General features: G+C 35.2%; 2 protein-coding genes across 2 annotated transcripts; one reads left to right on the forward strand and one right to left on the reverse strand.

Annotated features, from left to right (window-relative positions):
- The first annotated feature begins 262 nt into the window (after nucleotides 1-262).
- On the forward strand, nucleotides 263-8,433 carry LOC131067928 (uncharacterized). Its single transcript, XM_058003087.2, has 4 exons — nucleotides 263-340; nucleotides 5,925-8,161; nucleotides 8,321-8,324; nucleotides 8,371-8,433. The coding sequence occupies exons 1-4, from the start codon at nucleotides 263-265 to the stop codon at nucleotides 8,431-8,433; spliced, it is 2,382 nt and encodes a 793-aa protein (XP_057859070.2).
- A 9,650-nt stretch (nucleotides 8,434-18,083) lies between these two features.
- Nucleotides 18,084-34,039, reverse strand: LOC131067929 (alpha pinene synthase, chloroplastic-like). Its single transcript, XM_059222133.1, has 7 exons — nucleotides 33,752-34,039; nucleotides 32,963-33,106; nucleotides 28,139-28,369; nucleotides 27,959-28,050; nucleotides 18,506-18,713; nucleotides 18,240-18,383; nucleotides 18,084-18,137 (listed from the first exon to the last, which is right to left on the reverse strand). The coding sequence occupies exons 1-7, from the start codon at nucleotides 34,037-34,039 to the stop codon at nucleotides 18,084-18,086; spliced, it is 1,161 nt and encodes a 386-aa protein (XP_059078116.1).
- Between the last annotated feature and the right edge of the window lie 38,050 nt (nucleotides 34,040-72,089).

Consider the following 72,089-nt stretch of genomic DNA (forward strand, 5'->3'; position numbering starts at 1 on the left):
TCCTTCAAGACCACCCTCACCACATCAACAAAAGAATCACGACCCCTCACCTCACTCATCAACTATCTATAAACATTAGCTATAACCTCAGGTGAAAATAAGGTGTGACTAACTAAGTGGTCCCTCGATGTCCGCAAACTATTAAAAATGGATTCACATGTACTCGTCGTGTACATGCCATCAGTCTGTGGGTCATCTAATATGACCTTCAACCTCTATAGGTCACGGTCACTGTAGTGGAAAATGGTAGCAATATCGGGCAATGGGGGATCCTAATGTGGAGAATCTATATAATCATGTGGCTCCAGATCAAGAGCCTGTGCAGGTGGATCATGATCATGTACATGATCATGGACTGGATCCTGGGACGCCATCTATCTAGGTAGGTCATAAAGTTAAAATAAATACATAAGCACACACACATGAAGTGCATTCAATTTAAAACATTAAAAATTCTAGAGAGAGAGAGAGAGAATGTTAATCTTGAGCTCATTAAAAATTCTACACATGTGAAGTTCTCGCATAATTAATAGATATATATATATACATGAAGTTCTCACATAATTCAAATTTTTAAATAAATAATTTTAAAGCTCGAGTGAGTGGGAGATCATTATTTAAAAAAATATAAATTTATCTATATATAGAGATCGCATATATGTACATTTTAAATTATTAAAACAATAATGAGAGAGAGAGGGAGATCATTTTCATGACACACACACACACACACAGATAACATTAATTTCAGAGAGAGAGGGAGATCATTAAAGATATATATACATCATGTACTAAATTAAAATATATATAAATTTATCTATATAGATCGCATACATACATTTTAAATTATTAAAACATTAATGAGAGAGAGAGGGAGATCATTTAAATCATGACATCTAGAGAGAGATCTAACATTAATTTCAAAGAGAGAGAGAGATTATTAAAGATATATACATATAGTTACTAAATTAAAACATATATAAACTTATCTATATAGATCGCATACATACATTTTAAATTATTAAAACATTAATTCAAGAGAGAGAGGGAGATCATTTTCATGACAGACAGAGAGAGATAACATTAATTTCAGAGAGAGAGAGAGAGATCATTAAAGATATATACATCATGTACTAAATTAAAATATAATTTTTAAAAATTAAAACACATGCCAGCTGAGAAAATTAAGGGAAGAGAGATTTTATAAGGGGTCATATGCAGTTCTAAGGGGTCACACATGTGTAAGAACACATGCATGACCCCTTAGGACCACATATTTCTTGACCCCTTAGGACACTAATGCATGTGATCTTAAGGGAGCGATATGTCATACACACTAGGATTTTATAAGGGGTCATATATGGTTCTAAGGGGTCATGTATGTCTTAGAACACACGCATGACCTCTTAGGACCACATATGACCCCTTAGGACACTATGTGATCCTAAGGGGAATGTCATTTGTACACTATGATGTTATAAGGGGTCATGTGTGGTCCTAAGGGGTCACGCATGTGTTAGAACACATGCGTGACCCCTTAGGACCACATATTCAACCCCTTAGGACACTGTACATGTGATCTTAAGGGATCGTATGTCGTAGACACTAGGATGTTATAAGGGGTCATATGTGATCCTAAGGGGTCACACATGTACAGTGTTAGAACACACATACATAACCCCTTATGACCACATATGTCCCCTTCTAGGACACTATGTGATCCTAAGGGGTACATGTTGTATACAATAGGATGTTATAAGGGGTCATATGTGGTCCTAACAGGTCACACATGTGTTAACACATTTGTGACCCCTTAGGACCACATATGACCCCTTAGGACACTATGTGATGGACTAAGGGGTATGTCATTCACACTAGGATTTTATAAGGGGTCATATGCGGTTCTAAGGGGTCACACATGTGTTAGAACACATGCATGACCCCTTAGGACACTATGTGATCCTAAGGGGTATGTCGTACACACTAGGATGTTATAAAGGGTCATATGTGGTCCTAAGGGGTCACACATTTGTTAACACCTGCATGACCTCTTAGGACCACATATGACCCAGGTTAGGACACTATGTAATGGACTAAGGGGTATGTCATACACACTAGGATTTTATAAGGGGTCATATGCGGTCCTAAGGGGTCACGCATGTGTTAGAACACATATGTGACCCCTTAGGACCACATATGACCCCTTAGGGTCCACTATGTGATTCTCTATGGTCCTAAGGGGACATATAGTGTCATCAGGGGCATATGTGGTCTTAAGGGGTCCTAAGGGGTCATGTTGTGTGTGTAATAGGATGTGAAAATGGGTTATGTAGAGGATTTATTTTGTCTAATTTGTTTAAATTTATTATATTTAGATTTGTAACATTTTTCTAATTTTTTTCTTAACACTTTTCTATGTTTTAATTCACTACCTTAGTTTTCTAAGTTTTTCATAACATTTTTTTAAAACGTTGAAAAAAAAATACATGTACAATTATTTAATTTTAAAAACAAATTGACGTTAAATCAAAACATTAAATTTTCAAACTTTTTTTTTTTAATGTTGAAAAGCAATAAATATACAATTATTTAACAAATAAAAAAAATAAACAAATAAATTATTTATTAATTTTTAAATAAATTTATGAAAAAAAAAACATTATTAAACAAAAAAAGGGTTATTTTGTGCACCTGAAATAATGTAGGTCGAAATCTGAAAGGTGAGAAGCGATGGTTGTTGCTGACAGGACACGGTGACGTGACGTTGATGTTGGGTTCGCTCTAACCCCCTCTGGACACATAAAACTTCAAACTTGAAAATGATAGTTAAACTGTCATTTTTGGTAAAAAAATTCCCCGCCTCTACCAATTTTCTTTGTTGGCAAAAGTAGGAACCATTATTTTGGGATAGCCCTTTCCCTATTGAACTTCGGACCTTCTTTCTTCATCATGATCTCCTAGATCTTTACCTCAAGTTGTTAGGCTTAAACACAAGAGGACTTGAAATGCTCTGATACCAATTGATAATATGATGAATCAATAAGGATATGGTCAACTACTGAGAGGGGGGTGAATCATTAGATAGAAAATAAACTAAACTTTCACAAAACTTAAACCCAACTCATAAACCAATCACTGAACTAACCGGTTTAGACACTGTATCAAAAATTGTTACTGCACTGTCAAACTTTATCGGTTGAACAAAACATCAATGATACAATGTAACAGATTTGAAACTCACATACCATTTAACCAAAATATCAAACCACTTTGCTAACATTAGTAATAGCTCATTTCATATCACTTTCGGTCATCTAAACATGTTTAAGTGTCTTTACTAGTTATTCATATCAACCATATCAAAACACATAACCACAAAATCATTCACCACTTGACACAATGATTTTTGATGTGGAAACCCAAATGGGAAAAACCATGGTGGGGATGAATATCCACAAGTATTATGAACTCTTCTAAAGTTCGCCCTGTTAGGAGCCAAGCCTTGTTAGAAGCTTTACAAAAATGTCCTGTTAGGAACAGATCCGGTTAAGGACCACCCGATTAAGGGATTGACTACAATACCCTGTTAAAGGCAATACCTTGTTAGGAGTAACCTCGATAGACGATTTCAAATCCAAGCTAATGGATCACCGGGTTAGAGGATTTAGACAACACCAAGCCTGTTAAAGCTTACCCGGTTAGGGGATTTAACTGTTGTAATGGTTAGAGAACAACAGGGTCTTTTTTGATCTGGTAATAGCACTACCTTGCTTAGTCGGATCCTTTTATGCTCCTATCTGCCTTCAAAACATTCTTCAGACACTCCTTATGGTTCGACAATCAATCACACTACCACACTTAACCAAATTGCCAACACAATTACAAACAACTCATCGACCTTAAAAAGAAATACAATAGGTCGGTAACACAACACAAAACCTAAGATCTCATAGAGATTACAAACATATCGGTTCAAACATGACCGTTGGATTACATAGCAATCAGTTGCACATTGTTCAACACAACTTCGACTGCTCCTAGATCACCGCACATTGGATCCTGTAACTCATCACGCATTATTCACTTCATGCTATGCATTTGTTCATTCCCAAGATAAAAACAATTATCTCTACGTGCCAAAAGCTCTTTGAAACTCATCACGTGCATCATGCATACGTGGCATCTTCATCTTTGATCGCCATTCGATCATAGATCAACACAACCGATTCACCAAGCTCCATCGATTAGGGTTCGACATATCAACAGGTTAGGGTTACCGGTTGATCACTCTTTACCGCTTGATCACTCTGCTTCAAATACCAATACCGGTTTCCTTCACTGCTCAACTACTAGTTGCATTACTGCATCACTACTAGTTGCAATACAACTCCATTATCGGTTACTATTGACATCAATGACAACATTATACTTCATCAATGCAATCTTCATGCAATGCCAACATAGAATACACTCTTAAACATTTAATACTTTGAGTTAGTGGGCAACAACTAGTTGAAGGGGAATACTTTGAGTTAGTGGGCAACAACTAGTTGAAGGGGGATGACACATGCCTAACTTGAATTTTGATTTTTAATAAATTTAAGGTCAATTTGGCACTATAGAATTGGCCTAGATATGTGAATCGGTAAACTAAAATTTGAGACTGGTTCCTTAGATTATGTAGAGTTAAATCAAATCAAATTAAAAAAGACTGGAACTTTTAATAGAAAAACATGTCACTTATATACTAATTATTACATCAAGGATAGTTCAATCAAAGTGAATTGAAAACGAAGAAAACTACACAAAAATGTAATACAATTTTCACCTTTACACAAATAAATTCAAAGTTTTAAAACTCAATATTAGATTAAATCTTATGAAAAATCATATTAGTATAAGAAAAATATTAATATTAATAAATGGAAACATGTTATATTAAAAATTTAAATTTCAATGAAAATATTTTAGTTCAACTAGTTGAACATAATTGGTGAAAGTGATGGTACTTTCCTTGATTATACCATCTACCAAAACTCAAATCCGAAGAGCTATGATATAAGAGATGAGACTGGAATTATACGACAAACAATTTTGATGAAATAGACACTAACATAGAATCATAGCCCTCTATCATGTAGAATAACAAACTTATACATCATTGATATAAAATCCTACATAAAAAATAAAATGCAAATACAAAAATCAAATAACACTCAATATTTACACATCGTATCCAAACAGATTTTGTTTAACTAAAATACTGACGTACTTAATTGATCTCATCTATACGTACCAAGAATTTTATTATAAAAGGACTGTGAAGTGCTGTGTGAAATGAATGTTTACTCGAGACTCGTGCGAAATAGCAAGTGAATTGTAATGAAACATTAATATTCCCCGGCTTCACTGATTTCAAGGTACAGTCAGTGTTTGAGAATATAATCGAAGGGACAAAGCAGTCATATAGATCTCACTTGACATCAATTGTTTTTGCAACTGGCCAGCATAAATTATTAGCCTGAGTGGACATTTCTTCTTATAAACTGCTCTGTAATTTTTGCAATTTTCTATTAAGTTAGGTGTTGTATCAAGGCAATAGCATAACTACTCCATTATTCTTCAACTCAGAGACTTCTAAATGGTATGTGAATCAGAATATATGAAACCTCATTCATTTCTTTTGAATTATATTAATGTTTGCCATTTGCTGTGAATCAGAATATAGAGACCTCATTCATTTCTTTAGAATTATATTAGTGTTTGTCATTTGCAGCATGCTAAGTCCATGTTAATGAGTAATGTTAGTTGTCACTTGTCATGTGAATATCAGCAAATGTAAACCATGTTTTGCATAGGATTTGTATTTATGTTTGTAAATGTAGAGATGATGAATTGGACCAACAAATTTATTATCTGTGCAGGAGAAATGTTTCAGAGAAACCCATATCATACCTCCTGCCAGAGAACTCTTGCCAAACGATGGTGCAGGTGGGGAATCCTGTGTCCCTATAAATAGAGTTGCAGAGCCATATGATAATGTGTACAATTATTTAGACACCCAGTTCAGGGTTATAAGAGAAGACTTACTTGAAGCTTATAGGGAGTGTGTGAAGAAAATTAGAGGTAGCCATAAGAATACATGGGAGTTTGTTGAGCAGAAAGGGTCCTCTGATTTCCAAGTTTATAACTCTGTTGAATATGTGGGGATGAGAGGAGGTAGAGATGGTGTGGAGTATGGTCTTTCATTCAATGTAGGTCATCGTGGGGGTAAACATGTAGAGTGGGAAAAATCCAAGCTTTTAATGAGCAATTCATTGCTTTGCATATCTCAAGATGGGTTTCAAACTTTCTCTTGGGCTACAGTTTGCAATAGGGATAGGCTTAAGGAAAATCTGATAGGCGTCAAACCAGTAGATGTCCACGAGTTAAATCTTCAGAGTGGAGTTTTTTACACTATGTTTGAGTCCTCCAAAGCCTATTATGAGGCCTATGTTCATGTGCTCAAGAATATCCAAAGGCCAGAAATGGACAATATTAAGTTTACAGAACAGTTAGTTTATCTGGAATCCAACACAGCACAGCTTGAGTATAATTTTAATTGGAAGCAAGTATGCAAATGTGATTCTATTGATGATAGTCAGGAGGCGGCCATTAATCATGGGCTCACTGAAAAATTGGCTATTATTCAGGGCCCTCCTGGCACTGGAAAAACATTTACAGGGTTGCAAATTGTGAAGGCTTTGCTTTATAAGAAAATTACAAATTCCTCTGGTCCCATTCTCATAGTCTGCTTTACTAACAGAGCTCTGGATCAATTTTTGGAGGGAATATATGAATATGAGAAAAGTTTAGCAAGGTTAGGATCTAGAACCCAGAGCTCTATTCTTATCAAATGTACTCTAGACCACCTCATGGACAAGAGGAAGAAGAAAAAGAAGAGTAATGGAGTACCCAAAAAGTTTTATCAAGAGTTACAGAAAGCAAACAAAAATAAAGCAACCTTGGCTAGGGTCTTAGAAGAGAAATGCTTGCATGGAATTATCCCCACAGAAGAAATATCAAGATTATCAAGTGAATATATGAATGCATGTTGCAGGCTACAAGATGCTAAGAGAAACATTCACTGTTTATTGCTTGGTAACTTGAAGGTGGTGGGTATGACTAGCACCTTTGCAGCTAGAAATTATGAACTTTTATCATCTTTGAAATCAGAGATCATGGTGGTTGAAGAAGCCGCACAACTTTTAGAGGGTCAGATCCTTGGATGCTTAAATCCTTGCATTAAGCATCTGATACTCATAGGCGATCATAAGCAGCTCAGGCCATCTGTGGCATCTCCAGTGTTTGCAAATACGCATAAGTTAGATTTCTCAATGTTTGAAAGGCTTGTAACAAGTGGATTAGAATATAAAACATTGGAGGTACAGAGGAGAATGAGACCTGAAATATCAGCACCTTTAGTATCAACATTTTATCCCATGTTAAAAGATCATCCATCTGTTTGTGAATTCCTTGATGTTAAAGGTGTTAAGGGAAATGTGTTGTTCATTGATCATCACAACCCTGAAGATCCTTCTCAGTTTGGAAGCAGATCTAATGCCATGGAAGCTGACATGGTGGTTCAGTTTTGCATGTACTTAACCAATTCTTGTGGCTACAAGCCACTAGATATTACTATTCTGACCATGTATAGAGCTCAAACAGATGTAATCACAAAAAAAATAGGCATATCATACCCTTTTCCAGGAAGAAAATATCACAGGAATGCATCTAACAAGTGGGTACCTGATAAGAACACAATTGATCCTGATGAATATGTGCCAAAAGTAAGAAGTGTGGATGAATTCCAGGGAGAAGAGAGCAATATCATTTTGCTTTCTTTGGTAAGAAACATCAATCCTAATTTGAATGTAAAAACATCAGAAAATATAGGATTTCTCAACATTCCAAACAGAATTTGTGTTGCCCTTTCCAGGGCTAGAATTGGTCTTTATATCTTTGGAAATTCAAAGCTGCTCACAGATAATTCTCTCGTATGGAAGGATATCATAAAGCATTTTACAGATAATGTGTACGTTGGTAATGGAATACCACTATACTGTCCTAGACATCCAGATGATGCTGGACCTGTTGTTACCAAATCTCATGATTTAAGGAGGTATGGTGAAGGAAGTTTAAGCTTTTGTACCAGAAAATGCAAGGAAAAATTAATCTGTGGCCATCTTTGTCCCAGGAAGTGTCATCATGGAGGACATGAGAATTGGATCTGCAAGGCCAGTTGTATGAAGAAGTTTGAATTTTGTGGGCATGTCTGCAGGAAGGTATGTCATTCAAATTCCTATGATAAGGAATGCTTTCCTTGTCTAGAATGCAGAAGCACAGGCAAAGTCTGCAATGGTCTCAGAGATCTGCTTTTATCATGATAGTTGATTAAGCTCTTGGCAATTTTCGTGTTTTTCAATCAATAGTTGATATTGTAAATATTCAAACTTTGCGTGTAGCAATACCTGATAGTAGATACTGTAGTTAACTGAGAATGGTGCTATTTCTCTAGCATTCCAGTTACTGGTCCATCTTTCATAAGTTTGTATGATTTTGTTTATTCTATGCATGGCATAACTAAGATTGTTTTAATTTTTATTTTAAAATGAAAATCATTTTTGTACTTGATAATTCTGAATTAAATTAGATTGTGTATCAATGTTTCGAATCACATTCTATGATTCATCATCGAAATGAAAAAAGTTTTAAGGAGATATTTCTGAATTAGATCTTGTGTGTATTTTTTTACATCAACATTTTGAATCATCATTAGAATGAAAAGAGTTTTATTGAAATCATCTTCTTATTTAAAAATTTCATACAATTCCCAAAACCAAAAAAATTAATCGACCAATTAATATACTGCAGAGAAACAAAATTGATTTAGTTTAAACTCAATGATCATTCTTCTGAAGTGATCCAGGCCAACCAAATCATCATATGGTAGAAAAACATGTGGATTCATAGGATGAAGAAAGTACTCTACTTTCCTTCCATTCTAAAAGCTTTAAAAACATTCAATTAGGCTAACATGTTTGTGCAACGACCTTACCAAATCGGATGTGATGTGAAAAGAACTTTGAGTTGCTCTTTGGTATGATTGTTTAAATTAAAATAATCTTTGTTGATTGTTTTTGGTATGATTTTGATTTCATCTTTTTTTTCAAATTTATAATTAATAATTGTAAGAATTTTTTTTTTAATTTTAATATGATCATAACATTAGATTAGAGAGAGTGAATTTCTAAATTTAAAAGTGATAATCTCTAATATCAATATTTAGGATGAGTATGATAATCTCTAACATCGATATGTAGAATTGCATTGTGATTTGTCATAAGGATGAGTTAGAATGTGGGATAGATGATGGCTTATGCAACTATACACTTTAGAAAGGTTTGAGAGAATATGGGAAGAGAAAATAAAAAAATCCTAAAAAGAAGTTGAACACAATGAATGAATTAATACAAGGGGTGCATAAAAAAAAAAACCAATATCACTAATCTTTAATATTTAATTCTCATTATATTATTTTGACAATATTGTGGTATAAGATTATTAATATATATGTGTGTTTGTTTATATATATACTAACTTTCAAAACCATAGTTATTTGAAATATAATATTACTATTTCAATCTAAAAATATTCATAAGTAATTACAATGTTATAGTGGATAATATATAGATACTAACTTTCAAAACTATAGTTATTGGAAATATAATATTACTATTTCAATCTAAAAATATTGACAAGTAATTACGATGTTATAGTGGATAAAAATTAAAGCGTTAATTACTATTAGAACTATATAATTATCGATAAAGAGAAATCAAGTTAGAATTGTTATAGTTCTCAAATATTTTAAGTGATAATTAATAATATTATATTATATTAATGATATAAAATTTATTTTAGATTTATTAATCAAGGTTCTAAAGGAATCTGCCCACTTGAAAGATATTAGTGAAATATAAAGATATACAAGAAGGAAACTTCTAATAGATCCCATAACAAAATTTTGTAGCTTACAAGCAAATGAACCTAACCAAAATTGAGGGATACTAAATACTATAAAAGCTTATCAAACCTCTATAGCTTACTAAATAGCATGCATTAAATACCAACCCAAACATATGATAAAAAACAATAGCTGTCACATGAAATTGCACCTTTGAGGAAGTTGTGTCTCAATATTCCAATGATACAATGGAATTGACCTTAAGGTGTGAGGCCTTACAAATGAGATTAGATTACCATAGAAGGTTGTCTTCCTTTCTAGACTAAGTGCAAAAATTGTTTATCCAACCCAACACAATAAATCCTACAAATAGCCTTAAATTCTACTAGTTTACAGAGAAAAAAGAAGTAAATGTAAGAAGAACAAGGGTGGTGATGCACCAAGAATAGAGATGTTCTCCCTGCTTAACACAACACAAAGGAATAATGAAAATATCAAAAAAACTTACATGGTGTTTTGTTATACTAGTTTCTAGAAATTTGTACGAAATCTAAATCTTGGTAAATGCTAAGAGGAAAAAAATGATTCATAGTTAGCCTTGGAATGAATTTTAACATAGTATAAAAACATATACAAACAATAAATATACAGTTAGATATGTAGGCAATAATGTTTTACACAATATATCAGGAGTGAAGAGAGGTGAAATAATAAATTTTATTAATCAAAGGCTTTGAAAACAATTTACAATTGCAGGTATGCAAAAAATGCATGATTTTTTTACCAAAAACAAAGGAAAGAACCCTCTACAAAGAGGTTTGATACTAGTATTTTATTCATCTATTGGGCGTAGGAGAGAGATAATTTATGTGGTTGGACAAAAAACCTTAGCCACGATCCTACCAATGATATGCTGACATCTATACACAAAAATTTGATTAGGCAGCATGACAAAACATTCCTAATGCCATAGCCATGCCTTGACATTTAATATTAGTGCAATGAAGCATAGAAACCCCCATAAAATTCTCTAAAAAATTACAACTATTGCCTTCTAACAAAAAGAGGTTTATAATATAATAAATGAAGTGTGGGCACCATTTTCCCCATTATAATATATGAGAAATGAATTTAAAATCCTACCAGAGCACCATAAAAAGGGATTTGGTAGTTTTTGGTGTTGTTGTACCATTAATAGTTTTTTTGGGGTTGAAAGATATAAATCTGATGGGCAGTGGGAGTTTGGTGGCGGAAGGAACCTCGTACATAGAACTTTGTTCCAAGTACTTGTTTTTGAAAAGTTCTAGCTAGAACGAAAGGAAGAAAGAAGGGATGGGGGAGGGCAAGGAACTTGGAACCTAAAACTTGGTTTCAAGTTCCTATTAGGTCCTAGGTTCCAGTTGGATCCAAAAGAATATATAAGGGAGTAGGTTGGAACTTGGAACCTAGAATTTGGTTTTGAGTTCGTGTTGGATCTTAAGTTTTGATTGTAACCAAAGGAAGAAAGCAAGGAATGAATAGGAACTTTGAACTTGAAACCTTTTTTTGAGATCATATCAGCTCTTAGGTTTTGACCAAGACTAGAGGAAGAAAGCATGGAGTGAGGAGGAACTTGGAACCTAGTTTTGAGTTCCTTTCAGATCTCAAGTTTCAATTGGAACCAAAGGAAGAAGGAAAGGAGTAAAGATAAACTTGTTACTTGAAACCTATTTCTAAAGTCTTGTCAGGAACTATAGGAAGAAAGCATGCTTATATTTAGCTTTTTTTGGAATTTTAATTATGAGTTATGATTGAAGCCTAAAAAGGGGAAACCACAACCACAAAAGGTATATTTGGGCAAAAAAAACCCATTTAGATTTGTTGGTTCAGTTATAATTGATGGGAAACACAAAGGGGGAACAAGGTGACAATATTTTGGTAATTTCTATAGGATGTTTTCCTATTAAACATGGAATCCAGAAGCCTTAAGAATCCATTGGGTATAGGAATTGTAGGGGCCTTTAAAAAATACAAAAGGAAAGCCTCTAAGTACAAAAAGAGACACAATGAAAGATATAATGCACATATTGCACTTGGAGGGAAACATAAAAACTAATAGTAATATGTACGTGGAGAAAGCATAACCTCAAAAAACAAAAAAAAACCCAAACATTTTTTACAAGTTTAGTTCAAGTTTTGGGACTTCCTATTGACATTGAAAACTAGTTGACATAAAGTATTATTTTTCTTATGTATGTAAATAGTTTTGTTAAGAAATGCATTATTTCTCAATTGAAGTTATACACTACATAGCTTATTTCGACAAAATCATTACATTAATTAAATGTGTTGAAAGTGTAGGATATATATGAGTAAAGAATTATTCTAGGAAATACAATCGTCACCTAGTGAAGCCAAATCAATATTATTTTGTAATCGTCAACCTCTACCTAATACATTTCCTTGCCACCTTAGCAATTATAATCATTGAAGAGTTGAAATTACATTGGAACATGTTGAACCAAGATATTCATAATATGGTCTCTCGTATCTTTGGTGGAAATAGTGAATCCATCTCTCTCTCTCTATATAGAATAACTGAAACCCTTTTGATATAGAAATTGTGTGATCCTAACTGCATGGTAGTACATTATCTAGTTTCAAATATTCCCAGGTTAGTTCTTTGAGTAATCTTTCCTTTAATGAATTGAGATAATCCAAAGCCTCGTCTTCTATTGATTTGGGATAATCTCTCATATAACATCCTACACATGAAGCTTCTTCACCCCTAGTAGCTTCAACCTGTATGCCATCACACATTAGAATTTTAATTTAGTTCTTTCTTCATGATAAAATAGGATTTATATAAAGAGATATAAGTTAGTAATTTTTCCATAATACCTTGTAACTATTAATATCATTACTTAATCAAAATCTCATTGCTAAAATATCATTGAACCTTGAAGGAAAATCAATTTTGGAAGAAGATTTTCAGGAAGAAGTGCATCCAATGTTAAGAGAGGTTGTAGAATAAGTATTCAACCACTGCCACTTATTTTTTTACTCTCCAAATACTCCTCAAAAGTTGGTATATGACCAATAGAAAGCCACTTTGCTTCTTGCATTGTTATGGGACTTTTTCCTATGAAAGAATTTTTAATAAAAGAATTTATAAATCAAAGCAATTAAAAAAAATATTATTATAATGAAAGGGTGTGATTTTTGGTAAACTCCCTTGTGACATTATATAAACTTATGAATTAATAGAGAAGGGACACATGGGAGAATAAGACAAGAGAGGGGATATTTAAGGTCTGGTGGGTGGGAATTGGGCATTGGAGAAGGGGCATACAGTGTGTGTCCAACTCGGGGTATAGCGTACATCCAGGAGTGTCCTGGCCAGGGCTGTGTTTATTTTATGTCGTGAAGGAATGTGGGGTTCTGTGTAAAGAACCATGTTTATTTCACTCTGTGAAGGCATGTGGAGTTCTGTGTAAGAACCGTGTCCACCTGGAGTGCTCCCTTGCCTGGAAACCCTATACCTATAACTAATCCTCTGCATGCAGGAAAGCAACCTCTCCATGATTTACAGATATGTATAAATCAATTTCATATAGTCATTTCACTAATGTTTCATTGTTGCAAATTATTATCTCAATGTTTTATTACTGATTATTGATGTACATTCATGTTGATAAAAAATCATCTTTAATTATAATTGTTGTATAAATGTTTTGAATGTTCATTCCATATAAAATAATACAAATTTATGGGTAATTAGTTTATCATTGCTTTGAATAATTACTTTTGAGACTATTAAAATATTGTGTCAGCACTTCAAAATAATAGTAAATTAAACTATTTATCTTAGGTAAAAGGTTAATTACATTAGGTTTAATTTAATATTTGATTTATTTAACCCACTACTAATACCTAATACCTAATTAATCATAGGGGAAAATTTACCATTTCATTTGGTATCAGAACCAAATCGATCTAGAAAGCCTACACAAAATCATCCAATTTTATTTGATTTTATTGCTACACATTTATCTCCGTTGCATTACAAATTAGAAAATAAATCATGAAGACAATAAAATAGTAATTGCTCTTTACTTTAGATTTTTATTTATGATTAGATTCCTTATAAATTATTTATCAAAATATTTAACCACTTCATAAATAATTCAATAGTCATGCAAACCAAAACAATGAAAATAAACAAATACTAGGGTTTAGTTATAAGCCAAACATTTATCGTGCACATGAAAATACGTTTTAGCATCCATTGAAAGTGTAGCTTCAAAAGAACAAGTATACGAATTTTTTTGAAGAAAAGCCCTTCCTAAACAAAAAAGTTGTCAGTTTGGACATGTACACTTGTTTTTCCATTTTTACCTAGTTTGGAAGAAATCCTATCCAAATCCACACTCATTTTTCTCAACAACAACATTAATTTAAAGAGAAGAAAAAATAAAAATAAATAAAAATGATATACTTGCCTTTAAGAAATCAACTTCCACCTCTCCAAATCTATTCCCAAATTCGGCTTTACTACTTGTCATTCACGTATAGCTAAGAAATGAAATAATCTACAACTTTATTAAAGTAGTAAACTGATTCTAAGCCTATGCTACAATTAAAATTTACCTCTGAGATTACTATTGTTCTTAAAACTTTAACACAACAAATTACAACTAAAGAATTGAGATTAAAAACATTCAAACTGAAAGCAGTACTTAAGCCCTTCCAACTTTGGTGTTAAAGATTAGAAATTCAAATAGTTAATAAATAAAACATCTCAATCAAACTATAGTTATCATTGTGATAGAATATTGATATCTTCTTGAAATAGTGCTCTAGTATCTACTATAAATATTATTCTTTTGAATTCAAATCTATGCGGCTACAAGATAATTTTTAAGATTTTTGGCTTTTCATTGATGACAATAATATAGATACGTCTTTCTAAAGCCTTGTTGTAGTTTTGGCAGAAATTATTGTCTTCCCTATGCACTTTTCTTATAACTGGAAAACAGTCATTTTTTGTCTCTTCTCAAATCTACTCTCAAGATTATCTATGTGAATAATAGGGTTGCAAATGGAATATTAGGTTTCAAATCATGATAAATATGTTTCCCAAAAAAATTATTTACTCATTTACCCAACATTGAAAGCTTTAAATCTGCATCTAATGTATCTTTCACCTAGAAGTAAACTCACTATCCACGTTAGAAAATTTTAAGATTATACTAGAAAAACCTTGAAGTACCTCACACTAATTTGGGAAAACAAATAAAAAATGCATATCATAATAAATGAATATAATTGTATTTGTGAGTTGAGAATTTAAAATCAGCAATTAACCTACTACAAATATATAACCATGATGGACTAATTCCATTACACTGAATAACCATGATTTGAATTAAGTCAAATCAAATCATCCAGATTTTCAATTCATGAAATTTTATTTCCAGCTAATGTCATCCTCTAATAATAGATGTTTAGAAATTGTGACTTATGAATTTGCTTTGCCATTTAGATGTTTCAAATTTGCAAAATTCTATTGGAAATAATTTTGTGAAACTATTTTATTGATTGTATGTTTGAGTTCCTAACATGAGGCTTGGACACATTATTGCAAACTGTACAACTAGGTCTCTTTTAACCATAATAAAATCAACCAACCAAAGTAAATATAGTGATGAATTTGAGCTGATTTGTCAAACAAACAAAAAAACTGAAACAAGTTTACTAGAAAATCTCTAAAACTTCTTTACATTTAATATATATTTGCCATGACTTTGTACGTCATAATTAAGGCTGAGGGCTGAACCATCATTAAATAAATATTGTTGAAATTGTCTCAAGTAAAAAAATCCTACAATAAATTGTTAAAAGGATTTTATGTGCTTTAACTTCTGGAAACTTGATAGCCACTATCATATACAACTAAAATTTTATGATTTAGATGACATGTCATAGACAACTATGGACTTTAGCTTCAAGTTGGTATTGTTTAATGATCAAATATTTGAGCGATTGTATACCATATGCGGTTCATTCACTAAAGGAATAAATGCATCATTTCAAAGGGGTTCAGACCTCTTCCATCATTCATTATTTCTCTAAATGGTGATATTAGTTACATATTTCTAAATGAGTCATGAACATTACCAATATCAACATATATCTCACCTTAGTCATATTACACACTAGTCTGTATCACAATAGAGAGAAATCAAATAGGTCATAGGTTCTAACAGGAAGGCAACTTCATTTCATCGGTATGTACATTGTATTTAAGCTACATTGTGAGCCCATATTCCATAGGTCCCAAGATCAATTTGACATACAAAAAATAAGATATTTAAACGAGTTAAAATATTATAAGAGAAAACATGGGGACATGTTGAACATTAAGGGGGAGAAGAAACTTTTAAATTTTTGTGTTTGAATAGATTAGTATCATTGAATTAAAAATAAATATTCAAATACCTTAGTTTCTTAAACAAAAGAAAGGTTAGAACCATTTTCGATGAAGGATTTTGTGGGTAGTCATAACCTATTATTGTTTCTTTTATGATGCTAGTAATATGTTTTTAAGTACTATATTCATCTATTGTACTTTGTTATTGGACCTGATCAACCCAATAACCATGTACATGTACTTTATTTTATAGCCAAAGATGATACTCATGTAGTCCGGAATGCATGAATATCGTCTTGAAAGATATGTTGTATACATAGTGAGGAGTGGTACATACTATGGGATATGCAAGTCATTCACTAAGTAAATGTTATGTCAACATAGATGATACTTTTAAATTTAATGCAGAACTTACATATTAAAATATCTATATTAAAGAAAATAGATTACATAATAAGACAAGTTGATGACATTGAAATATATGAGATTAAGCATTATTAATTTTTACAATGAAAATTTGGGATATACTTGTAAGATATATGTGTTCTTGTCATAATTTTTTATTTGCAAAGTGAATCCCTTGGAATTACCTGTTAATTTAAGCTAGAATAGAAGGATACTTATGAATTCAAGGAAGGAGAAAAAAAAATATATATATAGATGAAGTAATAATAAAAAGAAAAAAGAATTTTTTTATGAAGAACAAGAATGTCCAATATCTATTTCTTCAATTATTAATTTTGTGTACTTATTTAAGTTGTGATGCAGATGCATCTCCTGCTATTGAGGACAATAGCTAAATTACAGGGGGAGAAATGTTATGGGACTTTTTCCCGTGAAAGAATTTTCAATAAAAGAATATATAAATCAAAGCAATTAAAAAAATATTATTATAATAAAAGGGTGTGAGTTTTGGTAAAAACCCTTGTGACATTATATAAACCTATGAATTAATAAAGAAGGGACACATGGGAGAAGAAGACAAGAGAAGGATAAATTAAAGGAAGCACAAGAGAGGGGATAGTTAAGGTCCAATGGGTGGACATTGGGCATTGGAGAAAGGGCATACAGTGTGTGTCCAACTCGGGGTATAGCGTACATCTGGGAGTTTCTTGGTCAGGGCTGTGTTTATTTCATGTCGTGAAGGCATGTGGGGTTTTGTGTAAAGAACCGTGTTTATTTTATGTCGTGAAGGCATGTGGAGTTCTGTGTAAGAACTGTGTCCTCCTGGAGTGCTCCCTTGCCTGGAAACCCTATACCTATAATTAATCCTCTGCATGCAGGAAAGCAGCCTCTCCGTGATTTACAGATATGTATTAATCAATTTCATATAGTCATTGCCCTAATGTTTCATTGCTACAAATTATTATCTCAATATTTTATTACTGATTATTGATGTGCATTCATGTTGATAAAAAATCATCTTTAATTATAATTGTTATATAAATGTTTTGAATGTTCATTCCATATAAAATAATACAAATTTATGAGTAATTAGTTTATCATTTCTTTGAATAATTACTTTTGAGACTATTAAAATATTGTGTTAGCACTTCAAAATAATAGTAAATTAAACTATTTATCTTAGGTAAAAGGTTAATTACATTAGGTTTAACTTAATATTTGATTTATTTAACCTGCTACTAATACCTAATACCTAATTAATCATAGGGGAAAAATTACCATTTCATGCATAAAAGAATCCAAGGAATCCTCCCACTGCATTACATATGAACATCATTTATGGACTCTTAGTTTTTCTACATGAAAGGATATTTTCCAACACTTTAAAAGGTTAATATAGTATTTACAAGTACTTACATCTTTTCTAGAATAGTCAATTGTATCTCGACCTTGGGTCTTGATTGCCTCTTGTGCCATTTCATTCATCATTTCATAAAAAGTTATGAACACAACTTTCATATACCCTGGAAGGAAATCTATAGTAGAGGGATCCCATCTAGCCTGATAAAAACATAGAATGATATTATTAAAAAGAATATTTATTTCTAAAATATCCTTACTATTAATAACCATTTGAATTATTATTGTAGAGGTAGCTTAGATATTATTTTACACCTTTTAACAATATTTGTGAAGAGTTTGAGCTCGTTGAGTGTCTCGTATGTGTCATATTTATCATCCATAATTGTTGCAAGAGAACAATGTTTTGCAAAGCCAATTCTGAAAGAAGAATACTTTGGCTCTATACAACCTCCTGCAGCCCAAACATAAAATTCCACATATTGATTACGAGCAAAATCTAATTGAGGCACATTTGACTCCATGCACCACCTGAACACATGAGAAAATTATATAAACTTATTTTAGAGGTGTCATAGGCATGATCTCTCTTAACTTATTTTTTAGTTTTGTTATCATTTTTACAATTCATGAACCAATTAGAACACATAAATAGGAACTCATGTGTGTGCATGCTTGGGTTCTTTGCCTCTAATCTATCAAGATTTTTAGAAGGCTCGTTAATAAGTTTCAACACTGTCCTGAGCACCATTTGGTGCATGGGACTCTTCATATGTCTGTAAATCCATGTTATTTTTAAAACCAATTAGGAAACAAGCCTACGACCTCCCATGTCGATGATGGGGTGATCTAGCACTAAAATATCTACCCACTTTATAATTAAGGATTTTCCTAGGTGGTGCAGTCACGGTTAGGAGGGACCTCAAGGAGATCAATCTGGACCATGAAACAAGAGTAAAATACAATGGAAACAAGACAATATTATGGAGGCAATGCAAAATTGATTGAATTATATCATGAAAATCAATTGCAATCTGTCAGCAACATGCAGGCTACAAGATTCGACTCACTGGCTTCAATACATACATGCTCATTTAAAGAATTGGCCAACTCTGGACCTCTGAGTCTCAAGGTAGATCCTCTATGTTCTAAAAACTACATTCTAAAAGCTAAATTACATTTATTTATATGATCTAGAGGGATTTGCATCGGCCCAAGAAGAATCAAATGCCAATGAACAAAATGAAACATGTAAAACTACCATGTTGGCCTCTGCCAATGAAAATCCTCCAAAAAATACAAAGGAAGAAGTGTGAACCAAAGGGAAGTTTGGCCACATGCCAAGGAATGTTGGAACAATGAACTGGAGCTTTGCAAGCTATGGAAAGGATCTACAATATTTGCCAATAGCAAAATAGGTCCAAATGGTTCTGGTGTTCTAAGCCAAAAAACTATCTCAGAATCCAGAAGCGATAACCTGCCAGAAAAAGATCCAAGTCCCACAGACTTAGGATAAGGGAGATAATCATGTCCACAAGAAAAATCCATCTCTGCAAGATTCGATGAGAAAATGCAAGAAAATGCAGAAAGAAATGCTAAACTACAAAATAGGAAACGAACTGAAAAGAAATGTTTTTGGTTGATGCAAGATTGCCAAGAACCAGGGTTGCTCCTACATCAGTGGGCTCCATTCAAGTGTAACTCATTTATCTCATATTTTTGTTGCTATTTGTGAACACTAATACTAATCCAATTTCAATTAAATTATATGTAAGCCAAAGAAAATAATAGTTACTTTGTTGGTATATATTTTAATAACCTTGAGAGTAGTTGAAATTCTCTTTGTTGCACAGATTACATAATATTGAAGTCTAACTTTGTCGAATCTAAAATCTTCTTGTTAGTCATGCATGAAATCCTGCATATGAAAACAACGTACTTGAAAAATCTGTTAGGCCCAATATGGAAAGCTAATGTACTGAGAGGGGAGGGGTGAATCAGTACTCCAAAACTTTTCTTTAATAATAACCTTACTGTTATGCATAAACAGAATAGTGCAGTAAAATAAAATAAAGTTAAAACAAACAGATAACAATCATACATGATTCACTCCATAACACATATATTTTGGTTACGCAGAAACTCTTGGTTAGAGAGAAAAACTGCGGTGGGGATGACACCCACAACTTCACTACTGCAATAATAAAGATTGCTCGGTTAGAGCTACATGTTTAGCTATTTCTGATAGCTTACCTTGTTAGGAGTAACAAGATCTGTTAGATCTACCTTGCTAAAGGATTTCACAACATTATTCTGAATGTTGCACCTAGTTAGAGGCTTTACAATTTATTGACTTGGTTAGAGTCTTTTACCCTATTAAAGGTTTCTCTTTCAACTTCACAATATTACAATAAAATCATTACAAACATCTTCAACTTTACATCTGAAATGTTATAGCAGATTCTATGTGCTCAGAATAAGATTACCTTGCTTATAGCATACCTCGGTAACTCATATAGTAACTCGGTAAACCCTTCTGTTTACTCTATTCTTCAACTGTTCTCTGAAAACCTTCTCGGTGACCTCTGTGTCTCTGTAACAGTCTTCCTTCATACATATATGCACACACCTTGTTCTTAATTCATGCTGTATAAATAGATCTCTTAAAACGGTGATCCAATTCATTGCTTTGATCTTACAAACAAGATTCCTCAAATGAATAACTAAACAAAATATTTCATTGGTTAGATTGACCTTGTAATCATACACAATCTTCTAGTGCAATTTACAATGTGTAACGTTAGATGTGTCTCGATTCTTGTAACACGGTTTCATATGCATGTCCAGGTTCAATGTATCTGGTAACACATTTCACTCGGTGTGTTAACTTTACTGCTCAGTAGCCATAAAAAGATACTCAGTAGACGACTTCGGTGTACACTATGTTCTGTGACTGCTTTCTTCTGTAATCGACTAGACTGTGCATACCGATTGCATGATTCGGTAGTGCTAACCGACTAGAATATGTAATATGACTTTGAATATAAAAACTAATGGCAACTTGATAAGTAGTAACAATCTCCCCTTTTGACATTAGTTGAGATGTTTGACAAAAACTACTTTCAAAGTCATAACTCAAAAATCTATATACTTTGCAAAATGACTACACTTGACAATATATACAATAGTCAATGAAATAGTATATGCAAATATACTCCCCTTATCATTATTCTGTATATTACTCAAATTTTCCATGCTCGGTTCTGTTCTGTGCTTGTGTGCTCTGCTAGCTCTACATACTCTGCTCGGTATACTCCCCTATATACAATACTCAAAACTGTATTACCAAAATTGTATCACTCTCCAAATATAGTATATTACTCCCCTTATGTAGTATCCTTATGTAGTATTACTCCCCTTTTTTGACAAACATCAAAAACTTAATTTCCATCTGGGGGCGGTAACTAATCAAAAATAGATTTATACTTGTTCCAGGCGTCGATGAGTGTGACTGAGAGTGCATCCTTTACACTTTCCATTAAAGAATTTTGTGCTTGAATATCAGTCAATAGTGATATTAAGCCATCAAGAGTGCTTCCCTTTTGTGTAGTTGATAGGCATGTAGCTCGGTTAATCTTCTCTTGAACTGATGAGAAATGAGGAAGGAATAATGTTTGAAGGGTCATTATATCCATCCTAATCTTATGCTCTTCATTTCTGAGTTCTAACTGTTGAGCCATGAGCTGTTGAAGCTTGGTATAAAAATTCTGAACTGAATTAGGCTCGGTGGTCAACTTATTGGAGAGATCAGTGATCTCTTTCTCAATTGCATCAGTTTTATTCTTGATATCTTTAATGAATAAGGAAAATGTACAAAGTTTCTGAAATAAATAAAGAATATGCTTGAGTTGAGGGGACAACTCAGCAATGAATTTGACAAACTTTACTTTTCCTATAGCGAGAGCTTTTTGTACCTCTTCTATCATCTTTGCAGTAAGCTCTTTATCTTTTAGCTTGCTTAAGTACTCAGATGCATCAACTCCAGATGTTTCTATTTGAGTAAGGAGTTCATCCAGTTGAATGTGGATGGCTGCATCAGTTGACATTGTTGTTGAAGGTAGCATATCTGTGAGCAGTGTCTTCACCTTTTGTAGTACTTTATTCTTCTTTTGAATGGCCAATTGTTTTTCTTGTTCGGCCTTTGCTTTGCATAGTTCATCGAAATCAGTAAGTGCTTGCCCTTTTAATTTTGAGATATCCACATTGGGCAACACTATCGGTTTAGTTAAATCAATCTTGAAACTATGCTTCCTCACCTTCTTCTCTTTACCTTTGGTCAGTTGCACTAAGACAAGTGCTTGTGAGGCTTGCTGACCCTCGGTAGGTTGCTCGGTAGATGCAACACTTTGGTCTGTTCCTGTAGCCGTTATGGTGTCCTTGGGTGTCTCGGTACTAAGGGTCTTAGCTGTAACATTTTCAGTGCTTGACAGTGCTTGAGACTTCTGATCTTTAGTTGTATCTTCTACTACTTCAGACTTGTGACCTTCAGTGCTTTGTTCTATATCCTTAGGAACTTTGGTAGAGACAGGTGGCTTGACCAACAAATAAGGCTGAACTTGTTCTAAGACAGATTCACTAGATACAAGTTTTGCATAGGTAGTGCCTTATATCATTTCCTGCTCCGGTGCTTCTGCATCCATGATATCTTCATCAATTTGAATATTGTCAGCCGGGTCTTGCTCGGTAGTATCAGGATCTTGCTCGGTGACATCAACAATTTCAATTTGAGACTGTTCACCGACATCCTTTCATTTGAAGATATCTAGCCATTTGACTTTTGTCTCATTTGCTACATCGATGTATAGCCCATTCATCAATTTTAAGGCTCTCTGTTTGACAAGAAATTTAGATTTGTATGTTGTCAAATGCTCCTTTATTTCTGCTACAGACATATCAGGAAATAGATGGACTAGACTTCTTTCTCTTCTTTGTTTCTCTGAGTCCATTGCATATTTCCATCTGTTATCAATATGTAAGTATAATTCACTCAGAAGTGACTTTACTAGTTCTAATGGAGCTAGCCGAAACTTTAGAAGTGTGCAGATGACAGCTTCTTCAATTTGTCGCTTCTCATCATTATTCCTAGTCTCATACTTAACATATCTAAATCCTGCAAATCCATCATATTCTTTAAGATTGGCACAAAAGTTTTCAACACTATGAATATTTACCTTCTTGCTTTTTACAATCTGAAATTTGTTTGCATCATCGAATTCTGTATCACTAGACTCTTTTGCCAAAATGAGTCTCCAAGTAGATTTATTGTAGGTTTTGGTTACCTTGGGAATAGTAACACTCTTTTGTTTCTTACTCGGTGATGCAGCTGATGCTCTAGTGTTGGGTCTATTTGTTGGTGGAGTCCGTAGGGCCTTTGTAATGTCCTGTTTCTTTCTTTTCAAAACTTTACCCTTAGGCAACTCGGTACTTAATGTTATTGTTGCCTCTTGAGCTTCTGATTCCTCTTCGGTAATGGCAAGAGTGCCTTTGACAGGTGTAGAGGAGGATTCTTCTCTGAATTTCTTAGATAAAACCTTTATCATCTTGGTAGCCTTTCTTGTAGCTTTAGGTACTACAATGCTCATTTTCACCTTTTCTTTAACTTCTTCATAAGTACCATATCTTAGTTCAATAGCATGCCTTGGCTATGACAGATAGGCATCAATTTATTGTTGTGTAATATCATAGTCAATCTCATAACCCATTGGTGGCAAAGATTGAGTCCTCGGTTCAACAGCATTCATATAACAGTAATCGGTGTCTACCTCAAAACATATATCATCCTTATATTTTTCTACCAGCTGTGGTGGAATCCTGTACCTGTTGTGCATCTTCTCTTGAAATTTGCTGAAATAGTCATCCATGATATCATTAAAATTATCTCCCAATTTCTTGATAAAGTCATTGATTTGATGGGTGATAGGTCGGTGTAGCTCCAAAACTACTTTACCGACTGAGGGAAAGAACTTCTCAAAGTAGAAAAACATGCATACAAGAAGTGAACCAAACTTCAATGTATTTTCCGAGTTGTTCTTCTTCGGCTTCCTTATTGTGTTCAGGTTCTCAAACAAGTTCTTCAATAGCACTTCACATAAGTCTACTTTCATTCCCTTTTTCACTATTTTATAAGCTAAGTCAACTGCTGCACATGGTAGACTATTTTCCCTTGCTGATTGGAAGAAACATTAACCAATTACTCTAATTGCAAACTTAAGTTCTGCATCAATGACATTGTTCAATTTTAGTCCTCGGTAATCAGATTCTACTCCAGTTAGACTGATTAACTCCTTCTGTGATATCATTTTCTATGCTCGTGCATGATCATAGATAGGATACTCAGTGATCACATGAATGATTTCCTTAGTGATTTTGAATGGTTGCTCTTCTAGCTACATAAAATCATCATGGACTTTGCTTAAAACAAACTTAACCCATTGGGGTTTGAACACACGGGGATAGGCTAGGGCTTCAGTTAATCCCTTAATTTTGATATGCTCGTACTTGCTATCCATTTTGCCATCGATACAAAGTTCATCATATGTGTCACTAATCTCAACATGACCGAGTTCTTCAACACGGCACTTGGTGAAGAATCTAACATCTTCTACTAACAAGACTCGATCTGGGATGAGTGAGAATGCAGTTTTGTCATCCGGTTCAGAGGCGACTTTAGGAGTCAAAGAGTACTTCAGCGAGGGCTTCTCCACATTCTTGACAACTACGAGATCTTGGATCTTGGGCGCCATTGTAGATTTCAGGTAAAAACTTAGCAAACTATCCTTAGGGTTTGACGATTTACAAATGATTGACGCTTCACACTCGGTAGATAGTAGTAATTTGACAAGATCAGAAACTAGCTTAACAGTGTGATGAGATTTGATGTAAATACCTTGAAATTCGCTCTGAATGAAATTTGATCACCTTGATTCATTCTGCTCTGCTCTCTTGAAAACTTTGGTGAATGAGAATGACCGCGAAAATACCTTTAAGTACACAAAATACCTTATTGGGCTCCGTGCGGATTAGGTCAAAACATTAAATGCACTCAGTTTACCTTTAACTGATTTACTCCTTTTTTTTTCATTTTAACCGAGTAGCCAAGTTTCCTTCATTTACCGACTTGATAGGCTTCCTGTATACACCGACTTGACAGGTTTCCTATAAAGTGCTTTTGATGGAATTTCAAACTTACTAATGCATCTTAACTATGCAGATTTTGAATTTTGTACATAATAGAATAGGAACTGTTATGATTTAACCTTGAGAGAATGCAGTCCCTTCATACCTTTGTTGATTAATTTGGAATAGGTGCACCTAACTCAGTAGGTAAGGTGCTTTCTTCATCTGAAATGATTTCCTTCTTTTTCCAAATCATCTTAAATTTTTCTTTTATCTCTTCAGTGTCTCTTCTAGGTTGATCTCTGCAATCTCCAGCTAAATATCCAGTTTTGTGACAATGAAAACATACCATACCAGGATTTCTCCATGATCTTCGGTTGTTCATTCCAAACCTTATAAAATAGTTGGCACTAATATGTCCATATCTTCCACAACATTCACACCATATCCTTGTATTGTAATCCCATGGTACTGCTGCATATTGTCGGTAAGGATTTGTGTGAGTTCGGTTGCTTACCTTTTCTGATCTGGCATATGTTGGCAGTATGACCTTGATTTCCACAGTAGTAGCAAATAGGCTTCTTCCTTTTGATTTTATTCCTATTTCCAGCTTGCTTTGATGATTCTCCTCTCTCGGTAGTATGAATTCCTTTCTCAGTAGAGTCTTTTCCTTTGTAATCGAGTCCTGCATCTTTGTTGGGTCTTCTTGAATTCAGTTGCTCATCCAACATCTTTGATGCATCATAACTCTTCTTCAATGTTTCTTTGGATTTCTTCTCTGTTTCAAGTTCATTGATCAATCTTGATACTTCAAGTTTCAATGCTTGATTCTCATCATTCTTCAGAATTGCTTCATGATGTGCATAACCTAGTTGATCTGTCATATTTTGTTGAATCCCAGTCAACCTTATGATTTCATCATTCTTATCAGATACTAAGACTTCAAGTTGTTGTTTCTCTCTTTCTAGATCTCTTGCTTTATCCTCAGTTATCCTCAATGCATCTAGATTTTCAGTCATCTGTGTACTGAAATGTTCATGTTCTCTTTTCATTGCTTTTAGTTGATCAGCCAATGCTTTGTAATTTTCTTTCAATACTCCAATTATTTCTTCAGTCTCTTCAGATATACTGTTCTCAGATGATGTCTCAATTTGTTCCACTAACCCTTGAGAATCCTGCAAGTCATCAGATAATCTTCTTCTTACTTTCAGAGATTTTTGCATTTGCTTTTGCATGTCTGCAATCACTTGATTTGCATGATCCAGCTCTTCTTGCAGATACACAATCCTCCGAGATTGTTTATAGCCTTCCATTGATAAGATCTTTCTCTTTAGGTAGTTAAACCCTTTTCCAAGATTCAAGATCTGATACCAATTGTTAGGCCCAATATGGAAAGCTAATGTACTAAGAGGGGAGGGTTGAATCAATACTCCAAAACTTTTCTTTAATAATAACCTTACTGTTATGCATAAACAGAATAGTGCAATAACATAAAATAAAGTTAAAACAAACAGATAACAATCATACATGATTCACTCCATAACACATATATTTTGGTTACGCAGAAACTCTTGGTTAGAGAGAAAAATTGCGGTGGGGATGGCACCCACAACTTCACTACTGCAATAATAAAGAGTGTTTGGTTAGAGCTACATGTTTAGCTATTTCTGATAGCTTACCTTGTTAGGAGTAACAAGATCTATTAGATCTACCTTGCTAAAGGATTTCACAACATTATTCTAAATGTTGCACCCGGTTAGAGGCTTTACAATTTATAGACTTGGTTAGAGTCTTTTACCTTGTTAAAGGTTTCTCTTTCAACTTCACAATATTACAATAAAATCATTACAAACATCTGCAACTTTACATCTGAAATGTTATAGCAGATTCTATGTGCTCAGAATAAGATTACCTTGCTTATAGCATACCTCAGTAACCCATATAGTAGCTCGGTAAACCCTTTTGTTTACTCTGTTCTTCGACTGTTCTCTGAAAACCTTCTCGATGACCTCTGTGTCTCTGTAACAGTCTTCCTTCATACATATATGCACACACCTTGTTCTTAATTCATGTTGTATAAATAGATCTCTTAAAACGGTGATCCAATTCATTGCTTCAATCTTACAAACAAGATTCCTCAAATGAATAACTAAACAAAATATTTCATTGGTTAGATTGACCTTGTAATCATACACAATCTTCTAGTGCAATTTCCAATGTCTAACGATTAGATGTGCCTCGATTCTTGTAACACGGTTTCATATGCATGTCCAGGTTCAATGTATCTGGTAACACATTTCACTCGGTGAATATCAACTCGATGTGTTAACTTTACTACTCGGTAGCCATAAAAAGATACTCGGTAGACAGCTTCGGTGTACACTGTGTTCTGTGACTACTTTCTTCTGTAACCGACTAGACTGTGCATACCGACTGCATGATTCGGTAGTGCTAACCGACTAGAATATGTAATATGACTTTGAATATAAAAACTAATGGCAACTTGATAAGTAGTAACAAAATCATGTCCTTGAAAAAGTATTTATAAAGCTTAAAATGTAATACTAACGAGACATTACTTGGATGTCCTCTTGTCATACCATGAAGTGTTTTCTCCATATATGTCAATATAATTCCTTGCTTCCAATATAGGCATATTGGTGTTCCATCCATACTCCAAATTGAATTTTATCTGTTGCACAACATAATTTTTTTAACAAAATGAAAAAAAAAGATCACAAGCATTGATCAGCAAAATGATTAGTTTGTGTATCAGATACCTCTTGTAAAAGACTGGCATCATCAATCTTTGACATAACTTGTTTTAAATATGTAGTTGCAAAGACGTTAGCCTCATCCATAACTTTCTCCTCATAAAATGCAATGGGTGAAACACGAAATAAATTTAATACTAATCTTATCTCCTCATGTGAGTAAATATATGAAATCAAGAATTGCCCATCTCTTTCTTTGAAATTCTCCAACACACCTTCAATTATCAAGAAAAATAACTAGATGATAAAAATAATCCAAAAACCATTACTTGAGAAAAAAAAAATCACAAAAATAATCAATAGAAAAAATAAAATATCATGTCACTTGTATTGTATAATGGAATGATAGTGCGCAGAGAGTGACGCCATTTATTAAGTGTACTGGATTCTTACATGTTTATCCAAAAATGGAAATATCAATCATCATTAAAAAATAAAAAACTGTATAGGTGGGGTCTATCATTAATGGTATCCTGAAAGATCACTTGAAGATATGCCATATCTATGCAAGTTAAGTGCACAAAGATGGGGGACCAAAAAAGTGACCAAAAACTTTTTGGCCCCCCTCAGGGCTTATGGCGCACACCAAATAAGATGTGTTCCCTATTTGGCACACACCAAATAGGGTTGGCATGTTGAACCTAAGGTTTGGTCACGCCAATTCTATTTGGAACACGCTAAATAAGGTGAGCGCCAAATTTGGTGTGCGCGAAATGGATTTGCATAATGACAAGTGCACTTTCATGTTGGAAACTGCAAATTTGTCTCTCTTTCTCCCTCTCTCTCTTGGAATATATACATAAAATATAGCATTTAAGTATAAGTGAACAAATAGAAATGTCACATATAATTTAAGTTATATTTTATGTATACATTTTCAGGATGTTTGAGAATGGTTTCAGATCTCTAGGAGTTATAATGCAAATTCTAGTTTTTATAGTATTCACATAAATTTCAGACAGTCAAATTTCAATAATTTCAGCATGCTCATATCAACACTGCTCGTATCAGCACTCTCTCTCTCTCTCTGGCATCTCCCTTTCGTTTCCTCCTCTTGCACTTTAGCTTTCTCTCCCTCTAGTCTCTCCCTCAACCCTCACCTTCCTCCCTCCCTCTCTCTTTCTCACTATCTTCATCCTTCCCTCTCTTCACCCCTCTTTGTCTCTCTCCTCTTTTTCATTGATAGAAAGAAAGGTAAATACTAGGGGGAGAGAGAGAGAGAGAGAGAGAGAGAGAGAGATGGAGGAAGGAAGGTAGGGGTTGATGGAAAGAGAGGAGTATATTAGGGAGATAGGGAGGAAGGGAGGAAAAAAGAGGGAGAGATCAAAGGGAGAGAGAGATTAAGTAAAAGAGGGAGGGAGGGGTTGTGGCAAAGAGAGAACCCAAGTGAGAGAGATGGAGGGAGGGAGGTAGGGGTTGATGAAAATAGGGAGAGATCTGATAGAGAGAGGGGGGGGATAATGGGGAGAGAGGGGGGAGGGAAAGAATGCAAGGGAGAGGGAAGAGATGGGATAGTGGAGGGAGAAAGAGAGAGGGTGGAAGGGAAACAATGGGAGGGAGAGAGGGAGAGCGAAGAGATAGGATGGGGGAGGGAGAGAGAGAAAGAAAGGGTGAGAGAGAGAGGGAGAGGGAAGAGATAGGATGGGGGAGGGAGAAAGAGAGAGGGGGGAGGGAAACAATGGGAGGGAGAGAGGGAGAGGGAAGAGATGGGATGGGGGAGGGAGAGACAGAGAGAGGGGGGTGAGGGAAATAATGGGAGGGAGAGAGGGGGAGGAAAGAATAGATAGTATGGGGGAGGGAGAGAGAGTGAGAGATGATGAGAGGGAGAGATACTTGAGAGAGAAATAGAAATGGAGAGAGACTTGAGAGAGATAGAGACTAGGAGGGAGAGTGGGAGAGAGAGATAGAGAAAGAGAAAGAGAGGGAGAGTGAAGATATAGGATGGGGGAGGGAGAGAGAGAGAGAGAGAGAGAGAGAGAGAGGAGGGAAACAATGGGAGGGAGAGAGGGAGAGGGAAGAGATAGGATGGGGGAGGGAGAGAGCGAGAGAGGGTGAGAGGGAGAGAGACGCGAGAGAGAAAAAGGAAGGGAGAGAGAATTGAGAGACATAGAGATATGGAGAGAGAGAGAGAGACTAGGATATGTGTTATTCCTTATGACCCTTAGGACCACATATGACCCTTGACGACACCATACAATCCCTTAGGACACCATATGACCCCTAAGGAAACCATATGGCCCCTTATGACACCATATGACCCCTTAGGACAATATGATATCCTAATGGGTCATATGGTGTCATATGGTGTTCTAACACATGTTTGGGCCCTTAGGACCCCATATGACCCCTAACGACGCCATATGACCCCTTAGGACACTATATGATGTTTAGATGGTGTCTTAAGGGGTCACATGGTGTTCTAACACATGTGTGGCCCCTTAAGACTCCATATGACTCCTAATGACAACATGTGCCCCCTCAGGACACCATATGACCTTTTCTGACACCATATGGCCCATTAGGATAACATGATGTCCTAATGTGTCATATGGTGTCATAAGGGTAAATATTGTGTTCTAAAGGGTCATATGGTGTTCTAACACACGTGTGGACCCTGAGGACACCATATGATCCCTTAGGACCATATGATGTCTACATGGTGTCCTAAGGGGTCATATGGTGTTCTAACACATGTGCAACCCCTTTGGACCCCTTATGACCCCTAACGAGACCATGTGACCCCTTAGGACACCGTATGACCCCTTAGGACAATATGATGTCCTAATGGGTCATATGGTATCATATGGTGTTCTAACACATGTGTTGTCCCTTACAACCCCCATATGATCCCTAACAACACCATATGACCCATTAGGACACCATTAGAATACCAAATGACACCTTAGGACACCACATGATGTCCAAATGGTGTCTCAAGGGGTCACATGGTGTTGTAACACATATGTGGCCCTTTAAGACTCCATATGACCTCTAACGACACCATGTGCCCCCTCAGGACACCATATGACCCCTTATGACACCATATGACCCATTAGGACAATATGATGTGATGAAGTTATAAGGCACTAAGAGGGGGGGTGAATCAGTGCAAGTAAAAATAATACAAATTTGATTATCAATTTCACCAACTTAAAACTCAATAGGCATATAAGAAATATCACCAAGTAATCAATCACCCCATAAAGTATAAACCACATGACACAAGAGGTTATATGTGGAAAACTGAAATGGGAAAAACTACGGTGAGAGTTAGTACCCACAAAGATCCACTATATGTATTATAGAGATCTGGTATGTTAAGGTCTACAACACTCGGTTACGGGCACACCCTGTTAGGAATGTCTAAGCCCAGTTAAGAGATATACAATAAGGCCTGTGAGGACCAACCCTACTAGGAGATACTCAAGTTAATGGGATTTGAAAACACAAGTTAATGTGTCACCTGGTTAGAGGATTTAATTTTCAGACTTGTTAGGGTCCGACTGCACCCTGTTAGGAGTGACCTTGTGAGACAATTTTCTTACTGCAACTGTTCGGGAGACAACAAGTTCAAGTGATCTCAGTATAACACCATCAATGTCTGATAAGATCCACTTCATAACATTATAACATCACACATACTTCATCTCATAACTCCTCTGATCATCGCACTATCAGAAATACGAAATTCACTAATGATCTCTAACACATTCAAGCTCATACTCATATATGCCTTCATACCTCATCACACATTTAAAAAATATTATTAGGTCAGCTAGAACCTTAAAATAATTCCCTAGGTTCAATTTATCTAGACAATCTTGCATTACACACCTTAGTTGTGTCGGCCATCGACATAACAAAACAAATTTTGTGTCGTTTTACCGATCTGAGTGATTTTCATCACTATCGATTGAAAGTCCAATAGAATACCTGCTCTGTCATTCAGATCTCATTCACCTGATCGAATCACCTCATGCGGTCACAAACATAACCTCATCTACTAGTCTTCATTGCTGCTACAAAACCACATCATCCCATTCTTCATAAATTTCATGTATCGGTTGTCAGAATATTATTCTGCCTATCTTTTACCGGTTAAAGTCCTAATTACTAGTTCTAATAAAAACTATCTCTGCTTACCAGTTGAATTGTAGGACTTAGATGACTATAGAAACATAGTTGTCATCAATGACAACATACAACATAGTCATCATACAACATTCTAATCTCTTAACAAAACAAACATGTACCGATTGCATCAAGCAAACAAACAATTACCAGTTTAGATCAAATGATCAAATGCCAACAATCTCCCCCTTTGGCATTGATGGCAACACTTAGGATAAAATTTTGTCAACTAAGTGTGCAATGCAAAAATTGACTATATGACATGTACTCCCCCTTAGCAGTTGCATGTTGTTATACAAAAATGAAAGAGACTCCTATTAATCCCCCTTTGACAACAATGTCAAATAAAGAAGTAAAATACATGAAAGATATATATATATATATATATATATATATATATATTACATCAAAATTTGCATCAGATCATATATAGATATAAGAGTCATAAAGTCTTTACAAAGCAAATTTAGAAAAACTGACACTGAAATGAAACTTCAATTGTTTTAGATCATTATCCCATGTCTCTAACAATGTGTCGGTAATCTCAACATGTGTCTTTATTTGCCCTACTAATTCCTCTGTTGCATCAATTGTTCTCATCTTAGGTGTAGCCAAAATAGCCTCTGACTCCTTGTATGCTCATTGTTAAATTTCCACTTTAGGAATCAATTGAGTCTGGAGCTCCTTCAATGATCTTACCCATTTGACCTGCTCATGTTCATACACTTCAAGTTTGTGGTGTAAGTCTACAACTGATCTACCAAAATGAATAGCTGAGTCATTCAGTGGTCTAAATGTTTCACTCAAGATCTCAAGTTCTTTCTCAGCATATTCCCTTTTCTCCTTCAAATCAGCACAAAACAGTGAGAATTTTGAAATAATAGCCAAAATCTTTCCTCCAGTTTCCAGTCCATTCTTCAACAAGTCTTTATTAACCATGAGTTCTACCTTACCTTTATCTATCTTAGACATCAGGTGTTATGTCCTTTTATTCTTGTAGTCCTTTTCAACTGATATGTATGCTTCATCTTCAAAAGTCTTGAGTTGATCGCTGATATCAGTAACCAACTGTCCAAGTTTGTCAATGGGAGTAACAAAACTTTTAGTATTAGTCTCTGGTAGGAGACTAGACAAAATATCAATTGTTGTCCTTATTGTTTCTATCTCTCTCTATTGTTCCTTCATTCTCTTCTTTTGAGCTATGGATTGCATTGTTGTTGCAATCTCCATCAATTGAGAAGAACTCAAATTGTCCATATCAATAGGTCCTTTAATACTAACTGAGTCGTCATCATCATCATCAATTATTTTTTTCTTGTTTGTCTTCTTTTTCTCTTCCTTTTCTTTCTCTGTTTTCTCCTTCTCGGTCTTATCTTCTTCTGTCTTCTTTTCTTCAGTGGTGTCCTTGACTAGTGGTGGTTGAGTTTCCACATTTTTTTCATCAATCTTTTCCTTTTGAATGTCATCAATATCTACATTTACACTTACCGATGGGGTCTGAGTATCATTAGGCTGTGTGTTCACCGATGGCTCATCAGTGCTCTTTTCTTTAGTTTTATTCTCTACTTGTTCCTCTTGTTGTTCATGTTGATCAAACATTTGAACATCAACATCAAATACATATATATTACCAACAGTATTATCAATATTATCTCCGGTGTTATCATCAGGAATGATCTCCGCTTCAGTATCAATAGGATCATCTTGCATATGCTTGTTCTTCTGAGTTGAAATTTTCAGAATTACCTTCCTCAACTTGTTCATCTTTTTCTTCATCCGAGATCAGACCTAAAGCCTTCTTGATCAACATCTCAGTCTCCTTATGGACTGATTCGATATCTCCTATTAACATTCTTGTTAATATCATTTTGGATTTGAATGATGCTTTTGTGTTAACCCTTATCTGTTCAATTTCTTCTTCAGTTGCTTCCAGTTACAAGTGCTTAAAGATATAATAAATGAATTATTTATCTTGGCTAATGGCAGCTTGCCACCTTGCATCATTTAAGTTATACAAAGAATTTGGAATCTACCCTTGTAGCTCAATGATGGCTCTGCTAAATTTATTCATACTGAAGATGATTGCATCTTCAATCTCCCTTTGTTGACTTTGAAATAGATGAATAAACAATGTGTTCAAACCTTTGTATATCCCATAATCCTTAATTATTTGAATCATCCTATTGAAAGAGTCTTCTAATGTAAATGGTTTCTTAGGTGATTTTCCCTTACCAATTGTCTTAGTCTTCTTAACACTTTCTCTAAGTGATTTGTTATCCTCATCTGATTCAATAGCCTCTTCATCATTTGTCAGTTTGTGAGATTGTTGCTTCTTCCTCTTTCTGGTTTGTACTGGTGCAGCAGGTAGATCAACAGTTTTCTTCTTTCTTCAAAATTGAATTTTAGATGGCTTACCTCTTTGTGATTCAGTCGATCTCTCTGAGATTTCTTCTACCATCTTCTTTTATGTTGCTTTGGCTTTTGCGGCTCTAGTCTTACCAATAGGTACACTAGATGTTTCACCTCACTCCATTGCATGCTTTGTCCTAGTTGTTGCTATCTGTTCTTTTGTAAATCCTGCCTGGTCAATGAATGCTTCTACCTCCTTCTTTATCTTCTTTGCAATCGTTGGTCTCTGTAGCTTAGAGTGGACTTGTAGTTATTTTTCTTTGTAAGTCCCAAATCTCTCTGCAGTGGTATCCATCAGTTTCTCTAATAGATGATCAACATAATCAACAAGTAGATCCTTGTCTACCTCATATCCCATAGGTAATACCCATGTGGTTCTAGGAATAATTGCTTCCATCATACAAGTATTTGTATCCACCATGAAACAGATTATTTTCTCATACCAGTTAACTACTTTTGCTGGTATACACTCTCTAGCGTGCATTTTCTTTTGAAACTCCTTGAAGTAACCCCAAGAAACATTATCAAACTTACCCTTTAGCATCCTAATGTTGTTCTTCATCTAAAGTAGTGCAGTGGTACCTTCAATCCATTGAACATCTCCAATACTGGGGAAATAGTTTTGGAAATAGAAAAACAATCCCAAAATCAATTGTCCAAATTTAAATCTCAACTTCTTGTCTTTCTTCACATCTTCTAGATTCGCCATCAATTGACTTCTTAGTGCCTTAGGTAAATCATAATCAACGTTCTCTTTTACCATCTAGTAGGCAGTATGAATAACTGTTGTCGGTATGTTGTTCATTTTGCTTGAATAGTAAATCCTATCCCCAATCACCATAGAGGCATATTTCACAGCTAGATTGTTGATGTTGTTTACTGTCATGGCTCTACCATCCCATTTTGTTCCTCTCAACTTTTCCACATTATTATTGGGTACTGATCTTAGTAAGGGTACTTCACCAGTTGAGAAAAATCCGGTTACTGCAAGGATGACTTCCTTGGTTATTTTATGCGGTTGATCCAACCACATAAATTGATCCTGAATCCGACTCAAAACAAATCTGACTAACTCATTATCAAATTCATTAATGAAGTTGATTACATGATGGAACCCTTTCTCGGTGATACTCTTAAATTGTTCTTCTAGTATACCCTTGTTATCACACAATGATTTATACTGGTCATGAATAACTGATACACCCATGTCCTCCAATTTGCAGTGATAAAATGATCATTCTAATCATTTGCTACAGACCTTAATTCATTTGTGATAAAGTAAGTTGCTGAGAACACTTCTACCTGCTTATGCCATTCAAGTCTCTGCAATTGTCACACTTCTTGACAATGCTAAATGTGATGATGTATATTGGGTTGAAGGTCTGAAATACAATTTGTTGAGTGTAGCACAGCTAAACAATACAAGATACCGAAGGAATTGTCAAAGTTCATGACAAACATGGAAAATTGGCTGCTACCGGGACTCAAACAAGAGGTAATACATTTCATCTTGACTCAACTCAGAACAATTGTGTGTATGCAAAAATAGAAGACACCTGGTTATGGCATAAAAGGTTTTGTCATGCAAATTTTGATAACTTGATCAAAATAAGTAAGAAGCACCGAGTAAGAGGTCTACCGAGCTTGGAAAAACCTGAGAATGCAATATGTCATGGATGCCAGATGGGTAAGATGACAAAATCAAGCTTTACAAGTAAGTCTTACACTTCTAAAGGAATTTTAGATCTTGTACACACTGATCTTTGTGGTCCTATAAAAGTTCAAAGTTATTATGGTGACAAATACTTCATATTATTTGTGGATGATTACTCAAGGATGATGTCAGTCATGTTTTTAAAAGAGAAATCAGAAGCCTTTGAAATGTTCAAATGGTATAAGGCAAGAGTTGAAAATGAAATAGGAAGGCAGTTGAAATGTCTAAGATCTGATAGAGGAGGAGAGTTCATTTCAGATGAATTTAACTTATTTTGCAATGATCATGGTATAAAGAGACAAGTGTCTGCACCGAGAACACCACAGCAAAATGGGATAGCTGAAAGAAGAACCATTCTAATCATCTGCTGCTGATTTTACAGAGACTCGAATGGCATAAGCAGGTAGTCATATGAGTAACTTCTTTGTCATTTGCTTCTATGTTTACTCGTTCGGTTCTGTGAGAATTCTCGTATGGTCAGGTGAGAATACTCATACGAGTTACTGTTCTGTCGTATGAAAAACAAAGAGTTTTTTTTTAGGATTTTGCTTGAAATTAGGCTTGTGGAAGGTCAATATATATGTGGAATATGACATTTAAGTATAATTTCTTATACTTTAAGTTATATTCCATATATATTGTCAGGATGTTTGAGAGGGGTTTCAAACAAGTCAAGTTTCTCCACATGGCAGAAAAGGATGAAGCTGCACTTATCAAGAATTGGAGAATATGCAACATATTATCTAGAGAATGATTACACTACACCTAGCACCTACCCGATGACAATGGAAGAGATAAAGGCAAAGCAAGAACATATTTAAGCAATGATTGAAATAACATCAGCATTGACCGACTCAGAGTTTAATGATCTAGAAGGTTGTAATGATGCCAAAGCTATGTGGAATAAGCTTATACTTGTGCATGGTGGTGATGAACATGTTCAAAGAGCAAAAGTAGACAATCTAAGAGGACAACTTGAATCCATGAGAATGAATGAAGGTGAGAACATAATCCAATACAGTACAAGGTTAAAGGAAACTGTCAATCAAATCAAAGGAGCGAGAGGAACTATTGAAGAAAAGGATGTAATAAGTAAGTTGCTGAGAACACTTCTACTTGCTTATGCCATTCGAGTCTCTACAATTAATGAATTAAGGTATGTACCAAAGCTAATCATTTGCTGCTGATTTTGCAGAGACTCGAATGGCATAAGCAGGTAGTCGTACGAGTAACTTCTTTGTCATTTGCTTCTGTGTTTACTCATTTGGTTCTGTGAGAATTCTCGTATGAACAGGTGAGAATACTCGTACGAGTTACTATTTTGTCGTATGAAAAACAAAGAGTTTTTTTTTAGGAGTTTGCTTGAAATTAGGCTTGTGGAAGGTCAATATATATATGGAATATAACATTTAAGTATAATTTCTTATACTTTAAGTTATATTCCATATATATTGTCAGGATGTTTGAGAGGGGTTTCGAACCTCCAGGAGTTATAATGCAAAATCTAGTTTTTGGAGGATCTTCCAAATTTTAGACTTAGTCAAATTTCAGGGTATTTCAGCATTAGGAGTGAAAAATTTGTAACCACGATTTGAAATTAGGCTTGTGTAAGCCCACCAAGAGATTTGATATTTCACTAACTTTTTATTCTTGCGGGTTTCTAACAATTTCTTGCAGGTTGGAGGAATTAGATTAGGATTTTTATTTTTTAAACAAATTACTTTTCAAGGTTTTTCTTGAATTAAATTTTGATGATATTGATGCTTGTTACTACTTATCAAGTTGCCATTAGTTTTATGTTCAAAGTTATTCTATATACTCTAGTCGGTTACTACTACCGAGATATTCAGTCGATATGCACAGTCTAGTCGGTTACAGAAGAAAGTAGTCTCAGAGCGTAGTTTACACCGAGCTATCTACCGAGTATCATTCCATGTCTACTGAGCAGCAAAGATGACACACCAAGTTGATATACACCGAGTGAAACATGTTACCAGATTCATTGAACCTGGACATACATATGAAAATGTGTTACAAGATCGAGGCACATAGAACCGTTATCACATTGGAAATTGCACTTAAAGATTGTGTATGATTTTGAGGTCATCTAACCAATGAAATATTGTGCATGGTTATTCATTCGATAAAACATATTTGTAAGATCGAAGCAATGAATGGATCACCGACGTAAGAGATCTATTTATACATCATGAGTTAAGAATTAAAAAGGTGTGTGTGTGCATGAGTGTAAGAAGACTGTTACAGAGACATAGAGGTCACTGAGAAGGTTTTCAGAGAACAGTCAAAGAACAGAGTAAACAGAAGCGTTTATCGAGTTACTATATGGGTTACTGAGGTATGCTATAAGTAAGGTAATCTATTCTAAGCACATAGAATCTGCTATAATATTCCATATGTAAAGTTGCTGATATTTGTAATGGTTTATTGTAATATTTTTGAAGTTGTAAGAGAAACCTTTAACAGGGTAAAAGACTCTAATCAAGTCTATAAATTGTAAAGCCTCTAACTAGGTGCAACATTTAGATTAAGTGTTGTAAAATCCTTTAGCAAGGTAGATCTAATAGATCTTATTACTCCTAACAAGGTAAGCTATCAAAAACAGCTAAACATGTAGCTCTAACCGAGCACTCTTTATTATTGCAGTAGTGAAGTTGTGGGTGCCATCCCCACCGTAGTTTTTCTCTCTAACCAAGAGTTTCTGTGTAACCAAAATATATGTGTTATGAAGTGAATCATGTATGATTGTTATCTATTTGTTTTAGCTTTATATTATGTTACTATACTATTCGGTTTATGCATAACATTAAAGTTATTATTGAAGAAAATTTTTGAAGTACTGATTCACCCCTCCCCTCTCAGTACATTAGCTTTCCTTATTGGGCCTAACAATTGGTATCAGAGCTTCAATCTTGAAAAAGGGTTTAACTGCCTAAAGAGAAAGATCTTATCAACAGAAGGCTATAAACAATCTCGGAGGATTGTGTATCTGCAAGAAGAACTGGATCATGCTAATCAAGTGATTGCAGACATGCAAAGGCAAATGCAAAAATCTCTGAAAGTGAGAAGAAGATTATCTGATGATTTACAGGACTCTCAAGAGTTAGTGGAACAAATTGAGACATCATCTGAGAACAATATATCTGAAGAAAATAAAGAAATGATTGGAGTATTGAGAGAAAAGAACAAAGTACTGGCTGATCAACTAAAAGCAATGAAAAGAGAACATGAACATTTCAGCACACAGATGACTGAAAATCTTGATGCATTGAGGACAGCCGAGGATAAAGTAAGAAATCTAGAAAGAGAGAAACAACAACTTGAAGCTTTAGTATCTGATAAGAATGATGAAATCACAAGGATGACTGGAATTCAACAAAATATGTCAAATCAACTAGGTTATGCACATCATGAAGCAATTCTGAAGGATGATGAGAATCAAGCATTGAAACTTGAAGTGTCAAGTTTGACCGATGAACTTAAAACAGAGAAGAAATCCAAAGAAACACTGAAGAAGAGTTATGAAGCATCAAAGATGTTGGATGAGCAACTGAATACAAGAAGACCCAACAAGGATGCAGGACTCGGTTACAAAGGAAAAGACTCTACCGAAAAGGGAATTAATACTACCGAGAGAGGAGAATCATCAAAGCAAGCTAGAAACAAGAACAACATCAAAAGAAAGAAGCCTATTTGCAACTACAATGGAAATCAAGGTCACACTGCCAACATGTGCCAAATCAAAAAAGGTAAGCAACCGAATATCACTAAGTCCAATGGTTATTGTTACAATTGCAATAAATATGGTCACACATCTAATCAATGTAGGACAAAGTTTGTAAACAATTATCAGAAGGCAAAATTCAAAGGGATTTGTAAAAACTGCAATAGATATGGACATAGTACCGAGAAGTGTTGGTTTAAGTAAAAGAACTATATGTGGTATGCACACCGAGCAAATGCTAGAGGTTACCAAACTCACACAGATCCTTACCGACAGTATTCTGCAGTACCATGGGATTACAATACAAGGATATGGTGTGAATGTTGTGGAAGATATGGACATATAAGTGCCAACTGTTTTATAAGGTTTGGAATGAACAACCGAAGATCATGGAGAAATCCCAGTATGGCATGTTTTCATTGTCACAAAATTGGACACTTGGCTAGAGATTGCAGAGATCAACCTAGAAAAGACACTAAGGAAATAAAAGAAAAATTAAAGATGATTTGGAAAAAGAAGGAAATTGTGTCAAATGAAGAAAGAACCTTACCTACCGAGTTAGGTGCTCCTATTCCAAATTAATCGGTAAAGGTATGAAGGGACTGCATTCTCTCAAGGCTAAATCTTAATAGTTCCTATTTTATTATGTACTTAATACAAAATATGCATAATTAAGATGTAATAGTAAAGTTTGAAACTCTATCAAAGTCTTTTAAAGCACTATACAAGAAAACTGTCAAGTCGGTGAATACAGGAAACCTGTCTAGTCGGTGAATGAAGGAAGCTTGGTTACTCGGTTAAAGCGGAAAAAGGAAAGAAAGTTAAAGTGAAACCGAGAGCATTTAATGTTTTTTACCTAACCTGCACGGAGCCCGATAAGCTATAATGTGTACTTAAAATCATTTTCGCAGTCATTTTCACTTACCAAGTTTTTGAGAGAGCAGAGCAAAGCGAATCTAAGGCGATCAAAACCTCCTACAAAGCAAATTCAAGGTATTTACATCAAACTCAATGCATTGTTAGGTTGATTTACCAATCGTATCTAGTTGCCATTATCTGCTAAGTATAAAGCGTCGGTCATTTGAAATCCTAAAACCCTAAGGATCCTTTGTTAGCTTTTATCTGAAATCTAAAATGGCACCTAAGATCCAAGATCCCATTGTTGTCAAGAATGTAGAGAAGTCCTCACTAAAATACTCTTTGACTCCCAAAGTTGCATCTGAACTAGATGACGAAACCGCTTTTTCACTCATCCCGGATAGAGTGTTGTTAGTCGAGGATGTGAGATTCTTCACCAAATGTCATGTTGAAGAACTCGGTCATGTTGAAATCAAAGACACCTATGATTAGCTGTGTACCGATGGTAAATTGAACAGCAAGTATGAGCACATCAAGATCAAGGGATTGATTGAAGCCCTAACCTATCCTCGTGTGTTCAAACCCCAATGGGTCAAGTTTGTTCTAAGCAAAGTTCACAATGATTTCATGTGGCTAGAAGAAAAACCATTTAAGATTACCAAGGAAATCATTCATCTGATTACCGGTTACCCCATTTATGATCATGCCTAAGCCCAAAAGATGATATCACAGAAGGAATTGATTAGTTTAACCGGAGTGGAATCAGATTGCAGAGGATTGAAACTGAATAATGTCACAGATGAAGAACTAAAATTTGCCATTAGAGTTATAGGTTACTGTTTCTTCCAATCAGCAAGGGAAAACAATGTACCCTGTGCAGCAGTAGACTTGGCATACAAAATTGTGAAAAAGGGAATGAAAATTGATCTATGTGAGGTGTTGCTGAAAAACCTGTTTGAGAATCTGAACACCATCAGGAAGCCGAAGAAGAACAACTCAGCTAATACACTAAAGTTTGGATCATTACTTGTATGCATGTTTTTCTATTTTAAAAAATTCTTTCCATCAGTCGGTAAAGTTGTTTGGGAACTACACCGACCAATCACCCATCAGATTAATGACTTCATCAAGAAGTTAGGTGATAATTTCAATGATATTATGGATGACTACTTCAGTAAATTTCAAGAGAAAATGCATAATAGGTACCAGATTCCACCCCAGCTAGTGGAGAAATACAAAAATGACATATGTTTTGAAGTTGACATTGATTACTGTTATGTGAATGTTGTGGAACCAAGAACTCAATCCTTGTCACCTATGGGTTACGAGATTGATCTTGACATCACACAATAGTAAATTGATGCATTTCTTACATTGCCGAGGCATGCTACTGAGCTAAGGTATGGAACCTATGAGGAAGTGAAGGAAAAGGTAAAAATGAGCATTGTAGTACCCAAAGCTACAAGAAAGGCAACAAAGATGATAAAGGCAATATCAGAGAAATTCAGAGAAGACTCTTCCTCTACACTTGTCAAAAGCACCATTGCCATTACCAAAGAGGAATCTGAAGCCCAAGAGGCAGCAATAATACTAAGCACTGAATTGCCTAAGGGAAAAGTGTTGAAGAGAAAGAAACAGGACACATCAAAGGCCTCACCGACTCCACCTCCAAAGCGACCTAACACTAGAGCATATGCAGCTTCACCGAGTAAGAAAACAAAGAGTGTTACTACTCCCAAGGTAACAAAGACCTACAAGAAATCTACTCGGAGACTCATTTTGGCAAAAGAGTCTAGTGATACCAAATCAGAGGATGCAAGCAAATTTCAGATTGTCAAGAGCAAGAAGGTAAATGTACATAGTGTTGAAAACTTCTATGCTAATCTGAAAGAATATAGAGGATTTGGATCATTCAGATATGTAAAATATGAAACCAGAAATAATGATGAGAAGAGACAAATTGAAGAAGCTATCATCTGCACGCTTCTAAAATTTTGGTTAGCTCCATTGGAACTAGCTAAGTCACTTCCAAATGAACTTTACTTGCATATTGATAATAGGTGGAAGTATGCAATGGACTCGGAGAAACAGATCAAAGAAAGAAGTCTGGTTCATCTATTTCCTAACATGTCAGTAGCTGAAATAAAAGAACATCTAACAAACTACAACTCAAAGTTTCTTGTCAAATAGAGAGCCTTAAAACTGATGAATGGGCTATATATTGAAGTTGAAAATGAGACAAAAGCAAAGTGGCAGGAAATATTTAAAATCAAGGATGTCGGTGAGCAAGCTGAAATTCAAATTGTTGATGTCACCGAGCAAGATCCTAATGTTATCGAGCAAGACCCTGCTAACACTATTCAAATAGATGAAGATGTCATGGATACAGAGGCACCGGATCTGGAAATGATAGAAGGCAATGCATATGCAAAGCTTGTATCTAGTGAATCAGTCTTGGAACAAGTTCAGCCTTATCCACCAGTCAAGCAACCTATCTCAATCGAAACCCCTCATGACATGGATCAAGGCACCAAAGGTCACAAGTCTACAACAGGAGAAGGTACTACTCAAGAACAGACATCTCAAGCACCTTCTAGCACTGAGAATGTTGCAACTGAGACACAGAGTACCGAGACACCAAAGGACTCTACAGAGGCTAAAGAAACTAATCAAAGTGTTGCCTCTACCGAGCAACCTACTGAGGGTCATCAAGCCTCACAAGCCATTGTCTTAGTTCCATCAGTAAAAGGTAAAGAAAAGAAGATGAAAAAGCATAGTTTTAAAGTTGATTTGTCAAAACCAATAGTGTTGCCCAATGTAGACATATCAAAATTAAAGGGGCAAGCACTCATTGATTTCGGTGAACTATGCAAAGCAAAGGCCAAACAAGAGAAGCAAATGGCCATTCAAAAGAAAAATAAGGTACTTCAGAAGGTGAAAGCACTCTTAATAGATATGCTACCTGAAGCTACAGTGTCAACTGATGCAGCCATTCACACTCAACTGGATGAACTCCTAACAAAGATAGAGACATCTGGAGTCGATGCATCGGAGTATTTGAGCAAGCTAAAAGACAAAGACCTCACTGCAAAAATGATAGAAGAGGTATAGAAAGCTATAGCTATTGGCAAAGTTAAACTTGTCAAATTTATTGTTGAGTTGACTCCTCAACTCAAGCACATTCTTTATTCATTAAAGACATTAAAAATAAAACTGAGGCAATTGAGAAAGAGATCACCGATCTCTCAAATAAGTTGACCACAGAGCCAAATTCAATTCAGAATTTTTATGCAAAGCTACAACAGCTCATGGCTCAACAATTGGACCTAAGAAATGAAGAACACAAGATCAGGATGGACATAATGACACTTTAGACATTATTCCTTCCTCATCTTTCATCCGTCCAAAAATAGATCAACCGAGCCACCTCCCTATCTACTACACAAGAGGGAAGCACTCTAGATGGCTTAATATCATTATTAGCTGATAGTCAAGCACAGAATTCTTTAATGGACAGTGTAAAGAATGCACTCTCTGTCGCTCTCACCGAAGCACGGACCAAGTACAAATCCATTTTTGATCAGTTACCACCCCTGAATGGTAATTAAGTTTTGATGTTTGTCAAAAAGGGGGAGTAATACAGTATTGGGGGAGTGATATAGTATTCAAAGTATCAAACAAAAGGAGTTTAGTATACAGGGGGATTATATCGAGTAGAGCAAGCAAAGTATCCAAGAGCAGTGAACAGGACAGTAAGCAAAGATCAAGAGCAGCACACAGAACATTGATCACCGAGCATGCAAAATCAGAGTTTTGTATAGTATATCGATAAGGGGAGTATATTTGGATATATTATTCATTGACTATTGTATATACTATCAGTATAGAAAAAATTTTGCAAGTATATAGATTATTGAGTTATAACTTTGAAAGTAGTTTTTGTCAAACATCTCAACTAATGTCAAAAGGGGCGATTGTTACTACTTATCAAGTTGCCATTAGTTTTATGTTCAAAGTTATTCTATATACTCTAGTCGGTTACTACTACCAAGATATTCAGTCGGTATGCACAGTCTAGTCGGTTACAGAAGAAAGTAGTCTTAGAGCGTAGTTTACACTAAGTTGTCTACCGAGTATCATTCCATGTCTACCGAGTAGCAAAGATGACACACCGAGTTGATATACACCAAGTGAAACGTGTTACCAGATTCATTGAACCTGGACATACATATGAAAACGTGTTACAAGATCGAGGCACATAGAACCATTATCACATTGGAAATTGCACTTAAAGATTGTGTATGATTTTGAGGTCATCTAACCAATGAAATATCTTGCATGGTTATTCATTCAATAAATCATATTTGTAAGATTGAAGCAATGAATGGATCACCGACATAAGAGATCTATTTATACAGCATGAGTTAAGAATTAAAAAGGTGTGTGTGTGTGTGCATGAGTGTAAGAAGATTGTTATAGAGACACAGAGGTCACCAAGAAGGTTTTCAGAGAATAGTCAAAGAACAGAGTAAACAGAAGGGTTTACCGAGTTACTATATGGGTTACCGAGGTATGCTATAAGCAAGGTAATCTATTCTGAGCACATAGAATCTGCTATAACATTCTAGATGTAAAGTTGTAGATATTTGTAATGATTTATTGTAATATTTTTGAAGTTGTAAGAGAAACCTTTAACAGGGTAAAAAACTCTAATCAAGTCTATAAATTGTAAAGCCTCTAACCAGGTGCAGCATTTAGATTAAGTGTTGTAAAATCCTTTAGCAAGGTAGATCTAACAGATCTTGTTACTCCTAACAGGTTAAGCTATCAGAAATAGCTAAACATGTAGCTCTAACCGAGCACTCTTTATTATTGGAGTAGTGAAGTTGTGGGTGCCATCCCCATCACAGTTTTTCTCTCTAACCAAGAGTTTCTGCGTAACCAAAATATATGTGTTATGGAGTGAATCATGTATGATTGTTATCTATTTGTTTTAGCTTTATATTATGTTACTGCACTATTTGGTTTATACATAACAGTAAAGTTATTATTGAAGAAAAGTTTTGAAGTACTGATTCACCCCTCCCCTCTCAGTACATTAGCTTTCCTTATTGGGCCTAACAATGCTAACCCTGAATTGTCTTCTGTCTGCCTGAGATTTTAACAGCCTAACCAGTTTCTTGTAGAACGTTTGTCAAAGAATTTATCAATCACACATACGCCTATCAAAGAATAAAAATAACATGACTATTGATGTGTTGTTTTTGCAGGTTGCCTAAAGAAAATCGATCAAACATCGTGTATTCTTTAAATTCATTTTTAGGCACCTAAATTGCTATCTGGTTAAATAAAAAATATGTATTTTGTGTTTTAAGAAAATTCTGAGAGGTAGGAGAGTATGCTCTTGTCTGTATTAACAACCAGAAATTCAAACCCTTGAGGCGTTCTCTTTAAGTTTGAGATTTGTATATCTTTAGCAGGCCTGCCCTCCCGAGGAGCTAGTAACTCTATAGCCATTATGGTCTGTGAGAGGGGAACAACCCAAGTGGGAACAGCTAAACACCAAGTACTCCAACCCACTATAAAACAAACGTGATTTGATGAAAATCAAGTCAACGACAGTGCTCGGGAATAGCTCTCCTCTGTACCTTTGGGTATATTAAACCTTGGTTTTCAAGGCTGGGAGACCTCTTAATTGAGTTTATACCTCAACGCACCAAAAAGACCCCTTGCTAGTTCCAATTCAAATTAGAAGCTACCCAGTTCACCTTCGAAAGGGGGATAATCTTTGTGCAAGAGAGATAGTAACTCTCCCAAGATAGTTGTCATTTTGTGTTCCCATTAGCCTTTGGAGTCGGCTAATACAGCGTTGAGAATCCATTGCATGAGACTTAACGATTGTATTGTGATTAGCTATTGGGTGTGTACCTAAGTCAGCAAGCAAAGGTTTTCTTCTCTAAGCCAACTTCCATAGGGTTAGCATGCTATGCTTGGAATTATTTAACATCTTGAGTGTTTTATGTGTTTTCATCCCTAAAACTGAAACTAAAACACTAAAAATGGAGAAAACAATACCAAATAACTCAGTGATAAACTCTGTCAGTGTCAAAAACTAGTCCTTGTCGGTCATTGAAAATCAGTCCTATATCAAAAATTGGTCCTCATCAGCTGTAAAAACTGACTGTCAGAATTTCATCTTTGTCCAATCCTCTATCGTACGAGCCTACTGAAATATCGTCCTGTTACATACCTACTATCGTACGAGCTTTCATTAATCCTCATATTTTGTCATCTGACTTTACAAACTCTATCGTACAAGTCTCAGAAATAGTCGTTTGTCCTTTTAAACTTTGTCGTACAAAAATATGTAGCATTCAACATATTATCATCTAGAGTCTGCCCAACTATCGTACGAAATCAGGGAGCCACTCATATGAAATACTGTCTTTATCGTCTGTAAACAGCTAAACTGTCATCTAGGTCTATAAGTTGTGTCGTACGAATTCTTGTTATTGTCAGTCAAAATAGTCAAACCTGCTCAAATCAGTCTACAACAAGCATAAAATTGGACATCGTAATTCTAAGCATAAACAATCTTGATAGTGTACCCCTGTCATTGTGTTGCATGATTTTGTTGGTTACCTCTTAGCTAGCTCAATCAACCTAATCCAATCAACCAATCTATTGTCCAAACTTCACTCTCGAGTATCACTTAGGCTACTTAGCCTCGACTCAAAATTGGAGTCAATGTATCTCACCCGTATAAGTTTGAACATCAACCTCTAGTGTCAACAAATAACTAGCTTTGATCTCACCTTGACATCTGTAACACCTCTCGCTATCAACTGTAAATGGCTACCTTAGCTCCAGTTCCCATGGCTACCTTGGCTCAAATGACTCAAGATCTCAAGAAAGAAATATATGACATGAAAATCCAATAAAATAAATCAATGACTCCATTTGAGAAACAAATGCATGATATCAAGAGTGAGAAACTTCAAGGAATGCTAAAATGATTATATGATTTGACAATCGAAAACTAATAATTAACAATCAAAAGCCAAATCTCCAACAAGCTCACAAGACACCTTCACCAAGACATAAAGACATTTCCTCCAAATATCCTCTAGATAGACAGTTTACACCTTTGGGGCAATCTATTGAGTCGACTTTGAAAGAGCTTCTTGAGCATAATCTTATCATATTTCCTAAAAAGACCACATGGGGATGTGAATTTGTGAGTAAGTATTGTGCATATCATAGACAAAATGAACATGAGACTTCGAAATGCATGGAATTAAAACATAAGATTCAAGATCTCATTGATAATGGTGTCATTAAAATTTAAGATCCTAATGACTCACCTAAAGAAAAAGAAGGAACTATTTCTAAGCATGATCAAAATCATGAACCTATGTCTAGCAAGGCTCCATATGTGGCCTCCATCCCTTCCATGATGCCTTCATCTCCTAAAACTTCTCAGCAATAATCCATACCATCTCCTTCAAACAATAAAACTTCTCATGTTTACCTTCAAGGGCTCTCTCCTATGGAAATCCAAGTTAATGCCAATATTGATACAAGTTCCTCTAAAAATTTAAAAATCCTTCGTTTAGGTGTTGTCTAGTCACTGGATAGCTTAGCAATTTGAGAGCAATCTAAACTCGCATCTACTAGAAGGCAATGGGTCGCTTTGTAATGGTTTATTATTCATTGATTATTGATTTACTAACCATGCATCTAATGACTTAATTGAAGTGTTGTGTATTTCAGATACAGATACAGGTCCACTTTTCACACACACACAAGATCCACTATCTACAATATAGATATTTGACCAGTTAAGGTCTACAACACCCAGTTAAGGGCACACCCTGTTAGGAGTGTCTAAGCTCGGTTAAGAGCTATACAATAAGGCCTATGAGGACCAGCCCTGCTAGGAGCTACGCAAGTTATTGGGGTTTGCAAACACAAGCTAATGTGTCACCTACTTAGAGGATTTCATGATCAGACCTATTAGGATCCGACTGTGCCAAGGTGGCTGCAAGAAGTTGAGTCCCACTTTTGGGCAAAAAGTGGAAGTGTTTTCTCTGTTTTTCAAATTTTCTGTCGATTGATGTCAAAATTTGATGCACTTAGAGATTTAATCTCAAAAAACTTCACTAATAGAAAATGTAGTGCTTGGAGTCTACTTTTCAAATATGTAATTTATTTTAATACCCACATGCTAGAAATCCCTTTTTAGTAGCATGTTTAAAAACCAGTTTTTCAAAATGCCTGTTTCAGGACCATACCACACGTGTACGACCACCCTTTTTTGATGCAAATAAATGAATTTTTGCAAATTCTTCTTGGAAATGATACCTACGACACCAAATATTGATGAGAATATTTTTGCTAATTTTTTTATTGAATAAATTTTTTTTTATTAATTTTTAACTGACAATAAAGTATATTTTCAAAACATCGGGTGTACAACCACCATAATTTGATGAAATTTTCATATTTTTCAATTTTATTTTTTTTAATATTCAAAATAATTGTATGTATATTGATGTCATATAATTTATTTTTCTAAAATCCTAAAAACAAAAAGTTATTAAATTTTTAGTGAACCTTGGCATTTTAGGTTTAGGTTCCACTTTTGATTAATAAATAATACAAAAATAGTAAAAATAATCTTATCACTATGAAATTTACATTTCTGAAATCAGGACGCTGAAAAATCTAATGGGTTTTTGTTTCATCAAAAAATTCAATCAAAAAGGCCCTCAAAAAATTAGCCCAAGGTAGAAATCTGATGTCATTTTACCTTAGTCATTTTTTTGGAGGTCCAAGCATAGGCTTGGTGGGACCAAGCATATCCTGAAGCAAAAAACAATGCTAAGGGTTGTTTCCCGCCCCTAATTTTAACAAATGGGCGCCCGTTTTTAAATTCAAAAAATGGGCGCTCATTTCGCTTTGTACTGTTGAAAGCGAAACGGGTGCCCGTTTCATTAAATAATGGGTGCCCCTTTCATTAAATAACGAATGCCTATTTCTGAAAAGATCCGTTGGGCCAGAATCTGGCCCATAAGCACAAATCCCAATGATTGAATGATTTTTCAATCATTGCCTGACAGGTACGATCTGCAAAGAGAATGTTTTGATTATTCAATCTCTTTGTTTGTCTTATTGTCGATTTGGTAAGGAGATCGATTCGAATTCAAAATTTGGTGTAGCCATGGGATCAAATCAACGTAGGAAGAGGCAAAGGAAGGTTCTGACAACTAAGGAGATTGCAGCAAATAGAGAGGAGGCAATGCATCAATAAGAGAGAAGATCAAGAATGAGACAAGGAGCTTCAAGTTCCACAATCGTTTCAGAAGAGGATAACATCAATGAGACCATAAATATTAATGAAGGAAACACAATAGAACCATTTAATTCAGGTGCATCTTCTAATCCATTATTGGATACATGTATGTCTTCACAACCCTATGTTTTTTCTCATGAAGAAATTGGTCATTTAGTAGAAGCGGATTACTTATTAAATGAAATTCCAATTGAAAATCAAACCCCAAATGAAATTAGAACTCAAGTTGAAACTGAAATTGAAATCCAAATTGAAACCCCAAATGAAACTAGATCTCAACTTGAAACTGAAATTGAAACCGAATTTGAAACTCCAAATGAAATTGAAAATCCACCTACAACTGAAACCAATAATGTGTATGTAGACATGGAAACACCAATTGAAAATGAAACATGTTTGAATGATAATCAAACGAATGAAAATTTTGAAATTTCAAGTGATGTACTAGACAACCTTCCTGGCTTGGTTTCATGGAGACAGATTAGGACACATGCAAATAGATTGTTTAGACATTTTTTTTATAATAAGAAATTTGGGTTTCAATGTCAATTAATGGTACAACTAATTAAAATGACTAAAATGCGAAAAGTGATGAAGAAGTTAGGCTTTTATGTCAAACCCAAGAAGAAGGACAAGTCTTTAAAACAAGTTGTATCGACTGTTGCTAGTGCCTTTGATACAACTGGAAAGAAAAGTCGTTCTAAAGATAAAAATGTGGCATGACGGGCAATAACAATAGCTTTAGTAAGCCAAACAACTTCTAATAAAAGAATGATGAGTAACATAAGTGGATATCTTAATATTCATCGCAAAACTTTGTCAAGAGCTGTAAAAAGAAGAGTTAATTTTGAAAGTGATCCGGCAAACAAATTGTGGACTTTTAGTGGTAGACACCAAGGTCTGATATGAAACTTACTGGTGAAGTCAAAAATTTGATCGAAAAATTCTGGCACGATAATACGAGAGTATCACCTAATGTTAGAGACGTTCTTAAATTAAGAGTTGGGTCAAAAATGCGTGATCCACATCCAAAACACCTATTGGACATGACTCAAACTGAATTGTATAAAAAAAATTTGGATGTTAAGGTGTTGACTATTAGCATTTGTCAAAGGTCTTTTGAAAAGTGTAAACCTTGGTATGTTCGAATTAACAAGGAAAGAGTCACATGTTGTTGCAAAACTCATGTTCAATTTTGCTACCATTATGATGTATTTTGATATATACATGTTACCATGCATAGTAATGGAATGTTCCAAGAATGTGGTATAAATATACCACCTGAAACTATAAAGGAGTTTATATCAAGTTTGTTTTGCAACCCACTAAATGAGAAAAAATTTCTTTTCAATGCATGTGTTTCTGGTGTATGTGATATATGTGGCAATCTTGCATTGTTGGATGAATGTTTGCATGAAAATATTTCAAATGATTTTGGACAAAAATTAGTTGATGTTAAAAGATTTAAAACTGTTGAGTATCCACTGAAGGATGGAAAGGTTGGAAAATGATGCGATCTAATCACTAAAAAAGTTAGTGTTCATGCATTTATGAATGAATTTAAGAGTAACATTGTACCTAAATATGTTAAACACACTCAAAATGCTAGATGGCTCGATGGTTAGTTTTGAATATGTAAGGATACATTTCTTGTTGGTAGTATACTTTCGGTTGTTGACTTTGCAGAGAACTACACGCTTGCACCACAAGATGAGGTCCAATCACAATACTACAATTCAGTGCAAGTATCGATTTTTGTCCATATTGTCTATAGGCATGCACCAGATAGTACAAAAGAGGATCGCAAAATTTTGAGAGAGTACCATTTCTATATGAGTGATAATAAATTACACTCATCTGAGTTTGTCTAGTATTGCTTCAAGACCTTTTTTCAGAATTTGAGGGAGAGAGAAATTCAGATGACACAACATCTAATATGGTCTGATAATTGCACATTGCAATTCAAGAATGCTAGAATGTTTTATTGGTTGAGTAGGATTCATAAGAAAACTAATATTGAACACATGTGGAGTTTTTTTTGAGGGTGGACATGGGAAAGGAGAACATGACGGTGCCGGTGCATGTGTTAAGAGAGCCCTTTGTAGAGAGCAACTCAAATTCGAGGAAAAAGCTAAATTTAAAAATGCAAGTGCAATTGTGGATTGGTGTAGTGCAAATTTATCCATGGGATCAAGTCAAAACTCTACAATTAGACGTTTCTTCTAGCTAGTTAAAGAGGAGAATATCCTTCCAAGATATGATTGTGATATAATCAATGGTTCGGATAGATGGCATTCATTTAAGAGTTCTAATTCTAACACTTGGACTATATGGACTAGAGAGCTTGCATGTTTTTGTCAATTTTGTGTTGCAGGTGAATGGGAAGAATGAGAGAATATGGAATGGGTCGAAGAATAGCAACACAAATCCTTAACACCTAGTGAGACACAATATTAAGATGTTAGAAGAAATGAAGACCCAAATCATGCATTTGCATCAGAAGATTATGATCCTATTTCAGACCTCATACAACTTGGTAATTTAATTCAATTTCTTGTTTATAGCTTTAAATTATATATTTTTATGTATTGTCATATAATTTATGATTACATATTTGAATTATAAATTCTAACAAGTTTTATTTCTACATGTACTTAAATTTGTTTTCTAGGACATGTGTATGTTGTTGTTGCACCTAAGGATAATGATGATCTGGTTGAGTATTGGCTAGCTAGATTTGCAGAACCTAAAAAAAAGTTGATATGTGATCAAGTAGATGATGATGGTTTTTACTATCCAGTTGGGTCTGTTGTGGTAGTTGGCACATGGCTACGCAAATACTTAACAAGAAGGAATGGATTACCAACTTATGAAGACTACCAATCAGAAAAGAATATTTTTTATGATATATTTATTTTATCATAATCTCTTCATAGATTAATTGTAAGTTCAAAGATAGAATTATGTCTAAAATATGACAACTCTATATTTATCATTGTATGAAAAATCTATATTTATAGTGTGATTTTTTATTTTACTACCATTCTATTGCCTCCTATCTCTCACTCTCTTTATCCATCCTCCATTATATCCATGCTTTTCATACCACTACTATCCGCACTTATAAACCTTCAATACACTAGTAAAGTAGTGTGGTCAACTTAAGAGGAAAGTGGATACTATGTTTGTAGCTCTTACTCTATTACACTTTTTGTACTTGAGGTTTTTACACACTCATTGCCCAATGGCTTTGTTAAAGCTATATAAATGAATTATATTATGGAAAAGGAGGTCACAATGTTCACCTACCATCTTTCAATGTAATTATTCCATATAGCAAGGCTTCCTTTACTTATTCCAACCCTTCAAAATGTCAAAAGAATTATGCATATCAAAAATAAATTGACAAGAAAGAATCTATGTGTACTTCCAATCAAATGTCTATGACATCTAATTTGTATCACTCAAACATCAAGGGCTAGGAAATTTACAAAGCTTAGCAAATCATTGAATAATGTTCTTCAAACCTTCCTAATAATTTGGTTAGCCTTAGTTCCATCAATCTATTGGATTCCTCTATGAGATTAATTTATAATTAATAATCCTTTTATAATTTTCATATCAAATTTATATGCATGTAAGTTTTTGTTACTTGTGTGAACTCTTTTATATTTAATCATGATAATTGTTTTTCTTTGTCCCTTTAACATTGTATTTGTCCACATTTGATACAATTTTGGTTTCATAAACAACATTGTATTAGTTATCTTCTTCTTAATGTTAGTTTGTGCACATTGTAATTGTGTTACAATTGAATTCTAATTTTTTATGATATATTTATTTTAGCGTAATCTCTTCATAGATTAACTATAAGTTCTTGATTTTATTATTATTTTAAGAATATGATGTTATTTTAAATTGGGATAATTATTTTATTGAATTATAAACTGTTGCACTATAAGATGATCAATCACAATGTTAAAATATAAAGTCATAAATAGATCACATAACAATTCATAAATAAAAAGTCCTATATACAGTCACATAACAATTCCTGATGACATAATAACAAGTCTTGAAAAAATAATAAGGAAATGACTTTAAAACAAGTCCAATTAACATAATAACAAAACAACGCCACATATATAATCACTAGAGTGCGCCAAATCACATAACACGACCTGATATCATAATAGCAACGAAATGACATAATAAAAAGTCCTATATATAATCACATAACAACAAGTCCTATATAAAATCACATAATAACAAGTCCCAGGATAACATAACAAGTGTCATCATAAAAATTCCATAATACAATAACATGACATGATGTAAAATATATAATCTAAGAACTCGCATGCATCTCATCTGCAGTCCTCTTCACTCCATGTGAAGGTGGTTGTGATGAATCATCCTGATGCATGTGGTCCTGAGATGCACCATCCTATGTGTGTACAGTATCAATGTGTCCACCCTCATGTGCAGTACCAGTGACTACACCCTCCTGTGTAGTATCAGTGACTCCACCCTCCTGTGCACTATCATGAATAAGAAAAGTGGTCGTAGTCAAGTCCTGCAAAAAAAAACATTGTACATCAATTTTGATAATCCCTATAAAAGCAAAGTACATAGTATAAACAAACTAGAAATTATTTTTTATATCACCACTGCAAATGACAATGTCGATGGTTGCATCTAGCTCAATCCCATTGCCATACCAATACTAGTAGTGGTATTGACTTGAACAACATATATAAAGCATGAATCAAACTTGTATATATACATAATTATAAAGTATATATATAGACTACAAGATTATTGTAGAAAAGCATACATGTGATGCAGGAAAAGTAACTGATGGTCGAAGGCGTACATGTGATGCACCATCAAACAATCCAGAAGCCTACAATTACAAAAAATAATGAACATGAATCAAATTTGTACATAAATTAGTAAGCATATAAACACTTCAAATTAATGGATGAAAAACATACTAGTGGTAAATGAAGTTGAGCCTCAGTGGTCCACGGATCATGTGAAGAACTACCCACCTCAGTGCTACACGAAGCACCCTACAAAATTGAAAAAACATATCATACACATCACTACATTAAAAAATTTATTGTTTATTTTAAATGTACATATCAATACAATGCATCTAGATGAAAGTGCATATCGTAAATGGGGCACCAACATCTCTAGGTATTGAGATAACATGATGTCGGTTCCTCAATGACGTGGTATGATCCATCCTCTGTTCAGGAAAAATTGACTCATGTTATGGTTCATGTGTGTATATATAAGGAATTTAATATTGCACTATAAATTATATAAATAAATTTGTACCTTTGTAGGTTTATCATCGTCTGCCCACAAGAGATCAACATATGAAGAGGCGACATCAACATGTGCGACCTCCTCGGCATCATCATAACCACCATGGGCAGCATTAGCATCATCAAAATCACCATCTCCTCCAGGGGCAGCCTCACTCTGTGGACCCGTACATACATCTCCACAGCTTGTGCAAACATGTGCTAAGTTGGGGGCAGCCCTCACCTCGCGCAACTGCTGTACCAAATTGCCCGACAGGGCACTCAATGAACCTAGAGCAGAATCCACTGCTCGATGGTGGGCAAGTGCTAGAACAATTGGTGATGGAAGAGGAACCGATGGATCATCACGCACACAGTTTCTAACCCTATCGCTCAATCTTGCTCCTGGCCTATCCTGGGGCATGCCTCTCCCAACCCCCTGAAATGATCTGATATCAAAGTAGTTGGGCTTTTTGCCCAATTCAAATTCGGCCCATAATTTCTTCAAAAAATACATCGGGACCTCATGATTGGAGTGTGGTGGACCATCCACCACCGCTCCCAAAAGTGTCTAGCTATGCCTAGGTGCCTATACCATAGAGTTGAGATCTGTGGCTTCTTCGAAAATATCTCTTCACCCGTCTTAGGGTTCACAAAATATTGTTTCAAATCCATTTTTGTTATTTTTAATTGATTGACTTATTTTTATGTTAGGCCATCAGCGTAAAATGCACGCAATCCCTTCCACCAACTACGATAGCTATCTAAAGCCTATACAGACTATACAATCCCTTGCATACTATCTACAAGGCGTAACAACTGTGGAGGTGGATGAGGCTCACGTCTAATAGTATGGATATCTCTAATCAAAGAATCAATATTCGTCCTAATTGCCTGCCTCAACTGATCGGGTGGAGGTGGAGGTGGAGGTGGACCTAATAGATCATCTATCTCAAACTCGTCCATTCTGTGAAAATAATCTGCATATATATACAAACATGAAAATTTACAATTACAATTACAAACATAAAAATTTACAAACATGAAAATTTACAATTACAAACTATTTAATTTACATTTCACCTTCCAAAAAAGCTTATAATTAAATACAATTTAGCAACTTTAATATAAAAAAAGGAAACTCACATAGATCTATAATATTATTAATAGGTGGGTCTATTTTAATATTAATCATCATTTAAGAAATATTATCCACTTAAATCAAAGTATAAGAAATATTCTACAAAATAAAACATCATAATGCCCATGCAACTCAAACAATACTTTTTAACATCTAAAGATGCATTAGTATAAGCTCCATCAAAATCATAAAAATAATCATGAGAGAGAGAGAGAGAGAGAGAATAGATAATGAATAAATGACTCCACTGATTTAGATAATGAAGGTAACTTCCATGGAATTACAATTTAGTACCCTTGCAATATTTAACCATTATCGTCAATTTTAGGCTACCACTTTATATTTTCAACTTGATAGGATTTGATTCAACTACTCTCTTTTGGTTAAATTCACTAAATTCATTAAAGTCATAAGTTATATCTATCAACTTGTCAATACATGTACTACTTTGTTGTGTTCTTTGCTAGAATCATTGGATGATTTAGTGATCGCAACTAGTAGTCCTACACTAAGTTGAAGCTTGAATAAATAGTAGGTTCTCTACTCTTGGAGGAGTTAAAACAAAAAAAAACTCTATTCTTTTTATATTCAATTTTATATTGGTATTTTCTTGTTCAAAGTCGCAACCCACAAAATGTGATTCCAATATTGATCTATATTTGATTCTTATTTTTATTAAATCTGCCACTAGTGTGATTTATTGTCCTCTTAACTTAAATCAAGCTATGTAAATTTAAAGCCTTGTAACTTTTGATAAAGAGCATATTTTTTCATGCTTCATGTGGAATTGAAAAGGTGGCTCATAAATCTTCATAGATCACACAATTATTCTCTAGAATATTCCCTCATATTTTATATTTTATGTTTTGTGATTTCACATTCTAGTCATTTACTTGGACATCTTGGCACTTGAAAATGACCGTCTTAGATGAGATGAATTTGTTTGCTATGTTTTATATGTATTTATTTTATTGATCTTTTAATTTTTTATTTGAGGAGGTATCATAGGTTTCTCTATTCATCCTTTTGTGGTAAAATTAGAAAGGGATAACTATGATTCTTTTGTAAAATGATATCTTGATAAGTTTTAGGTGGTTTAATCATTTTCCTTTTATGTATGGACTGATACCTAAACTAGAAACACTAGAAATTATATAATCTTGGTGTAACATCATTGACCATGTAGGAGTGATTTGATCTAGTATCAAGATCATGATTCTATGTGTATTGCATTGGATATTGATTTCCCCCACACACTTTGGAATAGACTTTAGGAGATCCATGGAGACCCTCATATCTCTCCATTCCTAGAGGATCCTATTGTAGATTGTTTCATTCCCTTTGTAGATGAAGATCACATACCCTTTGATGGTGATACTTAAGAGGAAAATTATTATATCATAGGTATTGCATGTTTTGACAATTTAGAGGCTTGTCTCATTCTTCAAGTACTCATCCTATCAAGACCTAATATCCATCTTAAATGTTTTTTATTATTTTAGATTATTATCACCAATTCCATAAACCCAATTGATTTAGTCTAGCATGGCATTAATCACCTTCTAAACATGACCACTTGGGATTCATATCTTTTGAATATATTATCTTTGTTTGAGGAGTTTATAATTACATATGTTAAATATTATTTTGAGGATATTTATATCCTCTTTCATGATAGCTATGCCATCATTGGCAACCCATCATATTATCTTTGGCACTCATTCTACTTCGATCCTCACAAGATTCTTTATCATCATTTTGTTCCAACATGTGAATATTTCCGAAGTTTTTAGAGACACAAGTCTATTTAGATTTGAATTTTGTATTTACCCAACTTATTATAATGACATTTCCAATCACCAATGTATTTATTTCTTCCTAAAGGAAAAAAAAAATGTTGTTCGCAAGTAATGGATCATATTTTTTCTTCAATCTTTCATCATTAGCACGTGACCTACTTCTTTATGGGGAGTTTTGTATTCTCATTTTATCTCTCTTATTAGGGGGGTATTTACTATAAAAAGGAGGCATTGGTTATTAGAGGAAGATAAAAGGATAAAGCAAAGAGAAAAAAAAAAAGAAAAAGGACATGTTATCATGTTTGTAAATATATAGTATATCTTTAGAGATTGGGCTAAGTTAGGAAGTAGTGAGGATTAATAGTGATAGTTAGAGTATTATCAAATTTAAGAACCCTATTTTTCACACACAAAAAAACACATTCATATTCATTATTATTTTAAAGTTCAATTTAAACATAAATTAAACATCTAACTTTTACAAAAGAATCCTATAATTATATACAACATTTAGAAATATAAATTTAAACATTCAGACTTTTACGCATGATTAAAACAGAGAGAGAGAGAGAGAGTAGGTAATATGAGATACAACGAGTTAGAGAGAGAATAGGTAATTTGAGAGATAGAGAGTAAGTAATGATAGAGAGGGGGTAACGTGTGAAAGAAAGAGAGGGGGGTAATGTGTGTGTGTGTGTGAGAGAGAGAGAGAGGGGGGTAATGTGTGTGTGAGAGAAAGAGGGGATAATGAGAGATTGAGAGGGAGAGAGAGAGCGTAATGACAGAGATGGTAACGTGTACGTGTGTGTGAGAGAGAGAAGGGGGGTTTATTGTTGATTTTCATCTAGGGTTTATTGTTTGTTAATTTTTTAGGGTTTGTTGTTCGTTTATTTTCTAGGGTTTATTGTTCATTTTTTTCTATCTAGGGTTTAGTGTTCGTTTTTCTGTTCAGGGTTTATTGTCTGTTTTTTGTGTCTAAATTTGTTTATTGTTCGTTTACGTTTTTGTTTTTTGTTTTTTTCCTACCGTTTTTACTATTCATGTTTTTTGCAATATTTAAAAACTAAAAACTATTTTAAACTTGAAATAAAATAAAATAAAAAACATTTTTCAAACTTTAAAACACTAAAATTAAAAAATAACAATAAATTAACATTTTCTTATGAAAAATAATATAAATAAATAAAACAAAATAAAAAAATAAAATGAAATACCTGGAAGGAGGTAAAAAATGGTATGGGGGGTGAAAAAAACGGGTACCCGTGCTCCTCTAAAATGTTTACCCATTTTTGAACAATGAAAATGATGGAAAATGGTTAAAAAAAAAATACATTTCAAAAACAGGCGCCCATTTGTTTCAAATCAAGCGCCTGATTTGAAAAAATGGGTGCCCATTTAGCTTCAGGCACCCGAAGCTAAATGGGTGCCTGATTTGTAGCCGTTTCTAGCAGGCTCTTTTCCTAACCCGCGGACTTCCGCGGGATTGGGACCCAACTTTGTGCGTTTACCCCAGTGCACCCTGTTAGGAGTGACCTTGTGAGAGGATTTTCTTGCTGCAACTATTAGGGAGGCAACAATTTCAATTGATCTCAGTATAACACCATCAATGTCTGATAAGATCCACTTTAGAACATTACAACATCACATATACTTCATCTCAGAACTCCTCTGATCATCGCACTATCAAAAATATGAAATTCGCTAATGATCTCTAACACATTCAAGCTCATACTCATATATGCCTTCATACCTCATCACACATTTTAAAAACATTATTAGGCGGGCTAGAACCTTGGAAAAATTCCCTAGGTTCAATGTATCTAGACAATCTTGCATTGCACACCTTAGTTATGTCGGCCACCAACATAACAAAACAAATTATGTACCATTTTACCGCTATAAGTGATTTTCATCACTACCGGTTGAAATTCCATTAGAATACCTTCTCTGTCAATCAGATCCCATTCACCTGATCGAATCACCTCATGCAGTCATGAACATAACTTCATCTAGCAGTCTTCATTGTTGCTGCAAAACCGCATCATCCCATTCTTCATAAATTTCCTGTACCGATTGTCAGAATATTATTTTGTCTATCTTTTACTGGTTAAAGTCCTAATTACTGGTTCTGATAAAAACTATCTCTGCTTACGGGTTAAGACTTATCGGTTGAACTGTAGGACCCAGATGACTATAGAAACATAGTTGTCATCAATGACAACATACAACATAGTCATTATACAACATTCTAATCTCTTAACAAAACAAACATGTACCGGTTGCATCAAGCAAACAAATAATTATCGGTTTAGACCAAATGATCAAATGCCCACATGATGTCCTAATGTGTCATATGGTTTCATAAGGGGACATATTGTTTCCTAAGGGTTCATATAGTGTTCTAACACATGTGTGGGCCCTTAGGACATGATATGACACCTTAGGACCATATGATGTCGATATGGTGTCCTAAGGGGTCATATGGTGTTCTAACACATGCGTGGACCCTTAGGACCCCTTATGACACCATATGACCCATTAGGATAATATGATGTCCTAATGGGTCATATGGTGTCATAGGGTGTTCTAACACATGTGTGGGCCCTTAGGACCCCATATGCTCCCTAGCGACACCATATGACCTCTTAGAACACCATATGACACCTTAGGACATCATATGATGTCCAGATGATGTCTTAAGGGGTCACATGGTGTTCTAACACATGTTTGGCCCCTTAAGACTCCATATGACACATAATGACACCATGTGCCCCCTCAGGACACCATATGACCCCTTATGACAACATATGACCCATTAGGACAATATGATGTCCTAATGTGCCATATGGTTTCATAAGGGGACATATTGTGTCCTAAGGGGTCATATGGTGTTCTAACACATGTGTGGGCCCTGAGGACATCATATGACCCCTTAGGACACTATAAGACCCCTTACGACCATATGATGTCCATATGGTGTCCTAAGGGGTCATATGGTGTTCTAACACATGCCTGGACCCTTAGGACCCCTTATGACCCCTAACAACACCATGTGACCCCTTATGAAACCATATGACCCCTTAGGACAATATGATGGCTTAATGGGTCATGTGGTGTCTTAAGGGGTCGTATGATGTCCTAAGGGGTCATATGGTGTTCTAACAGATGTCTGGCCCCTTAGGACCCCATATGACCCCTAACAACACCTTTTGACCCCTCAGAATACCATATGACCCCTTGGGACAACATATGACCTCTTAGGACAATATTATGTCCTAATGGGTCATATGGTGTCCTAAGGGGTCATATGGTGTTCTAACATATGTGTAGCCCCTTAGGACACCATATGACCCTAAAGAGGTAGGGAGGGGGAAGAGAGAGGGAAAGATAATGGGAAAGGGAGAGAGGGACAGAATGGGAGAGAGATACACTTGAGAGAGGAGGAGAGTGAGATAGAGAGATAGAGGCTGAGAGGGAGAGAACTAAGAGATAAAGAATGGGAGAGAAAGAGAGATGGAGAGAGAGTTAGGAGAGAGAGAGAGAGAGAGAGAGAGACAATGGGAGGGAGAGAGGGAGAGGGAAGAAATAGGATGGGAGAGGGAGAAAGAGAGAGGGAGGAGGGAAACAATGGGAGGGAGAGAGGAAGAGGGACACCATATGACCCCCTAACGACACCATGTGACCCCTCATGACACCATATTACCCCTTATATGGTGTCTTAAAGGGTCATATGGTGTCCTAAGGGGTCATATGATCTTCTAACACATGTCTGGCCCCTTAGGACCCCATATGTCTAGCCCCTTAGGACCCCATATGACCCCTTAGGACAACATATGACCCCTTAGGACAATATGATATCCTAATGGTGTCTTAAGGGGTCATATGGTGTTATAACACATGTGTGGCCCCTTAAGATCCCTTATGGCTCCTAACGACACCATGTGACCCCTCATGACACCATATGAACCCTTAGGACAATATGATGTCCTAATGGGTCATATGGTATCTTAAGAGGTCATTTGGTGTCATATGGGGTCATATGTTGTTCTAACATATTCCTTGCCCCTTAGGACCCCATATGACCCCTCAAGACACCATATGACCCCTTAAAACAACATACGACCCCTTAGGACAATATGATGTCCTAATGGTGTCCTAAGGGGTCATATGGTGTTATAACACATGTGTGGCCCTTCAGAACCCCTTATGACCCCTAACGACACCATGTGACCCCTCATGACACCATATGACCCCTTAGGACAATATGATGTGCTAATGGGTCATATGGTGTCTTAAGTGGTCATATGGTGTCCTAAGGGGTCATATGGTGTTCTAACACTTGATTGGATCCTTAGGACCCCATATGACCCCTAACAACACCATATGACCCCTTAGGACAACATATGACCCCTTAGGACAATATGATGTCCTAATGGTATCCTAAGGGGTCATATGGTGTTCTAACACATGCTTGGCCCCTTAGGACCCCATATGACCCCTAACAACACCATATGACCCCTCAAGACACCATATGACCCCTTAGGACAATATGATGTCCTAAGGGATCAAATGGTGTTCTAACACATGTGTGGCCCCTTAGGACCCCTTATGACCCCTAATGACACGATGTGACCCCTCATGACACCATATGACCCCTTAGGATAATACGATTTCCTAATGGCTCTAATGGTGTTCTAACACATGTTTGGCCCCTTAGGACCCCATATGACCCCTAACAACAACATATGACCCCTTAGGACAACATATGATCACTTAGGACAATATGATGTCCACATGGTGTCCTAAGGGGTCATATGGTGTTCTAACACATGTGTGGCCCCTCAGGACCCCTCATGACACAATATAACCCCTTAGGACAATATGATGTCCTAATGTATCATATGGTATCTTAAGGGTTCATATGATGTCCTATGGGGTCATATGGTGTTCTAACACATGTCTGGCCCCTTAGGACTCCATATGACCCCTTAGGGTAACATATGACCCCTTAGGACAACATGATGTCCTAATGGTGTCCTAAGGGGTCATAGAGATACTTAAGAGAGGGAGAGAAAGACAAAGCCTAAGTGAAAGAGGGAAAGCGAGGGATAGACGCGCACACGCGCGCGAGAGAGAGAGAGAGAGAGAGAGAGAGAGAGAGAGAGAGAGAGAGAGAGACCAGAGAGATCATGCTGATACGAGACCAGAGAGATCATGTTGATACGAGCATGTTGATTACTGAAATTTGACTAAGTTTGAAATTTATATGAATACTCAAAAAACTAGAATCCACATTATAACTCCTAGAGATCTAGAACCACTCTCATAGATCTGGACAATATATACATAAAATATAACTTAAAGTATAAGAAAGAAAAAATACAAATAGAAATGTGACTTATACTTAAATGTTATATTTTATGTATATATTCTAAGAGAGAGAACACTTTGTGCTTCTTAGCATGAAAAATTGCTATGAAATTCATTTGGCGTGCACCAAATGTATTTTTGAATTTTTTTTTTCATTTGACATGCGCCAAATATGTTGCCTTTGTAAACACCAAGCCAAAGGATTGGATTTGCCTTGGGCATCCAACCCAAAGGCTTGGACGCCCTTCTCACGCCTGAGACGTATTTTCTAGCAAGTATTCAAAAATTTCTTACTTTTTTGTTCATGCTCTTTGTCAAGTTTACACATGTTTCAATGAAATAAAAAAATAAAAAAAACACCACACAGTCGTCAAGCTCTCAATTAGCTATCCAACCATATAATTCTTTTCAAATTTTGATAATGTTAAGGTCTTCATCCATAATTTATTTTGTTAGTGTGTCCATTTTTTGTCAAAAACCAACATGTCGTATTTCAACCATCAGGGATAACTTTAAGAAACCACCCCCCCCCGGCAAAAGTGTAAAATCCTAGCGAATCAAACATTATTTTTGGGGGGAAATTTTCATATTGATGGCGAATTTTTTTTTTAAAGTAAGAAAAAAAATTATTTTGTATTGGTCATTTTTTCCTAGGGTACGAAAATTAAATAAAATTCTGGCGAATAATACCTTGTTTAGTGGGTAAAATATATATTGTAGGAGGCGAATATTTTTCATTTAAAGGAACAAATATATAATTGTATGGGTGAAAATTTTTAGTCCGAAGGAAAAATTATTTATGCGTATTGGCGATTTTTATCCACCGCTTGAAAATTATTTAATTTGTTTCGCTAATATTTTGTTATTTATGGAAAAATATATTGGCGATTTCATGAATTCATTGCCATTAATAGACAAGGCACATGATACATCACATCACATTGAGTCTGGACTCTACACAACATATCGATACGCGTGACCTCTTTGACACATCAAGGGTGACACGTACCTAAAATCCATCAATGATTTTAAACCGTTCGATGATCGTAGATCAATGGCTGAAGTTTTATTTCGGCGCAAATTTATGAAGAGAACGTAGTTCAAGAGAAAATGCCCGGAATGGAATTGGATTCAATAGACACGTATCAAATGTCCCGGTCGATAATGTCGGTCATTTAATATATGTCTAGTCACTAACTGCAATCCACTCTGTCCCCACCACTTCCAATGTGGTAATTGGTATTGGTTTTATAAATTATAGTTGTTTCCAATTTGGTACTAGTTTAGAGTTGTTTCCAAATTGGTACTCATGCATTTATTGGAAAGATTTGCAGAGATATACGAAATATTTAAAAAAATTTAAAGCAATTAATACAATTAGAGAAGGTATTATTACAATTAAGAGCTTCAGCTATTTATATACAATCTTTGCTTCTTTCATCTTCAATTAACCTTTGGTAGATAAATCATCTGAGCTCACAGTATTTAAATTCTGCCTCTAGTTTAAATCTATAGGCTCAGGTTGTTTAATTTGGTAATCTAATTTCTCAAGATGGACACTCCTATCCGCTTGAGAAGCATTTATGTGGAGGACCAAAGGGCCTTTTTGGGCTCCGTTAGAGACCCAACCCTCCAATCAGTCTGCAAGGAGGTTGGGATGTTCACTAATGAGGCTGTAAGGATGGTGTTGAGTAGAAACTTTCTGCATAACAAAAATAGATATCGTGTTAACATGGATGTTACATCCCAGTTCTTGGCGTCTATTTTGGACCTCGGTGGAGACAAGGTGGATATGTTGATGTTGTTGAGGAAGATGTTTAAAGAAGACTTCCTTGGAGATGACATTACTGTTGTCATCCTTGTAGAAGTAGGGGTGGGGATCCCTTGGGCGAGTGAATTAACCAAGCTTCTCCTCCCTGACCAAACAATGCCAGTGGCCAACAACCGTTTCTTTTGAACCTGAATACGGAGAAGTTGATGCGTCATAGGAAATGGGCACGAATTGGTAGGGAATTTCTCCATAAATGGTTCCTCTTGGATGACTTTCCAAACTACAGTTGGCTTGAATATTTCTCTCAGCTTATAATGTCTGAAGAGTTCTACATGGAAGGAGGGCGAGATTATTAGGGTAAACCATGAATGTGTCCACTACCTGTGCCCCAACCCCAACCCCCTAGTAGTTTTTTTTTTTTGGCTATGTCCCCGTAACCTCGCAGGCTCAATGGCTCACTCATTTTTGCTTTAAAGTTTTTGAGAGACTCAAGTCTCGGACATGTAAAAATTGTAAATTTCCAAAACATAAATATTAATGATAATTTTGCAAATTCCAGTTTGTTTCAGTTTGCCTCTTATGGATATAAAAATGCTTTCTATTTTATTTTATTAATGATAATTTTGTAACAAAAAATTGTCTATGAGCTATGTTATTTCAATATTTTGTTAAACAATGGAAATAAATTTAATACTATGATCTTTTTTATGTAATGCTTCTTCCTTTATATTTAATATATATAAAAAAATCTAGTTCGTTCCATTAATTATTTGTACATTGATTATCGTTGATTATAATTTTATAAATATAAAAAAAAGGTGTTTATCTTGCGAAAAATAAGTGAATTAAAAGTCTAGCTTACTTCTTGTTGAAGTTTTGAACTAGCGCATGTGTGGGTTGGTACATGCTATGATTTATAGTTACGATTTTGTCATTATGAAGAAATTTGAGACATTTGTGAATGGTAGATGGGATCGCTTTCATGGAAGAGAACCAAGGATGTCCCAACTTCACACAAAATTGATCTGATGTAGGAATGATAGAAAAATGACATCTAAGCACTTAGTACCAACCTTAATGAGAAGAGTAATAGAACCTATAGTAGGAAAAGAGAAACCATCAAAGATCTTAACCACTAAATAAAATTTATCATATGTTACTTCATGCAATTGTAAAGTATAAAGATATTATTAAGTTATTACATTCACCATACATGTTGGATCAATCAAAACCCCTCGTGAGAGTATGTCTTTGATCTTTCCAGTGATATATAGTGGGCCATTAGGTGTTTCAATAGTCTCACTAGGATCAAAGGTAATGCATATTGCATAGGTCCTTAGGAGGTGCAGTTTTATCAATAAGATTCACCACATTATTAGACTCAAGGCCAAGGTCATTAGAAGAAAATTCAATATTCTCAAACTCAATTAGAGAATAGGATTAGACTCAATTAGATCAATGGCTTAGGGTGGATTTCGGCCCGAATGTGGGAAGTAAACACATTTATGAAAACTTCACCCGAAATTGAACGTTTTACATTTAATTAGCTATAATTAAGTCTATAAAGCTCTATTTCGGGCGGAAGTTGAAAAGGATTAAAAAGACTTCAAAAACAGTCCGGAAAAGTGACTCGAGTCTGGCGACGTGTCTGAAAAATAGCAAAAGTCATGGGACCCACGACAACTGACAACAGATACCATCGTCCATTGGATGAGCACAGATCAACGACTTAGGGTGGATTTCAGCCCGAATGTGGGAAGTAAACACATTTGTGAGAACTTCACCCGGAATTGAATATTTTACATTTAATTAACTATAATTAATTCTATAAAGCTCTATTTCGAGCAGAAGTTGAAAAGGATTACAAAGACTTAAAAAATAGTCCAGAAAAGTGACTCGAGTGTGGGGACATGCCCGAAAAATGGCAAAATCCATGGGACCCACAACAACTGATAAAAGATACCATCGTCCGTTGGATGAGCATAGATCAACGGCTTAGGGTGGATTTCGGCCCGAATGTGGGAAGTAAACACATTTGTGAGAACTTCCCTCGGAATTGAACGTTTTACATTTAATTAAATATAATTAAGTCTATAAAGCTCTATTTCGGGCGGAAGTTGAAAAGGATTAAAAAGACTTAAAAAACAATCCACAAAAAATGGCAAAAGTCATGGGACCCACGACAACTGACAACAGATACCATCATATGTTGGATGAGCACAGATCAACAGCTTAGGGTGGATTTTGGCCCGAAAGTGGGAAGTAAACACATTTGTGAGAACTTCACTTGGAATTGAACGTTTTAAATTTAATTAAATATAATTAAGTATATAAAGTTGTATTTTGAGCGGAAGTTGAGGGATTAAAAATACTTAAAAAATAGTCCGAAAAAGTGACTCGAGTGTGGTGACGTGCCCGAAAAATGGTAAAAGTCATGGGACCCATGACAACTGACAACGGATACCATCATCCATTGGATGAGCACAGATCAACAGTTTAGGGTGGATTTCGGCCCGAATGTGGGAAGTAAACACATTTTTGAGAACTTGACCCGGAAGTGAATGTTTTACATTTAATTATCTATAATTAATCTCTATTTCGAGCGGAATTTGAAAAGGATTAAAAAGAGTTCAAAAACAGTCTAGAAAAGTGACTCATCACTTGAGTTTGGTGACGTTTTCACTATCCTCATAATTTAGAATGAAGCAATGAATGTTTTGTCCTTCGACGATGAATAGATATTAATAATAAATAATAAAATTACAACAGGATTCTAGATATTTTGCCCTTTACGTATTACTTTTGTACTTTTCAGTGTTTTCAAAATAAGTGACTCATAAATCATAATCATATTTCATTTCATGGACAAACCAGTAAATCGAGGGAGATTCAGAAATGGCTACTAGATTGAGGAATGCAAGTTACAACAGAGTCTGTTTGCACCAATCTAGTGAAATAGAAATTTCAGGTAAAATCGAGAACACCTACATCCCGTGTTTTTTAATTTTTTTAATCTCGTGGTTCAATTTGAGGGTTAGCATTTTCAGGCTTGTATCTAGCATTATTTTGAATTATTTACAATAACAGCGATGGGGAAAATGGGAAGTAGTAGTTAAATAGGAAGCCAAGTGGAAAAAAATGTACCTAACTGAACTGGTTAAAACACCAGGTTTCACTGATGAATACAATGATATTAATGACCCTACTATCCATGGTGAAAAGCATATCATAGATATTAGATATGTTAGGGTTTCAAGCAGATCCGAAGCAAATATGAACTAACAATTATATGCAGATTTAAATACAAAAGATAAAGAAATAAAACGGGACACAGATAACACAGAGATTTAACGTGGTTCACCCATAATGGGTTACGTCCACCATACACAGTCGTCCAATCTTTCTTATTATCCAGCAAAAATAGTACATCAACCTTACAATGCCTTAAGCATCCCAACCGCTTATTACATGTGTTTTTAGGGCAATGAACAAAGTTGGCCTTTTTAGGGTCTTATTACAATGTCGGTTTTCATCAACAACAAAAAATGGCAAAAAAATTATACGTGCTGAGTGTACAATACTTTGCTGATCAATCACCACATTTCAACAATCTCCCACTTGGAGACTAATTAGGCTCCACACCTAACAATCTCCCACTTGGAGACTGATACTACACGACACCATTGTACATGCAACATCCGCTAGATAAAACACTAGGACTCGACTAGTATAAATTCCACAATCATCAATCAAGAAGACCAACAGAAACTGATGAAGAAATCAGCTTCTCCTGTGGAACTGCCTTCGTGAACATATCGGCAGGATTCTCACTTGTGTGTATCTTCTCAAGCCATAACTAACCCTCCTCCAAAACAGTCCGGATGAAGTGGTAGCTGAGCTGAATGTTCTTTGTCCTTGAATGAAAAGCAGAGTTCTTTGCAAGATGAATGGCACTCTGGCTATCAGTATACAATGGGCTATCCTCCTGTGTCTAACCTAATTGCTCCAGAAAACATTGTAACCAAATCATCTCCTTCCTAGCTTCTGTAGCAGCAACATACTCAGCTTCAGTGGCTGAAAGTACAACAACCTTTTGCAGCCTAGAAATCCAACTGACTGTAGTTCCCCCAATAGTAAAAACATACCCTATAGTACTCCTCTATGAATCAATATTGCCTGCCAGATCAGAGTCAACTAATCCACTCAGAGAAGCATTAGATCCTTTGAAACATAATACCTTCGTAGTAGTTCCTTTCAAATACCGAAGAATCCATTTCATAGCATTTCAATGTTTCATACCCGGATTACTCATAAACCTGCTCACAACTCCCACTGCATGTGCAATATCTGGCCTTGTGCATACCATTGCATACATCAAACTGCCAATAGCTGATGAATACGGGATGTTAGACATTTTATTTACCTTATCCTGTGCCTTTGGGCGCATCTCCTTAGTCAATTTGAAATGACTAGCCAAAGGTGTACTAACTGCTTTTGCATCCTGCATGTTAAATCTTTTCAACACCTTCTTTATATGCTCACTTTGGGACAAATTCAAGGTTCTATTTTTCTTGTCCCATGTAATTCTCATACCTAGAATTTGCTTAGCTGCACCCAAATCCTTCATAGCAAATGACCTGGCTAATTTCTGTTTAAGGTCATTTATATGTTGCTTGTTAGACCCAGCAACAAGCATGTCATCAACATAGAGCAACAGGATAATATAACTACCATTATCCAATCTCTTAAAATATACACAATGATCAAAATTACATCTATGATAACCATGTTCAGCCATGAAACTATCAAATTTTAAATACCATTGTCGGGGTGCTTACTTTAGGCCATACAAACTTTTCTTCAACTTGCACACCAAGTTCTCCTTACCTTTCACCTCATATCCCTATGGTTGCAACATGTAAATTTCCTCCTCCAAATCTCCAAGGAGAAAATTTGTTTTGACATCTAATTGTTCAAGATGTAAATCATTTGCAGCCACAAGACTAAGTACAGTTCTAATTGAAGTCATTTTTACAACTGGAGAAAATATTTCATCATAATCTATACCCTTTTTCTGTGCAAAACCTTTTACCACAAGTCTGGCCTTATATCTTTTTTGACCTCCTTCCTCCTCCTTCAGCTGATAAACCCATTTGTTAGGCAAGGCTCTTTTTTTTGCAGGTAAAGGGACTAAGTCCCAAGTCTTATTTTTCATCAAGGAGTCCATCTCCTCTTTCATGCCTAGCTCCCACTGATGTTTGGCATCCACTTGCATTGCTTCTTCATATTCTTTTGGTTCACCAGAATCAGTTAATAATATAGAATACAAAGAAGGAGAAAATCTTTCAAGGGGTCTACTTGACCTTGTAGAACGTCTAACACTTGTAGGAGTTTGTGGGATATTCTGTTGTTGCTGAGCATCAGGTACCTATGGAATTTCATTTTCAGGAATCTCATCCAACACCACATATTCTTGTTTGTCCTGTTCATGCTTCTTTTCCTGCCTCTGTTGTTTATACATGACCTTCTCATTGAATATAACATCTCTACTTCTAATTATTTTCTTATTTTCAAATCCCATAACCAATAGCCATATTCATCTATCCCATATCCAATGAAGGTACATTTCTGAGATTTAGCATCAAGCTTAGTTTTGGTTTCTTTATCAACATGGACAAAAGCTTCACAACCAAAAGTTTTTAGAAAAGAATAATTTACCTTTTTACCAGTCCATTCCTCCTCTGAAATACCACCATCCAAAGGGGTTGAAGGTCCTCTATTTATCAAATAGACAGTAGTATGTACAGCATCTGCCCAAAAAAGTAAGGGCAATCTAGCATGCAATCTCATGCTCCTCACGCGTTCCATGACAGTCCTATTCATTCTCTCTGACACACCATTTTCCTGTGGAGTTCCTGGAACTATCTTCTTCTTTCAAATCCCATTTAAGGAGCAGTAATCTTCAAATGTTTTGCTGCAATACTCATCTCCATTATCCGATCTGAGACACTTCAATTTTTTTCCTGTCCCATTCTCAACCAAAGCTTTCTATTTTTTAAAAGTTTCAAAAACATCTAATTTTTATTTTAGGAAATATACCCATGTTTTTGTGGTTGAGTAATCAATAAAAATAACATAATAACAAGAGACACCAAGAGATGATACATGAGCCAGTCCCCATACATCTAAATGCACAAGCTCTAATTTCTCACTCTTCTTCTCTTTACCAACCTTGAGAAATCTGACTCTTTTCTGTTTGCCATAAACACAGTTTTCACAGAACTCTAAATCAATCTTCTTTAGTCCTGGCAATAGATTTTTGGAGTGAAGGATTTTCATCCCTTTCTCA

Source organism: Cryptomeria japonica, chromosome 6, assembly GCF_030272615.1.
Source record: "Cryptomeria japonica chromosome 6, Sugi_1.0, whole genome shotgun sequence".
Classification (NCBI taxonomy): Eukaryota; Viridiplantae; Streptophyta; class Pinopsida; order Cupressales; family Cupressaceae; genus Cryptomeria; species Cryptomeria japonica.

Coding starts and splice junctions, on each gene's coding strand:
- LOC131067928 (XM_058003087.2), top strand. CDS start 263: ATGGGGGATCCTAATGTGGAGAATCTATATAATCATGTGGCTCCAGAT. Junction 341..5,924: donor TGCAGGTGGATCATGATCAT/GTACATGATCAT, acceptor TTATCTGTGCAG/GAGAAATGTTTCAGAGAAAC.
- LOC131067929 (XM_059222133.1), bottom strand. CDS start 34,039: ATGAAGAAAAAGATGAACAAGTTGAGGAAGGTAATTCTGAAAATTTCA. Junction 33,107..33,751: donor ATGATACTCAGACCCCATCG/GTAAGTGTAAAT, acceptor GCTGATTTGAAG/GAGAAAAGGGAATATGCTGA. Junction 18,138..18,239: donor TTGACTATTCTAGAAAAGAT/GTAAGTACTTGT, acceptor TATGTAATGCAG/TGGGAGGATTCCTTGGATTC.